Source organism: Scardinius erythrophthalmus, assembly GCF_964197995.2.
Source record: "Scardinius erythrophthalmus genome assembly, chromosome: 20".
NCBI classification, from domain to species: domain Eukaryota; kingdom Metazoa; phylum Chordata; class Actinopteri; order Cypriniformes; family Leuciscidae; genus Scardinius; species Scardinius erythrophthalmus.
The window spans coordinates 13885815-13956637 of NC_138240.1; the positions used below are offsets into that span (position 1 = coordinate 13885815).

A 70823-nucleotide genomic window follows, 5' to 3' on the forward strand; every position below is an offset into this window, starting at 1 on the left:
AAAAGCAGTGTACTTTAATGCTGCTCTAAATGATTTACCAAAAAGCCGTTTATGATTTTCTTACATTTACCTTATGAGTAAATGCACAAATAAGTGAAAAAGCTGGACTAATTCTAGAATTAAAATCTACATTTAAAATAAAATTAACCATAAATATTAATCGCAGGATGACAGCATATGCAGTGTGGTTTAATGCCACATATCCACAGCACAAATTCAACAGAATGCAAATGAAATCGTGAATACCATGTGATCCCTCACATTCAGTCTGAGCAAAGATATGTTTATTTTGGCGTAGTCAAAAAATATATATAAATGAGAATCTCAAGATAAACAACCCGCGTCATATTAATCCGCGAGACATTCAGTGGTTTCATCCTCTCAGAGCAATAGTCCTCCGGTTCACACTATTACTTGACAAAACACTTAAAAGATGAAGCAAAATGGTCGATATACACGTTCTTTAGATAAAACTTGACTTAAAAAAAATCGTGATACATTATAAAACCGATTAAGCGTTTATCCCACTCCGTCTTTTCCCCATGACAGATAAATGAGTTCCGGCCAGCTCTGAGGACAGGAAGCGAGGAGACGCTGATGGCGCCCGACTAGAAAGCACAGCAACTATTCGCTTTCGAAGATTTATTTATTTCGCCTCATTCGCGAGCTTGAAGAGCAAAACAATCGTCCATTTACGGTAAGAAAAATTCCTAGCTCAAAATAATGGGGGCAAATTGTTTACAAATACAGCTTCTTCCATGATGGCCGAGAGAAAAACATTCGGGCGGACTGGCTCTCCCTGCTCACGCAGGCCCTCGAGGTCCCCGAGCGGTTCTTCATATCGCCTGAGCGGAAAAAAATAAACTCGGTGCGGCGGGAGGGAAAATGGCGCTGCGCGAGCAGGCAGGAGGAAGGGCAGCACATAGTCATTTGAAACGAACAAGACAAGATTAGCCAGCCACAGTTCATGCGGGGCCTCAAGCTTTAATTTAGGATCTACTGCAGTGACATTGTCTCCATAAAGCTGTTAGTGTGCTCAACATTAACACGTGTTAATGATGAGTAAGAACCAGGACCTTGATGTCCTTGAGAAGTTTGAGTCAAAAGACAGGTTTTATGTCCCAAACACAGCCAGATGGGTGCTCTGGTGGGGAGGGATCGATATCAGTTGGCGTATTGTAGAAATCAAATGGTTACTATTTTATTTGTTTTGTTTTTTGTTTTTGCTGTTAAAGTGCATTAAATGCGGAGACCACGTTGGCTTGTGGTTTCGCTGGTAAGCTTATAATATGCTTATAAAGTACTTAAGTGACCTAGAAAGGCGCTATCACAACAACTGCATTCATCCCCTGGGCGAATTTGAGACGTTCGTTAAAAAACAAACAAACAAAAAAAAACGTTACATCATTTGACATAAATCACACAGTGGGCAATAACATTTCATACAAAAACACCACAAAATATAAAGAGAATACATGTGAATAAGATTCTAATGTTAATTGTGCAAGGCTCTTGTACAAATACTGCAGAGAATATGCTGGTGAATTAATGTTTATGTGAATGAAAAGAACACCATGAATATATGCAAAGTGTATCAAATTAAACTCTATAGATATTGTTTAAAATTACTTTATTTTCACACAGATTAGCCTACTTAGCTCACATTACTGTGAGAAACAATTGGAAAATCTATAAAACATATAATTAATATATAATTTGATATGTGAAGCCTACAGTAAAGTTAAAAAGTTTGGTGTTGGAAAGGTTTTATTTATTTATTTTTTATTTAAAAGAAGTCTCTTATGCACACCCAGAATGCATTTAATGATACAAATAAATAACTATAGTAAATGCAGTAATATTGTGAAATGTTATTGATGATGGCAAAGCTAAATTTTCGGCATCATTACTCCAGTCTTCAGTGTCACATGATCCTTCAGAAATCATTCTAATATGATTTGCTGCTCAAGAAACATTTATTATCAATGTTGAAAACAATTGTGCATCATGATGATTTTTTATTTTTATTTTTTAGATTCATTGATGAATAGAATAGAAAGTTTGTAATATTATAAATGTCTTTACGGACACTTTAGATCAGATTAATGCAAAATCTTAATGACCTAAGACTTTTGAACATTAGTGTGTTAAATCATTTAAACAATGTATTTTTCATATAAATATTAAAACACTGAACATCCACTGAATCACTTTAATACATCAAAATAATTTTTACTTTTTTTTTTTTTAATAAAATGATTATATTTAACTACACTTTACATTATGCACTTGTCCACATGTCTTCCATATCCTAGCATTTATCATTCAGGACACATTCAGTGCTGTATAACCGAGTGACAGACACTTTCCCATAGAGCAGAGATGGATTCCGACGACATGGAGGTGGAGAGCAGCAGTGATGTGGGGCATTCTGGGATGGAGGAGCCGTCAGAAAGCGGCATGGGCATGGAGTCTTCAGAAGCCATGTCTGCCGATAGCAGCGATGCGGCCGCTCCTCCTGCCCCGGCCCCAGAATCAGACTGTCACGTAGGACAGAGCTCCGAGGGACTTGTGGTAAGACATGTAATCCACACATCTGCGTAGCTCCACATGTTGGTGTGTAATTCTTCATTACGAGTCTTTTATTTGGGTGGGTGTTTTGTAGGTTTTTATCCCAGAGACAAGCTCCAGTACAGATGTGCAAAGAGTTCATCTCCCAGACTCCTCTTCTGTCGCCCAGTCAACCAGTGTCTCCAGCGTCTCCACCGTGACACAATCGGTCCTGGTTTCAGAGTCTGTCCAGGTCCTAGTGCACTCCAGTGCTGTTTCTGAAGGAGGAATGATGGTTTCTGATTCCACTGCTTCCACGTCCTCAGATCTTGGCTCGGCTATTGATAAGATCATTGAATCCACCATTGGACCCGACATTATGAATGGTAGAAAAACCTTGCCTCTTCATTTTTATTACATGCAAGGTATTTAAGTTCAGTATTCAATGTAAATACTGTGTTTCTATGCCCATTTTACAGGATGTATTGCAGTTACAAGTGCAGAGGATGGCAGTGCCGAGACCACACAGTATCTGATACTCCAAGGTCCTGATGATGGTGAGAAAGATCCTGTTAATTTGCATGTACTACTCTTTTTACATACCGTCTTTAACACAACTACTCTAAAGTAGGGAAGTATGCATATTCAGACGCAGCCTAGATAGGTTTTAAATTCAATTAAATAATAGTTAAAGGGATAAATAAATTAAAGGGATAGTTTAGCAAAAAATGTAAGCTCTGTCAGCATTCACTTAACTTCATGTCATTGGAAAATAAATTAATTTATTTCTCAATGGAACACAAAATTAGTTATTTACCTGTCCAGTGTGCTGTTTTCCATATGAAGGTGAGTAGGAACGGGGGCTGTAAAGCTTTAAAAACGTACCATAAAAATAGTCATGCAATACTTTTATAGTGCTTTTTGTTCCTTTTGGAGGTTGACAGCCCCAGTATGGAAAAAAGCAGCCTTTACCTTTGTTAAATCAGTAGTTCTCAATCAAATAAATATGTCTTCTTAATTTTTCGATGACTTAAAATAAAAAAAGTTATAAGCATTTCTTATATTAATTCACTCCCAAACTTCTGGAAAACAATTTTTTTAATTTAGACTATAATTGTTGTTGTTACTTATTTTTTTTTATATAAAAAAAAAAAAAAAAAATTGTAGACATTGGGGGGCCTTGGAGTCAAAAAGGTTGAGAACCACTATGCTAAATAACGTTTTCTGTGTTCCACAGAAAAAATGCTAATCAAATGGGCATGATTGAACGTGAAACATCATGAGCATGAATACATTATGGATGATTTTTCATGTGTGGCTAAATTATACATTCATATGGCACTGTCATTAGTTATCTTGTAGTAAAATTCCCTTTTGTTCTTGTTCTCAGCATAATCTTTGCGACAAATCTAGATTTTAAAGTTGTTAATCAATGTATTGTTCGACCCAAATGTGCTTGTGTTACTGCCACACTCGTTGCAGGGAAGAATATTTCAAATGAACTTAAAGGGACAGTTCACCCAAAAATAAATATTCTTCACTCACCCTCATGTCATTCCAAACCTGAATGACTGACTTTCTTCTGTGGAACAAAAAAATATATTTTAAAGAATATTGGTAACCAAACAGATTCAGTTACTTTCATTCAATTTGCAAAACATACAATGGAAGTCAATGGGAACTAGAACTGTTCAGAAGTTCAAAATAAATTATTTTGTGACACAGAAGAAAGAAAGTATGGGTTTGAAGCGACATGAGGGTGAGTAAATGATGACAGAATTTTTATATTTGGGTGAACTATTCCTTTAAAGATCAAATAAATTAGCAGAAATAAAAGACAAGTGGGGTAGTTTTTGGATATTCAGATATTTTCTTTGTTCACTGTGTGTGTAGGAGCTCCTATGGTGGCTCGGATGTCTTCCTCTGCTCTGTCGAGCCGCATTGCCATTGAAGCCCTTGCTGATGGACCCACCTCCACTTGCCTGGACCAGGCAGACCTGTCAGAAAACCCGCAGGGCAGCGTGGAACCCGACCAGCCTGGACACTCCGGATACCGTGAGCACGACGACAGCAGCAGCAGCTGCAGCCGCCCAGACCAGCCTCAGCACTCCCAGTACATAGAATGCAGTGGAGGAGACGACCCAGACCAGACCAGAGAGGCTCGGTACATCGAGTGCTCAGGAACCGAACCAGACCAGACCCCACGTCATTCTGGTGTCACAGACTACAACGTGGCTGACTCAGAAGAACCTCTACGGCGTTACGCAGCAGAATGCAGCGGTACAACCGATAGCTCTCAGAGGTGCTCGTTTCGCTCCTCCCGCTATGTTGTAGAGTGCAGTGATGGGTTTTTGGAGTACGGGGCAGAGCGGCCTCAGCATTCACGTTATATCGACAGCAGCATGGATGACAGGGATCACGTCTCGGCCTCGGAGCAGGAAGATAGCGTGGTAGAAGAGCCCCAGCACTCCTACATGTCGCATGGCTCACTATATGCCGACGAGGGCTCTGTTCGCCACTCCCTGGCTGACACGATGGGGTCCCAGCTCAATGATCAAATGGACTGCAACGATAACTTGCCTGGCCCATACATAAGTAGCAGTGGGACCTATTCCACCCAACCAGATCCTGAAGTGGTGGGATCTGGGGTGGTGGTTGAGTCTGGGCACAGAACCCCAGACATGGCCGAACTGGAGGAAATGATGGAGGTGGTGATCGTACAGCAGTTTAGGTGTAGGATGTGCCCATATAAAAGTGCTTCTAAGGATACACTCATCAACCACATGAGAGATAAACACTTTAAACCAGCAGGTAAAGTAGGAGGTGCTAATTATGTCTTTGTCAAATGTAAAAATAAACCAATATCAGCCCCATTAATGGCCACGTCCCAAATGGCACACTCTCACATGCAGTCCTTATCCAGGACTATACTTTGTGCTCGACAAATTATAGGCAGATGGTGGCCACAAAGACTAAATTAATAAGAAAATAAAGTAAGAAATAATACAATTTTAATTGAACAGTCTTAAAGTTACCATGAAAAATGATAGAAGGACAATTCTTATATTTTATATAATATTGCAGTGTTTATTATAAATTAATTATTTATTTTAATTATTTTTATGTGCCTAAATTGAAATGACCTCCCCTCCCACTTGCAACAACATCTCTTTTATGAGGATGAGGCAACCTGTCACTCACAGGAGATTGCAGCAATAGCAAACCACACTTATCTAAACAATTCCCTATGGACAAAATCTGACTTTTTCATGCCGACTTTGAGTTTTCATCACGTCTTGATTTATGCATACAGTTTATTAGGTTCTCTTGTTCAGGATATGCTATCTCACAAGCAGGTGTTCCAGGCCAAAAGAAACGTGGACGAGGACGTCCACGAAAGTCCGAAAGCAAGGCAAGGGCGGTCGGTGAGGTCAAAAAGGAGGAGCCGCCAGAAGAGGAAGATGATGACATCATTGATGCGGGCGCTCTTGATGATCAAGGTTAGTGGAGTGCCGTTTGCATTTACCATTTCATTATTTTCTGTTTTTTAATGCAGTTTTAATTTGCATTCAGGTGACAGTGATTATAAGCCAGCTGAGGAAGAGGCCAGACCCAAATTGGCTCCAAGTCACTCCACTCCTCCTTCCTGCTCTTCATCCTCTTCCTCTACCTCACGGAAACGTCCCCGCAGGATGGTGGGGCCACCTCGCAAATTCCTTCCTGAGACAGGTCAATGTTCATTTAACTTTTTGGGTCACAGAAATATATTCAATAAAATAGTAATTTTTAGCTAGTTGCATTCAGATATTTAAATTTCACTTTTTCATTGGTCTGTGATAACTCTTATTTTCACCTTTTTATAAAACAGAGACAGCAGCAGTGTCTCAAACGAACAATGCAGAGGACCCTCAAGCTCCTGAAGAAGCAAGTTCCTCTGGATTAGAGAATGGAACTTCCTCATTATCCAACGGGACGGCAGCGGAGCCAGGCGTCAGCCAGTCAGATTCAGAGAACAAAGATCCATCATCAAACACAAGCCACGATGACATGGAGTCTTTGCCCAAAAAACGAGGCCGGCCTTCAAAACGTTTCCTTCAGAAGAAGTACAAAAAGTACATGAATCGCAAGTATGTAATACCGGCACTACTTTTTGATCATCCACAACAACATTTGATTGATTTGACTTGTCTGTTTGACACAGATTATATCCTAGAATATTTTATAATCCAATGTAACCACATATTCTGGACAGTCAATATCTCATTTTTCTTTTTTTTAAGTAAATACTACAGATCCCTTAAGCCTCTGCTAAGGCCTCATAACTGCTGGATCTGTGGCTCTCGCTTTCTTTCACAAGAGGATCTCAGATTCCACGTGGATTCTCATGAGGGAAACGACCCTGAACGCTTCAAGTGCCTGCAGTGCAGCTACCGCTGCAAACGGTGGTCCTCACTGAAGGTAAGAAAGAACTAGAGTCCTTCATCTTACAAACCATGAATCCATACAAATATATTTACTTTTTGTTAAATTTGTAGTTTTAATTTTTACATTTTAAAATATTTTTGAGTAAATATTTTGTATAATATGTGCTTCAGTGTCTAAATAAATAGATAAATAAATAAATCTTTAGACATTGTTCGGCATTACATATAATAAAATTGATCCATGTGTCCTATAGGAGCACATGTTCAATCATGAAGGTACAAAACCTTACAAATGTGAGGTATGTGATTACTCCAGTGTTTACAAGAAGGACGTGATCCGACATTCAGCTGTCCACAACAAAAGCAAGTAAGAACTCAAAATGTCTCCTCTTTTATTTATCACTCATCATGAATTTTATTTAGTCAAACTCTTGAGGTCAAAAAATTGAAATCAAGCTGCATTGTGTCTGTCCCTTTAATATTGTGCAGATTATGAAAATATAACATTTTGGATTCATTTAAAACTCACACCTGACATAATCTGATTAGAGTATTAATAAATGTTCTTGTTTCTTCTCTTTTAGGAGTCGGAAGACAGACATGGTAAGGCTCCAAATGTTAAACATCAACAAACAATCATGTTTTAGCAAAATTGTCACTTTTATTGGCATGATGTATCAGTTCAACTTGGCTCCTAGTGGTTTGATGAGGGTAGCTTTTTATGCGACAGCAGTCTTGCATAAATCCTTCACAGGTTCCCAAAGTGTCCGAGTTTCCATGCCCAATCTGCTGCCGCGTGTACCCCATGCAGAAACGCCTGACGCAGCACATGAAGACACACAGCACGGAGAAACCTCACATGTGTGACAAGGTAAAGGTCTTGTATGCTTCAACTAAGCATGTGAATTTAGTTCATTAAACTAGTTTTGATGAATCAATGAATAAACCTAAGCAAACTGTAGAAAGCACTGGCTTATGACGTTTTTGGGAAATGCAGCCCTGGATATTTGTTATGCTAATACTAGTATAAATGTGTTTGCTTTGCAGTGTGGGAAATCCTTCAAGAAGCGTTACACTTTCAAAATGCATCTTCTCACGCACATACAGAACTGTGGCAACAGCACGTAAGTGAGATGTCAGGACTCATGTCTGTTTCTCCAAAAAAAAAACTCTACTGGTAAACATACTGTAAAGGTAGCTATTTTTCTCATCTTCTTTGTCAGGTTTAAGTGTGAGTTTTGTGAGTTCACCTGCAATGACAAGAAGCACCTGCTCAATCACCAGCTGTCCCACACCAACGACAAACCGTTCAAATGCGAAGAGTGCAAATACTCCACGAGTAAAGAGGATTTCCTGGTGTCCCACATTGCCATTAAACACACTGGTGAGTCACGTAACGATTAGGAATGTTTGTAGTTAGAAGGTTTCCTGATCAGTCATGTCTGTCCATCTTTACCCCCTGCTCAGGTGAAAAGCCCTTCTCCTGCGACATGTGCCACTTCACAACAAGACACAGGAAGAACCTGCGGCTGCATGTGCAGTGTCGCCACCCCGAGGCCTTCGATGAGTGGAGTCAGTCCCACCCTGAGGAGCCAATTCGTCGACGCCAGACACCCGTTTTCTCCATGCAGGAGATTGAAGAGCTGAAATTACAGCAAGAAACCCAGGGATTTCAGGGGACAATTGTGAGTACATGGATATGCACCATCCATCCATCCATAGTATATATATTTTAGCTGAATACCTTTTTTGGAAAGGCATGGATAACGGCTTCAAAAAGAATAACGAATTTGACCAAATAATAGAACAAATATTTGGCAGGCAGTTTTTTTGATAACCAGTGAGCCAGGGGACAGCACAATATTATACGTAAACCTCTAAAATCACTACGCAATAATGAGTGTGTGAAGTGAAGGAGTGTAAACTCTATGAATGAAATGAGCACAAATAGCCGAATTGCCGTCTCTGTGCGTCTCTCAGATAACAGAGCTTTGCAAGAGTAATATCATCTAAAATACTACATAATTCACATTTTCTACTATTTGATATGCCTATTAAATGTTTTAAACCTTGTATGATATGATATACGAATTAATGAAATAAGCATAGCTCTTCGTATTTGAGGTTGTGGATGACTCTGTTCGTACACAAAGGAAAGGCAGAGAATCGAACTCAGGTTGCCCGAAGCACAAAGGCACTATCGGCTCCGACAATTAGAAGTTATTTAGATAAATGCTATAATTATAATAACAAATAATGAGTTGCACAAGGCATGGTTGTTAAATGAAAGCTACTATATATATATATATATATATAAAATATGATATAATTTTTTTTTTTTTTTTTTTATGTTCACACCTAAAGGTAACAGTGGACCCCATTACACTCCAAAACATGGAGTCCATTGGGAACACATCTATATCCCAAGATGCACTGGGAAACACTACCATAATTTACGAGCAAGGTCAGTAAAAAAGTTGTCAGTACATCTGTGGTTGTAACCCATCTAAAATATAGTCTGTGATTATGAATTCATTTACACATATTTTACCATTCACCTCATGATATTAATATCCAGCTTAAATTTAAACTGTACCTTCTTTCACAGCCCAGACTACAGACCTCTCAGCCCAGAATGCTCTAGATCTGTTGCTAAACATGAGTAACGCCAGAGAACTGCAGGTACTGTACTGACACACTGGGCATCTTCTACCATAGGTTAATTGTACTGGAATTCTGATTCTGAATACAGAATAATGTTATAAATGCCTAATTTATATGCCATTTACTGGATGAAGAGGTATCAGTAAGTGAATTAATGTCATATGTAAAAGAGTAAGTAACAAAAACCAGATCTGTTTTGCTTTTGAATTGTGCTTTTAAGTGTTCAGATGCACCCCTACAAAAAGGCACAGAAGATATTTTAGCGTTAAATTCATAATGTTATAATAGTATTATGCTTATTAAAGACATCAGAAAATAATTACACAGGAATAATTGGATGTATTAAAAGATAGTTTGCCAAAAGCCTGCTTATTGTAGATTATTTATGAAATTCAATAAATTCTTAGTTATTATAAAAAAACAATAATACTATCAGCGTTTTTTATGCTTATGGCTTATTACATTTGTGCATCTCTATAAAAGTCATCAGTATCAGATTAGAATTAGGATTTTACTCTGTCTCAGAATCATATCACATATCATATGAACATGAATCTATAAAATAATTTACCATTTTATTCATTATATATCTGTATTTAAATATAAATCTTATAATATGTCTTGATCAGTTGATTCACTCTACTCAGGTGGCAGTGCTGAAAACCGACGGTAAGACTCTGGAGACGGGAACGTGGCCCGGAGATGGCTCTGGGAGTGAGCCTCAAAAGATCGTCACCTTCCATGTGTCAGAAAACGGGGACACTCTGGTTCAAGAGGCTTTTGAGACGGCTACAGGGGAGGTGGAGCAAGAGGAGACAACTGGTGAGTCGCAGGAAGTGACACAGATTGGCATCGGTGCATACGAGGGAGCAGATTTCAGCGTGGTGGAGCAGGCCTCCGACGAGACAGCACAGAGGTACTACTTCACATCGAAAACTGCCACTGCAATGCTTATAAATGTCATATGAACCCTTTAAGATGATGCGTGTGTGTTTGTCAGCAGTTTAGAGGAACCCTCAGCAGAGCCTCAGGTCATGGAAGTGAGCACTGAGCCCTTGTCCATCTCTACACCTCTCAAAGAGAATAAAGAGAGGTTTTTCCTGAGCTCAGGCTTGACAGATGGGGTCCTGCAGCAGGTAGAGGTGAGACTGGGTTTTGCTACTTCACATATGGAATAAGCAATGTTATGTTCCTTCCCAATGGAAAGTTGAATTGCTGAAATTCTCTTTCTGCAGCTAAGCAGTGAAGCTCCAGGTTCCCCTTCCCTGTGTCCATCACCCCCTTCTCAACAGTTAAACACCAAACGCTTCTCCTGCCGCATCTGCATGGAGGCTTTCCACGGCCGCTCGGACATGGAGAACCACAAGAGGGCGCACATAGACCCCAAAACATTCAAGTGTCCAGACTGTGACTTTACAGCGCCTTCTTGGCCAGAAGTCAAGGTGTGTTGGTCCAGAAGTGTTAATTCTCTGTCTATGATTTTTTTCTTACCTGCCAAAAAACATATTTTTTGTATTAAATACTACTTTTTTTTATTTTTTATTTTTTACAATCTTAGTCTCACATGGCCATGCACGCATATTTGAGGCCTCATAAATGCACCAGCTGCAGTTTTGCCTCTAAAAACAAGAAAGACCTGAGACGCCACATGATGACACACACCAACGAGAAGCCTTACGCCTGTCAGGTCTGCGGCCAGAGGTGAGGGAGCAAATGAGAAACCATTGTTAAAATGATAATAGAATTGATTTATCACATAATTTGTGCTGTTTACGTTATTGGTTGTACTGTTCTACATCCATAAACGCTTCTAATATTCGATGTAAACAACACGTATACACAAAGACCTCTGCAGCTTCTCAGTGCTCTGAGTTTCTCTTTTAGGTTTAACCGTAACGGCCATCTAAAGTTTCACATGGAGAGGCTTCACACTCAGGAACCCTCACCCCGTAAAACCCGCCCTGTCCCCTCTCAGCAGACCATCATTGTTAACAGCGATGAAGAAGCTTTAGCCACACTACAGAGTAAGTGTTGACCTTGTGAAACTGCATTTTGTTTATATAGAAATAATGGATTCACACAGCCCTTTTCTGATTATTTGACATTTCTAGTTATGTTGTAAAAGTGCCCCTATTATGCTATTTTTAAAGGTTCCTAATGTTGTTGTTGGAGGTCTTCTACAATAGGTTTACATGCATCCAATGTCAAAACACTTTAATTTTCTCATAATATACATTGCAGCTCTTTTCTCACAGTGTCTGAAACGGTTTGATCAAGGAAAGGGTCTCTCTAGACTCCTCCTTTCCGCGAGCCTACTCTGCTCTGATTGGTCAGATGGCCTGGTCTGTTGTGATTGGTTTACCACTTACAGTGTGTGTCTGAAACCAAATTCCATTACCATATAGAGACAGAGCGCATTTAGGCCACGCCCACACCGGGGGGGAAAACAATCCAACCGTCTCCATTGACTTTGCATTGCGAGAGGCTGCCTCCTTGTCATTTCTTGCTTCTAACAAAAGACAGAAAAATGCCTAAAAGCTGCTGTGTGACAAGGTGTACAGCAAACAAGCTAAAAAAAACAGAAATAAGTTTTTATTAGCTCTCGACCCCAAAAAACGAGTGTTTAGGATATAAAAGTGGATATAGGCAGTTGAGAAAGAGCATCACGTGACTCATTACTCTGAGAACTAACATACAATATATAAATATAATATATAAAACTGACATTTGGATATCTGACTCACCAGTGACCAAATGTTTAACTTACTGCACACGTAGTGTATTTTTAGTGCATACCGAGTGTCAGGATCCCACAATTTACCCATTCGTTCCAGCCTGTATCCACTTTTATGTCCTCAAACGCTCGTTTTTTGGGGTCGACAGCTTATGAAAACTTATTTCTGGGTTTCTTAGCTTGTTTGCTGTACACCTTGTCACATAGCAGCTTTTAGGCATTATTCTGTCTTTTCTTAGAAGCAAGAAATGACGAGGAGGCAGCCTCTCGCAATGCAAAGTCAATGGAGACGGTTGGTTTGTTTTCCCCCTTGGTGGGCGTGGTCTTCAGATTATGACGCGTTGCGCTCTGTCTCTATTACCAAATTACCATATCTGAATTTCAGCTCCAGTCCAAAGGCTTCCTCAGCACTTGTTTACCCAAAGATACGAATAGTAACGATGATGCTGGTTTTACCGTATCAATTAGTTTTACAAAATCAATCCTCTGGTTGGTGGAAAATGTGTCCATTTGAAAATCCTAATATCCTAAAAAGCATTATAGGGGCACTTTCGTTGTTCTTAATTTTTACTTCTACCTAATAATATTTGTTTTTCCCATGTTCTCCAGATCTGCAGGCAGGTCAGACAGTCATCAGTCCGGAGAGGTTGCAGCAGGCTTTGGGTCAGGAACACATCATTGTGACTCAGGATCAGTCGCTTTCTGACCAGGTATTGCGCAATTGCTCACCGTCTCATTTTCATCCTTTATGTAATTGACTCTTTTTGGCTAATTAAAGAACAGCTTATTACATTTTAATTTGCATGTAATGCAGATAGTTTTGATTATTATCTTATGTCAGACTTAAGGTAGTTCAGGTTTCACGTTTAGCTTAGTTTTGTTTTTTAACCAAACTCCAAATTTCTCAGGAGGAGGCGACTTATATTCAGCAGTTCACAACAGTAGATGGACAGACGGTACAGCACTTAATGACTGGAGACAATCAGGTCACTGAGGTACAACTCATTTTCTAGGGCTTTATTCTGACAACCAGCAAAAGTCATAAACACTACAGCTCAAAAGTTGGGGTTGGAAAGATTTTTGTATTTTTTTCCAAGAAAGAAATGAGTTAATTGAGTAAAAAAATGATGTAATTTCTGCATTGATAATAAGAAGAAATGTGTCTTAAGCATCAAATCATCACATTTTTAGAATGATTTCTGAAGGATCATGTGACACTTAAGACTAGTGTAATGATGCTGAAAGCTTTGCCATCATAGGAAAACAAATACATTTTAAAATAGAAACTCTAATTTTAGAAAATATTATAAATAGAAAAGTTATTTTAAATTGTAATAATATTTCACAATATTGCTGTTTTTAATTGATTTTTTTATTTTATTGAATAGAGTGAACACAAGACATTGCTTTCAAAAACATTTAAAAATCTTACCGACCCTTAATTTATGTATAAAATACACAGTCGTTTTCTGTTGTCAGTTAGTTTTCAAGTTTTACAATTCAAGAGTTACAATTTTGGTGCCCTCTTCTGTCCTATATTTTTTCAGGTCCAGTATATCATCTCTCAGGATGGAGTTCAGCACCTGCTCCCACGGGAATATGTGGTGGTATCTGACGGAAACCACATTCAGGTTAGTATGTGCTCTTTAGATCATTCGTGACCCCAGGGCTCCAAAACAGTTCTCGGGCTAGAAACAGGCTCACCTGATCTGTAACTACTGACTGAAAAGCATTTTCAGTTTCATTCATGGTCTGTTGGACATTATATTGCAGATGGAGGATGGGCGGATCGCTCACATTCAGTATGAGCATGATGGGACGTTTCTGCAGGAGCAACAGGTTGAGCCCAGAGCAGAATACAAACCTGCTTTTTACATTTCAGCTTAGTTTATGCTACATTATTGTCTGAATTACAGTAAATACAACATGATAACTTGAAATTATTTCGTTCTACGGCAATGTTCATAATGCCAAATGGCATGTGCATATGTGTTGCTAATGACAGCATATTAAACCTCTATATGTTATTTTAATGAAGCGGCATAAATCAGAAGTATGCTACTGTTCAAAAGTTTGGCGTCTGTAAGACTTTTTATGTTTTTGAGTCTAATTTTTTTAAATCTAATGCTCACCAAGGCTGCATTTATTTGATCAAAATACAGTAAAAACAGTAATATTGTGAATTATTATCATTATTACAATTTAAAATGACTGTTTTCTTTTTTTAATATATTTTAAAAATGTAATTTATTACTGTGATGGCAACACTAAATCTTTAGCATCATTACTCCGGACTTCAGTGTCCTTTGATCCTTCAGAAATCATTCTTATATGCTGATTTGGTGCTACTTTCTGATTATTATCAAAGACTATTATCAAACTTTTGAACGGTAGTGTAGATGTACATTACCTAACTGGCTTTAACAATGAAAACTGGTTCATGTGTAAATGTCTTCTGCGTTTTTGTCAGATTGCTCTGTCTCAGGATGGACAGATCCAGTACGTCCCCATCACTGCCGAACAGCAGGTTGTGGCCCCTGAGGACCTGGAGGCAGCGGCCCATTCCGCTGTCACTGGTAGGACCTTTTACCTTAGTAGTTTTGATCACTCGAAATGCCAAGACAGAACATTGTAATACTTCAACCTTCTGGTAATGCAGAAGAATCATCAGAGGTGATGTAAGTGATGTTTGTGTGTGTGTGTGAAGCTGTTGCAGATGCAGCCATGGCTCAGACTCAGACGGTTTACACAGAGGCAACACCTGAACAACTGGAGCAGCTGCAACAACAGGGCATCCAGTATGACGTCATCACTTTTACTGAGGAGTAAAAACAAGACACACACTTTGACTATTATTTAACAACACCGACACACAGACAGAGCATCTGCGGCTCGTCTCGGTTACAGATGAGTTCAGTGGACGTCACAAACTCTGACGGGTTATTCCACAGGCTTAAATTTGTCTTCTACCAGAATTAGTCAGTAAGAGGGTGAATGTACAGTTAGATCCTCTCTGCAAATTATACAACTCATGCCACTGTAAATATTTAAAGCATTTAACTTTGTGTGCCTACAGTGTTTTGCCTTGTAAAGAAAAAGAAACACGAAAGCCAAGAGCAGCTTGTATAGAGAATCCTGTATTTAATTCTTCATGTCACTGTAATGTACTACGGTAGATGCTACTTCAATGACAGTGTGTAAGCGGTAGACTGGAGGATTGATGAAAGGAGCATTGTTATGAAAGGAGGGTTGATCATTTTTCATTTTATGTAAAACGTGCCGTTTCATCTTTAGCTTCTTAAGTTTGAAAGATTTATTTTTCTTTGAGATGGCTACAGAAAGGAACTTATAATGCATACCAAATAAATCACAACCTCTTTAACCTATCGTTAATTTTCTTAGTTCTCATTGAATGTTCATTACAGTAAATGCAATTTTTTTTTATATGTTTTCACAGGCTAAGGGTGGAGTCAACATGATTTTCTGTTGTATTCAATTGTATTCTGAAGACTAAGTAAGTCTTAAATTAACACAGAATGTTAAGTTTACATCGTTGGTAAAATGTATGTAGTTGAGTACCAAAATATCTGTTTTTTGTTAATGGGTGACAGGCTTGATTAAAAAAAATGTAAAGAACATCATTTGAGGCAGTAGTTCCTCTAATAGTTCCAATAAAATTGGATATAATTTTGTGCAGAAGATATAGTTGCTAATATAACATGTAAGGTTTAAGCATTATGGTTTCTTATATGCTACTGAGAGAGCCATCAAAATTATTTTATGATGTGTTCAAAAACATGCCACAGATGGCAAGAGATATTGAAATCATAATGTGCAATTAGCACTGTTAGTGGTTGTAAAGAAATATCTGGTTTTCATTACTGGATAACAGGCTTGATTAACACATTTGAAGAACATCATTTCAACAGAGTTACAAGGCCACACTTCCTTTTCCTGTTAGTTGTTCGTCGTGGTCTTTTATTTAGATAGTTCGTTCCTCAATTTGACAGAAAACTACATAAAGCTCGCCGAAGTCAGTCCAGCTTTTTAGAGAACATTTGAACTATTCGAGAGAAAAATGAAGCTGATTTTCCTTCTTCTTGTGCTCTTGAAGAACGGTGAGAATGGTTCTTGTTTTTTTCTGCTCTTTTTAAAAGATTATGGAGCAAAAGCATCATTGTAATTCCCTATTTAAATTTGATAGCAGATTAAAAAAAACTATTTTATATCAATTTAAATACGTTTATGGATTGATTTGTACAAAACCAATCAACCAAATTTATTACAACTTAAATCTATTTTTATCATTTCAAGAATAAAATACAATATCAAGTAGCAATAAAAGATGGGATTATGTATATAATCTCAATTTTAAAATGAAAGAACAATAATGTTCAGAAAATGTTTTTCAGGAATGAATCCAACCGAAGGACTCCGTGTGATTTATTCATCAGGGCAAATTATTTTAAAATATTCCTTTGACCGATATTATAATAATTATGAAAAAGTTTGCTGTAAGTTTGATCAGTCGCAGTGCTTCTTCTTAGTGAATAATAGAGGAAACGTTGCTCCCCAGTATGAAGGAAGAATATTCATCAATAATTACAGTGGAGGATTTGAAGTAAAAATTACGGACCTGAGTGTAATGGACGCTGGCATATACATGTGTGGGGTCGTAGTGTTCCCTGGCACCTATGAACGTGTTGAACGTGCTGAACGTGTTGAAGTTACAGTTTCTGGTGAGATTTTCTTTTTATAAATTACTGTTTTTTTTGCATACATTGATTAAGGGTTGATAATTACTTTGTAATCAATTGATCAGACTTGTATGGGCTATGTGTTGGTCATTCTCATTTGGAAGTTGTATTTAAATAATATTTAATAGTTTTTTATTTATTTATTTATTTTTTATAAATTGTAAAATAAAAATGTAAAAATATTGGTATTTTCCACAAATAGACCTTAAAGATCTCAATGGAGTAAACACAGCTCCTCTCTCGCCAAATTCCTCCATCAAGTCAACAGTCTGGCCCTCTTCCTCCTCAGCACCCACTGTTTCTGGGAATCTCAGGTAAATCTTGTCATATAGCCTATATGATGGTCTAAAAATTCCAGTTCTTAAAGGGACAGTTCACCCCCATAAAAAAAAAACAAAAAAAAACTCTGTAATAATTTTCTTGACCTTGTGTTGTTCCATGTCTTCGAAACAAAAGAATACGATATTTTGAAGAATACTGGGGTCCAAAGGACATTGAACCCAACTGACTTTCATTTTATGGACCAAAAGAAAAGAAAATACTTTTTTATTCTTTTGTGTTCCACAGATGAAAAAGTCATAGAGATTTGGAATGACATGAGGGAGAGTAAATGATGACGGAATTTACATTTTTGAATGAATTATATCTTTAATATTAACATGACAAACATAACATGTTTGACAGCTGGAGAACATCCATCATGCTAGCTGCTGTTTTCAGTCTCATGGTGTTTGCTGCTGTCTCAGCGACTCTGCTTGTGTTCCTTCTAAAGAATCGGAAGAAACAATCCACAGGTTAATTGCAATTTTGAGTATCAATGCCACTGATTTTGATTTTTAAATATAATGCCTGAACATAATCCATGCTTTTCTTTGTACACTCAGATAAATATGAAACTTGCAGTTCTCTCAACACCAGTTTGGTAAGCAGTTTGTACATCTTTTCTCATCCATCAAGTGGCTGGCACTAATGGGGATATTTCGGAACATTATAAAACCCATGTCCTATAAATATGGTTCACTTTGCTTCACAGGAAGTGACATATATTCTGCAGAACAACCCTGCAGATGGACAGATGTTTGAGTACTTAAAGAGCAGACACAATGAAATTACTGAGGTACAACTTCTGCCACAGTTTTACAACTATCACTATAAAAATAGGCAGTGCTGGGTAGTAACTGATTGCATGTAATCTGGATTATGTAATCAAATTCCAAAAATTAATTACCAGATTATATTACGTTTTAAAATAGTTATAAACAGACTACAGTTACTTTTTATTATTATTACATGCAGTGATGGGAATAACGGCGTTATATATATATATATATATATATATATATATATATATATATATAAAAAAAACTGCAGGGAACGTTCTGTGAAGTTTTTCTCTTTAGGTTATAAAATAAAACCCAAAAATAACCTGCAGGGAACAAAAAACATCTTTGTTTGACTGGTTGTGAACACATGCGGCAAACATGCCTAGAATTTGGCTGAAATAATCTCTGAGGATGTGATGATGATCTCTCTAGGTTAAAAATATATTTTTTTTTATTATGATTATTTATTTTTGGTACATTGTTCAGTATTATAATGAGAGCACTTCTTGTTAAACTGTTACTTTTGCGAGGAAGAAAATACAGTATGTCTACCATTTGTGAAGTTGTGTGACAGTTTTATCATTTTAATTTGCAACGAGTGTATGTATATATTTTTATTATTATTTATTCATTTTGGTACATTTCTTAATAAGGAGAATTTATTTTTAGACTTATTTGTTGGCCAGAAATGAAACCAAATTTTGCCATATTGTGTTTTTGTTTTGTCCATATTGTGTTTTTTTTGTCCATATTGTGTTTTTTTTTTCACTGTAATGATAATATTTACAATAATACATTGAATTTAATATGTGTCTCTTACATTGTCCCACAGCAACATTCAAATAGTGTAGATAAGTGTACAATGTTTCATAATAACAATTTATTCTATTTAGTGTCCATTTCATTCATTTAATATGTAATATTAGGGGACTCCAAGTTGTTTGCCTTTTTTTTTTAAGTAACTCAAAATTAATAGTTATAGTTACTTTCTCTGGTAATTAGTTACTATTATAATGATGTACTTCAGATACTAACTCAGTTACTATTTGTGATTAGTAACTAGTAACTTAACTAATTACTTTTTAATAGTAACATGCCCAACACTGATTACATGTTATTTTCACAATGGAAGTAAATTCATTGATTCTTCCCACTACTTTAAAAGTTTTTGTCTCCCTTTTGTCTCAAAATGTAGGCTATTGCGCCCCTCTCTGATAAATGTAAATTATTTTTATTATTATTATTATTATTATTATTATTATTATTATAAATATTATAATAAATAACAATACACTTATACACCATTGCCACTAACAATAATTATACAAAAAAATATAATCATAATTTCCCTATTTTTGTTTGATGTGTTATGCATTCTAATTGTATCAAGGTCTTTTCTTTTGTAATGAAGAGAGGCTCTCTGACCGGCTCTCCATCGAGCGAGATATTCCAATCAATTGTGAGGAAGTCATTAAAATATTTAAAAACACAACAGACAGACCGGTACTGCTTTAAATACAGGTGATTTGTTTATGTAAAACATTTTTTTTTTGCCCTTTTTGGTCCTTCCGCCCCTGACCTGAGGAGGTCTGTGTACGCCACTGTTCAGAAAGTATTCCAGGTTTGTGTAATCACACACACAGAACCGCCACTTGTTATGTGACTATCACTGAAAACTGAGAGCTACTCAGCGTTTGATCACTGGATTTACAGAAACAAGTGTCTTCTCAACATTTCAACTTTCGAATTACCTCTCAGTGGGTCATTTAATCATGTGATACTGTCTTTGGAAAGCTTTTGTCTTTCAAGCACATTAAAATGTACAAATGTACATAATTTCATATGACATGCAATGCAGGGATTCTTTGACTGAATATATTTACTTGAAGTACCCCTGAGATTTTAAGCTAATATGTTAGATCAATAATAAAATTAAGTCAATAATAATAATACAAATAATCATAAATAATAAAATTAAGTTCATGTTATCTGATGTCGGTTAATGGTCACTTGACATGAAACAAATTAAATGTTTTTTGTCTTTTTTAGTAAGTGTTTAATTTGATTGTTTTTATTTGAAAATGATTTTTTTTTTTTTTTTTTTTTTTTGTATGATTTAATTACTTAATAGCTTTTCATTCAACTCACGAACCCGAGTCTGGGAAAACATGACGTAATTATGTGGTGGCACCCGGGGAGCGATTGGGGGTTAGGTGTCTTGCTCAAGGGCACCTCAGACATTTGCACATATTTTACTTTCTATGTGTAATGTAATGGATTATGTTACCATCTACAATTTTTGTCATGTAATTTGGAATCAGTAACAGACTACAATTTGTAATCTACCCAGCACTGAAAATAGGTTCAAATAAATATTTTTTTTAAACTCTCAGATATAATCAAATCACTGTCCAATATCTTCTCCTTTCTTCCATTGCCCAGGTTCAGTATATCAACTCTCAGGATGGAGGTCAATATTTAATCCCACTACAGCTTGTTATGGAATCTCAAGGCAACCAAATTCAGGTTAGCATGTCCTCTTTAACACAGTATATCCATAACTGAAAAATTGGAATCCCTAATAAATGTTTTCCTTCATAATTCTTCAGGAACGGTAGGTGTAAGTTGTATAGATTTATAATATTAGTACTGTTTTGTCTATTTCTTTTGTCAAACACACTCTAGATGGCTTACTGTAAACAGTTAGTCTAGGATTAAATACCAATTGTAATAGGAAATGTTCCTGTTTAAAAATTGCTTTGGAAGCTCTGTAACAACAGTAGGCTATGTTATCAATAAAACAATATAAAGTCTGATTGTGATTCTCTTCTTAGATGAATCATGGACAAATATGAAGACGAATATGAAAATAATGATTCTGCTGAAACAGCAGGTTGAACGTAAAGCAAAGCACAAAAAAAGCATGTTTAAGTAATTTTTGTGTCAATTTCTTGATGGATAGAGACATTATGTTCTAATAATCACCAAATTTGTATGACCTTTAACCGTTTCCCAATAAAGTTGTGTTCATTTAAATGTTCTGTTCTCAAATGGAAGACAGATGATCGAGGGATGAAAGCAACACGTGGAGACCAGAGGTGATGTAAATCAAAATGGGGTCCATGCAGGCACCCTCAAGGGGGCGGAAAGTGGTTGCAAGGGGGTCTGCAAAAAGTTCAGATATAGATTGTGAGAATTAAAAGTATAAAATAAGACATTTACTAAATTTGACATCACCGTTTCAGTCGAAATGCGGGTTGGAAATCATGAGATTAATCACACTTAATTCTATTGACTCTTAATGGTGGATACAACAAAATATATTGATTTAGATTATATAAAATTGGATATAATTTTGTGCAGAAGATTGCTAATATAACATGTAAGGTTTAAGCATTATGGTTTCTCATATGCTACTGAGAGAGCCATTAAAATTATTTTATGGTGTGTTAAAAAACATGCCACAGCTGGCAAGAGATATTGAAATCATAATGTGCAATTAGCACTGTTAGTGGTTGTAAAGAAATATCTGGTTTTCATTACTGGATAACAGGCTTGATTAACACATTTGAAGAACATCATTTCAACAGAGTTACAAGGCCACACTTCCTTTTCCTGTTAGTTGTTCGTCATGGTCTTACATTTAGATAGTTCGTTCCTCAATTTGACAGAAGAACAACATAAAGCTCGCCGAAGTCAGTCCAGCTTTTTAGAGAACATTTGAACTATTCGAGAGAAAAATGAAGCTGATTTTCTTTCTTCTTGTGCTCTTGAAGAACGGTGAGAATGGTTCTTGTTTTTTTCTGCTCTTTTTAAAAGATTATGGAGCAAAAGCATCATTGTAATTCCCTATTTAAATTTGATAGCAGATTTTAATATATATATATATATATATATATATATATATATATATATATATATATATATATATATATATATATATATATATATATATATATATATATATATATATATATATATATATATATTAGATCAATTTAAAAAGTTTATGGATTGTTTTTTACGAAATTATTTTTTTTAGAACTTAAATCTATTTTTATCATTTCAAGAATAAAATACAATATCAAGTAGCAATAAAAGATGGGATTATGTATATAATCTCAATTTTAAAATGAAAGAACAATAATGTTCAGAAAATGTTTTTCAGGAATGAATCCAACCGAAGGACTCCGTGTGATTTATTCATCAGGGCAAATTATTTTAAAATATTCCTTTGACCGATATTATAATAATTATGAAAAAGTTTGCTGTAAGTTTGATCAGTCGCAGTGCTTCTTCTTAGTGAATAATAGAGGAAACGTTGCTCCCCAGTATGAAGGAAGAATATTCATCATTAATTACAGTGGAGGATTTGAAGTAAAAATTACGGACCTGAGTGTAATGGACGCTGGCATATACATGTGTGGTGTCGCAGTGTTCCCTGGCATCTATGAACGTGTTGAACGTGCTGAACGTGTTGAAGTTACAGTTTCTGGTGAGATTTTCTTTTTATAAATTACTGTTTTTTTGCATACATTGATTAAGGGTTGATAATTACTTTGTAATCAATTGATCAGACTTGTATGGGCTATGTGTTGGTCATTCTCATTTGAAAGTTGTATTTAAATATTATTTAATAGTTTTTTTTTCTTATAAATTGTAAAATAAAAATGTAAAAATATTGGTATTTTCCACAAATAGACCTTAAAGATCTCAGTGGAGTAAACACAGCTCCTCTTTCGCCAAAATCCTCCATCAAGTCAACAGTCTGGCCCTCTTCTCCTTCTACACCCATTGTTTCTGAGAACGATGCAGGGAAACTCAGGTAAATTTAGTCACAAATATTAACCCCTTACAATTCAATTAGTATAGTAATAGTCATTAATCTGTGTAACACAACGTTAAGCAGTGACAGCTGGAGAACAACCTACACGCTCGCTGCAGTTTTAAGTGTTCTGGTGTTTGCTGTCATCTCAGTGACACTGCTTGTCTATCGTCTAAAGACCAGGAAGAAAAAATCCACAGGTAGGTGCAATGAACAATGATTATTTTCAGTTATCTAAGGAAATCTATCTTTTGGGTTGATCACTTTTTTTTTCTCTACCACAGGAATAAGTGGAACTTGTGGTTCTGCTAACACCAACATGGTAAGGAGTACATACATTTTCAATTGACGGATGACTTTTATTTAGTCCCAGACAGATGTAAGATATTTAAGTGTACACTCAAAAAAATAATTTTTGCCTCTTGTTAAATTCAATTAATTAAAATTAGCAAAAGTTTGTCACAACTTAATTTAATTGTGTTCAATCAACCTAATATATTTAAAACTGATGTTTACTTAATTAATTTGTGTGAAAACTACATGAATCATTTTTGTTGACAACTAACTGGGCAATGGATCTGTAGTTCCCAGCATGCTTTGCAAGGGACTGCATTAGGAGGGTAAATTTAGGGATTAAAGTGTTATTTTATGTGTTTTTCTGTAAATGGAAAGATGTTGTTAGTTAATGTTAGTGTTTAATATTCAGTTATGTTAGAAATTTGGAGGACTTTCTGTAATGTTTTTGAATTTTGTGGTTACCATTATGCAGAAGAGAGGCGACTGTGTTTATTTTAAGGCTGTGGGCACTCATCATACACTATTGTTGCATTGAACCTCACTCGCACACTTGCATAATATTCAATATTACTATGTAAAAAGAGGTTTTAATTAAACTGAACACTAGTGACTGTCATTGGAAATAACTGTAGAGTCAAATTAGCTAAAATCATAATGTTGGCGATTTTAGGCTGGGCAAAGATTAATTGTAGTTAACCTGACACAACTTTATCTAGCAGGAATGACTAAATAAGTTTAGGTTCATACAACAAGATTACAACAAATCATTTCCAACAAATTAGATTTTGTTGGAAAATGTCATTCATTTTCGAGGAAAAGTTTTCCTTAATTGAATCAAGTTCATTCAACAACTTATTTTTTTGAGTGTAAATTACAGATTATTTATTTTTATATATCTCCCACTTTTATGATACATTCATCGGTCATGCTACAAATCATGTTTATTATGGGGTAAAACCGATGAGTTCAACCACAACTCGCGTTCTGCTTAAACGTTTCATTCCTTATTCATAATAGTATGCTGATCTGTAATCATCTTCATCAACTGGGAACAGCTTGGTATATAGAGAAGGATGATTTGTAGAATCAAACCCTGTCTGCTCAACATCTCTCCACAGGAGCAGAACAGCGTTATCTACTCTATGGTGGACTTCAAGCCTCACCAGGATCCATCTGAAATTTATGCCAATTTACAGATACGCAGTCCAGGAGACACGGATCCTTCTTCAAGATGTACATTCACAACAGAGGGAAGTGTAGAATACTCCACTATTTTGATATCACCAGCATAAACATTTGTGATGTTTTTTCATTTGTTGTTTTTGGCTGTTCAATGGATATTTCTTTTCATTATGAGAAACTATTAATGCAACACTGTTTGATATGATAATATCAAATATAAATGATGATAACTGAAAACGTCTATATATAGTTTAAAAAAATGTGTACTGTCTCTATATGAAGCTAAAAATGAATTTCTCTTTACTCTCAAACTGTATATCGTTAAATTTGGGTGTTTGACAGACAGAAACGCACAGGATGACAATAATTATAATTACAATCATTTTATTTTGGATGAATAGAGAACCTTTCAACTATGAAACTAGTTCGACTAGATGTCGAAATCTGTAATAACCAATTTTTGCAATCCAGTACTTCTTTTGGCAGCAATGGCAAGACCTATCAGAATCGAGAGTGAGTCTTGGCCACTTCTGTCCAAAGGATAAGTATTGCAGAGCAAAGTTACACAAACATATATGGTGATTTCAAGGGCCCTGGTTTAATCAAAGCCATTCAAATGAATCAGGACAACCACTTTCCACAACCATGCCAATAAATGCAACATTGACATTTTAGTGCGCCCTTGCTTTGTCTTCATAATGTTTGTTCTAGGCAATTTGTTGACCTATCCATGTTAATCAGCCAGAAGCTTTCAGAAATGAAGAGAATTCCTTTGCATTCACTGCAGAGTTCATGAACCATCTTTGAATAGATACTGCAATAGTGTTTTTCTTTTTCTTTTTTTCTATGAAGTGAAACTCAGATTGCTCCGGTCATACAGAACAGACGTAGACTGTTAAAAAGAAGTGAAATAAAAAAAGAAGGGTCAAATGGTTATCTTCGATTCACACATCTCTAATTGTGTAATATTGAAAACACATCTCTACTATCTACTACACACATCTCTACTATTGTGTAATATTGAAAACAATGCTTTATGTTCCTGTATTGCACCTAATTTTCTATTTTATATTTTTACATTCAAAAACCTTTGTTTTATATGTGCTAAAGCATATGTCTTATCTATTATTTCTCATTTTGAAAGTATATAAAATTGGGAAAATCTCTTTTTGGAGGTCTAGGGCATTTTTTTCTCTCCAAAATTTAGTTTCCATTATCTTGGAAAATCAAATAGATTTTTCAGTGAGTGTTGACGCCCTAGGCCCGTTCACACCAAGCACGATAACTATAAAGATAACGATAAAGATAAACTATAACTATAACAATATATGCGTCCACACCAACGACCGATAGGCCTAACGGTCTTTTTATTCTAAGCACGCGCGCGCCCGGATGATCCAGATCCATTTTAAATGCGCGAGCTAGACCTTTAAATTAGAATGGATTCTGATTGGCTGTCAGTGTTTTATCGTTCGACAGCTGGAAAAAAATCGTTCTGAAAGTGATCCCAACGATATCGTTCCTCATATCTTTATCGTTATAGTTGTGGTGTGAACTCTGTTATTCTTTAATATGGAGAACGATTTTTAGAATTATATCTTTATCGTTATCTTTGTCCTTGGTGTGAACGGGCCTAACGCATGTTAACAATGATTATTTGTTGCGAGCATGATTACTTTTAACGAACATTCTATTAACGTTACTGGAAGAACGTTTGTTCATAATTTTGAGAGTTCTGTGAAAGTTAGGGATGAAACACTGTATAGTGTTGCTAGTTTAATATCTCACCTTGAGCAGTAGGTGTGCATTTCAGAGAAAGTCAGGAGTGATTTGATGCTATAGTTCAAAACTGTTAATGTTTTAAAGAAATTCGAATTGTTTTTCCCCGTCATATACTTCGTTAACAGAAACATTAATGGGAAGATGCATGAAAAGGTCCAGTTCACATTCACTCTTCACACAGTGGAAAAAAAGCACAAAGACAATTCAGACTGATTATATTTTATTTATAATAACTAAGCCTTCAACATATTTACAGCATATTGAAGATAAATTATTCAGAAATATGACTCCCTCCTAAGCACATTCCAAAATGTCTCTGTTTGCATGTACACAACATAAAGGTGTATATATCAAGGTGTGTGTAACATAAAGGTAATCTGGTGATGAGACTAACTTTGCTTTTACTATTAAGTGTAGTGGATGGCAAGGTAAACCACTGATTCTAAAGGTAGACCTTGCTCCACTGTGAATAAGGTCTGCATTTCTGTTCTGCAAAGTGCATGAGAGTGAAAAATAAAAATGAGCAGAAAGGTGCTATGGCACTTGTTATTAATCTTCTTGTGCTATCCTACTTTCAAGTATTCCCCTCCTCCATTCCTCTTGCACTCTTTCCAGTGTTAAAAGTCTATGTTTTTAAAGTCGCTGTTACAGCGATATCTGTTGTCGCTGTAGCTGGTGCAGACCAGATGTGGCAGGCAGGGGCAGGTGTGGTGTTGTCTCTTCCCAGGGAAAGGAAACTGCAGAGAAGTCAAAACACGCAGATAACTTTATTAATCACTACATGACATTATTATTTCATATCATTTATTATTATTATTGATCAGCAATGCATTGATTAAAAAAACATGAATTGCTACATTCAAATTAATAAAAATAAAGACCATTTCTTTTTAAACCTTGACTGGTGTAAAGACGTCACCATTCTAATTAAATCTTTGCAGAAGTTAGGTCAGCCAATCAAGATACTACAAAATTCCATAGGCGTAGGTTTCTGTTTAAGGATCTTGTCAGTTTTATTAGTCATCACTGAGTCACAAAAAACCCCCAAATCTGCTTTTCTTCACCTCGTAGCCTACGCTGAATGGCAAAGCTTCTGTATCAGTCTGAGACTGTCCGTCAGAGTGATAAACAGCCCTGATCTGTGAGACATTTGATCGATATCAGCTACACTTATCAGCAGATTCTTTTAAAGCCTTTCTCACTCATCTCTGGCTGCATGTCACAATCAGATCAGATGTTTAAAAAGAGATTGCATTCTTGAATCCGAGTGTTTCTTTTCAATTTAGAGTTGGTTGATAATCTATTGTCCGTTGTTTTGCTCTTTCTCTCTATTTCTCCTTGTCTCCATTTTTCTCTTTCTCTTCTTATAACTTTTAACCTTGGGTTCCCTCGAGCCAGCCAGTCGAATCACTGCTTTGATTTTCCGGAGGGGTCTCTCATGGCTCTGTACAGTGTGTGTGTGAGTGTATCTGTATACCTTGTGGCTGTACGGATGGCATTCGTCTCCTTCCAGCCCCTGTGGTGTGCACATCCGCAGGCCTCGGAGCCACAGACTCACGGCACAGCACAGACCCACGCCACACTGCACATCCCTGTCACACGCCTGACACACAAACACAACACAGAACACGTCACATACTGTATGCCCTTGATTCCCAAAACGTATAAGATCTTGCTTTGGCTTTGTTTACTTGTAAGATTACAATTTTGTACAAATTATATAGTGTATTGCTCATGAGTGATATTTTGTTGAGCTTGTATTTGAATTCTCCAACGCCAAGAGCGCAAATGACCGTCGTTAACATTTTTTCTTATAAATAAGATTAAATAATGCCTTTCTCAGAAAGTTAGTTTGTTCTAGAATTTTACCTAGAATTTTCAGAACCTTTTATAGACCAGCAAAGAGGAAGTCACTTTCTTGGTAAGTCTGTTTTGTTAAGTGTATCCTGCAATATATTTATTATTCTTTATTAAATTAAAATGCTAGATGATAATATGAGTTAAATGGAGGATATCAATTTAGGATGTTACTGATGGGGCTGTGAGAGTATTAAGCTAAAAAGGAAGGGAAACCCTGATCAAATATTGGGGGGGTGATAGAAATGCAGAAAGGATTAGGCTATATAGGAAAATGTGGAAAAATGCATCTAAAATCTGATGAACAATGAACAAACTGTCCTTTCAAAAACATTTATTCTAATACAGTAAATTTAATCTGACACACAGCCTGACAGGCAAACAATTATCAAAGAAACAATAAGCCTGAACAAACACAATGAATGTAAATCATAAATAAACTGTATCCACTGGTAACGCTTTAAGGTCTCTTTTGTTAACATTAGTTAATTAACATTTTTTGAAGCATTTATTAACCTATTACTAAAAACACATCAGTTTACAGAGCAATAACTAACAAATACAACTTTTGATCTTAAAAATGTATTAGTCAATGTTGATATTAACGTTAACTAATAAATGCTGTAGTTAAATGTTAGTTAATGTTAACAAATGAAACCTTACTGTAAATTTTTACCAATCCATTTTGGCGAAATATAAAAAACTTGTTTCACTATAAGTTATTGAAACCAACTGAACACTATTCATTATCATGTATAATTGCATAAATGAATGAAAAATAAAATGAATAAAAATGACTAAGAGTAAATGGAGTGAGATTATAGTCAGACTCACCCCTGTGATGACGGCACATCTGCACCAGCTCAGGGACAGCAGGAGCACGGACAGTATCAACACCCTGCTCATAGCAGCAGCAGCGGGACAAACACCACACAACGCTAAGAACACGATCTTATTTCAGTCTTCTAAATCTCCCTATTGATCTTTCTTCTGTCCTGCGGAGCTCCCAGAGGATTTTCTATGGCCCTGAGGAGACGATTTGACTTCTCTGCTGTTCTTAACCTTCTGTCTCAGAGTGTGGAGTCTTTGGTAACTTCTGAAATAAGGTCTGAGATCTGGCTCTGTCTCTCTCTTTCTGTCTCCATCTCTCTTTCTCTTTATCTCCCCTCGCCCCTCTTTCCCCCCCCCCCCCCACCCACACCTCCGCAGAGACTTCGTCATCTCTTTCTGTATGACGCTGGACCGGATGATGGAGAAGAGACCTTTACTGGATGTTTCACTTCAAGCTAATCCTTCCTGATGACACCAGCTATTAGCACGTTTTTCATTGGATATGTGTGGTTATTAATCAGCTGAGTTAAATTTAGAAGAGCATTGTTTGCCAAACTTTGTTTTTGGCTTACGTCCCCTTCACAATATCATTAATACAATTAAAGTCAGAATTTATCAAAATCACAGCTGATATGTGGTTTGAAAACAGATTTACACAGTAGCACGAATATTATCGGTGTCATCCACAGAAATTCATAAAAAACACAATATTTATTAAATTAGTGTTTTAATTCTTATCTGAAAAGGAACTTAAATCAGTTTTTTTTTCTTTACTTTTATAGGTTTAACAAATCAAAGTCGTTCCACGTATCCCTAGTTGGGAATCATTAGAGCATAAATTACTATAATATTTTAGTAATTTTCTAGTTTGTTGTTTGTTTGTTTGATTGATTGATTGATTGATTGATTGATTGATTGATTGATTGATTGATTGATTGACTGACTGACTGATTGATTGATTAACAATGTTTTGTAGGCATAATGTATCATTTTTAGTATCTGCAGTTAGATTCTCTAATTTATTTAATTGTGCAACTACAAGAATATTATCTTTTTGTATTTTAAATTTGAGGATTTTTGATGTAAGCAATCATTTGAAAATATATATTTTAAAATGATTTACTCCATTGTCAAAGAGAAAGAATCCTTCTCACCATCACCTAATACCCTCTATGCATCCGGTTTCATGCGCAGCTTGTTAAAGTAATTACATTTTTTCCCCTTATTCACTTCTCCACAAGGCACTTGTTCATTTTACAGGAGTCCACGGGGCCATAATTATCACCTTCTCATTTGAATTATTAAGATTCATCACCCTTTACAGCGCCAGAGTAATGTCAGTTTTGCAGCCAAGTTTCAACGCAAGTCAAGTAAGTTCATAGGAAATGAGTCATCAGCGCAAGGGTTGACGAGACGAGAGAAACGTTTATTTTTGCTCCCTGACAATATGATGCAGCTCCCAGGTAAATCACAACAAATTAAGCACTTGTCAATTCATTTGAGACGTTTAAGCCTACAGTCACCCCGTGACATAATATGCACTGTCATTCACTGACAATTTCCTATTCACAAGTCTTAAATGTGCCAGTCAGGCACAGACTGTTAAACGTATTCGACATCATGTCCTCTCAAGCCTGAAAACTTCTCTGACCCAGCAGTAACAAGAGTAATTGCATCTCATCGCGGACACATGTGCCCTACTCACTACGAACAGTACATTTCTCACGAAGGGACTCTTTAAAAATAACGACTCTTCAATTCCTGGTGTCAAGTTTAATCTGGTCTCGGACTTCAGCTTTTGCTGCTGCGAGGTCATCGGAAGGCCTACACTGAATCATCGCCCGCAGAACTTCATGCAAAGCTCTGTAGTTTTACACAGAATTAGAACGCCTGCCATTCATAACAGCCACTTGCATGCATGGTTAAATATTCTGATAGTGCTTTTGACCAATAATGCAGCTAACAATACATTTAAAGAAATACATTCATGACTTATGTGGCCTTGCACTTTATGAAGTCAGGCACTCTCTTTTCATCAGAGTCAGATGCATATGGAAAAGTGGATATGGCCTTTATGAACTGCTGATGATCAAAGCCCCTGGGTTGGAGATACGTGATGGAATGCAATTATACAGAATCAATGAGCTTACTTGAAATTATAGCTAAATAAAATATCCAACTCGACAGCAATTGGAGTGAAGGATAGCCGATTGGAAAATGTCAGTACAGTTGGGATTTGATTTACGTTTAGCGAGAGCATGAAAATGCCATTGGTTAGTCAGCAGTGCATTCCTTGGCTGCAGTGAAAGTGATGGATGCCACTGACGGCCAGGCCACGCAATTACATTGCAAATTTTTGCCTCGTCAGCAGACCAGCTTGGCTCTAACTGCCCAGGGCTGGGCAGAAATCATCAAGCGTTGCCAGCAGGGAAGAACTTATGTTGGCTAAAAGAGCTTGGACGCTGTTAAACATAACTTCGTAATGCAATGTGAGCATTGAACCAATAGAGTTGAGCTATATTATATTATATTATATTATATTATATTATATTATATTATATTATATTATATTATATTATATTATATTATATTAATCAGATAATGGCCATTATAATTATATAATGTATTATATATAAAGATATTTACCTAATAATTCTCACACTAATTAAACTAAATTATCAGCACACACTAATATCTTGTCATTTTGGCACAATAAGAGCATAAACACACAGTATAACGAATGCCTTATTTATTCGATATATTAGTAGTAGCAGTTTGTAAAGGCAGTTAAAATATCTTGGTAGTTAGGATCTTAGTATATTATTAATTAATCCATCGAGAGAGAAATGAAGGGGAAATAAATTCATTTGATCTAAAAAATGTGATACCCATAAGGCTGCATACATTCTGGAAACCTGAATTCTGGGCTCTAGGGATTGTTGCTCTGCTTCATTTCATTTGCATGTATATTGAGCTCAATAAAGTGATTTATACTTCACAATGTGCACAAATACAAAATGGTAGGCTGTATTTTTGAAGCGTATTTTTTGCATTTCTCTCAGTTACTCAGAGACTATTTGGACTAGACCAACCATTTGTATTTATTAAACTTGCATCTGTCCGCTAATTACCCATACCATTTAAAGATGATTATATATGACATATCGTTCACAGTATTTATTTGAATGGAAGAAGTCAGATGTTGCAACTGACCCCGACCCAGGGGATGGTTGCAACACAACCCAGGGACGGTTGCAACACGTTAAAAATTCCTTAAATTTCATTGATTTTTTTCTCAATGAGCATAGAATTCTGAAAATATTAACTGTTTTAGGCCTTCTATAATATTATAGTATTATTTATTTAAATAATATTATTGTAGCCTATAATTTATTTATTTAGTCATATTTATCAAATAACAGTTATTGAGTTTTGTTTGTGTAATAGGCCTACATAGATTAGTGCGCAGGTGTTACTTACATATTTTAGTGTCAGACAGGAAGAATTGAGCAATTTGCAATGTAACAAACTTTTATTAAACATGCAATTTATAACTTGTTGCAACCGTCCCCAACCCTATCAGCCATGACAGAACATCATGTGCCTGCTAGACACACTGACTTTGACACATGCTAACCGTGTCACTTAAAAGTCAACAAAACAATAATTCAAACTAAGTTTTGATTAATTCATACAAAATGTCAGGACAGTATGACAAAAAATATATCTCATGAAAAAATGTACTTTCATACCTCCAAAACAAGTTTTGTTCAATAAATGCAGCAGCAGAGGTTGAATATGTCTACTCTGTCTTCTTGGTGGGGGGAGGGTCTAACTGTGCATGTGCAGTATGAGTGTCATCACTCTAGCTTGTTTCTGATTGGAGAAAAATGACATGTTGCAACCATCCCCATGTTGCAACTGTCCCCGGTCTTCCTACAGTACACAGTCTAGATATATGATATGCATACAAACATATATTTTATGTATTATATAATGGACAGAGTAAAACTGTCTTGATCAAAAGTGGCTCACGAAAACACAAAAGACAGAGTGCCTCAGTATCATAAGTTCAAAATAGAGAAGACAGCATCAGTTTCTGATAAAGAACTCAAATAGAATTGATGGTAAGGAGCTGGACAGGTCTTTTATTCTGCTTTTGGTCAGAGCATGGGGTCGTCTAGAGATATCAACAGTGAACATTCACGCATTCCCCTGGGATTTCTCATTGACAATGACAGCTAAATGTTAACCGGATGTATTTGCCCTTTAAAGTTTTTTTTTTAAAGAATTCTTTAAGAATGTATTATTGATAAAAAAGGAAATAGAGGGGGGAAAAAGAAAAGAAAAAAAAGATGTGTGACCATCTGCTAATAATAGTCCTGCAGGAACATCCATCTAAAGCTGGTTGCTGCGTTTTGGTACACTGTAGCTTGTTTTTTAAGTCGTCCAAGCTGGTCTTAAACCATTTTGGTCCAGCAAAACAACAGCTTTCAGCAAGTCTCCTGTCATAAGTCTGTTAAACTGTATCATATAACTTACATTTAACCCAAAACACATATTGCATTACAACTACATGCAGAGTGTTTCGCTGCTTACAATATTTTCTTATTTACTGACAATGCTGACTTGAGCTAGATGGCGCTAGATCGTATTCGCCTAGTGTTTTTTTCCTTGGAGGACGCCGTAGTGTTTGAGTCGCATGTTCGTATGTCAGCTGACATCCCGGAAGTAGCCCAAATAATAACTGCCGCTTCACCTCTCTCCACAATATTTACTCTTACTGTTAATTTAACATCGTTATTTAAGCCGCTAATATGGAGGGTGCACTGGAACAGCATCTTGATGATACGTACGTTAAAAAAATGATCGTTATTTACCAAGCATATATAGCCTACTTATTTTGTGTGTTGCTTTACCAATGTTTTTTCTTACACTAGGATGAAAAATCCTGCCATTGTTGGGGTTTTGTGCACAGACGCTCAAGGCCATAATCTAGGATGTAAGTATCGTTTGTGTCGTTCATCCACTGGGTCTTGATGACAGTAACGACTGTATTTGCGTAGTTTACTTGTACATTTATTTATTTATTTTTTCAGCAACCTCAACAACAATAATTTTAGGTTAATATTTACATAAGTGTACAAGTGAAGGTGTAACGTTAGTTGGGCCAGTAGAAAATTACTAAAGTTGTGAATGTTGTTCAGTTTACTTTCATAAAATTGGCGACATTATTACTATTTAAAATTGACAACTTTACATCAGGGTTGTCATCATTAACTAAAACTGAAATTATTAAAAAGCTATGAGTTAATTGAAATAATAAATAAAGTATTAAAAATTAAACTGAATGAAAATTAGAAATGTTGCTTAGGAAAACTTAATTGAAGTACTAAAAACTAAAATAAAACCATTCTAAATTGTAATATAAAAAAAACTAATAAACATGACAAAATATAAAACTACAAAATGTTAGTAAGCAAAAAAATCATTTATAAAAATGAAAGCTAATTCAAAATATTAATAAAAACTATAATAATAAAATAACGCTGCTTTAGATTATTACTTTTTTTTCACTAATAAATGAAGGATAATAAAATATGGAAGCTTATTTCCGCCATATAAACAAATAAAAAAGGTAATTGTGAATTTTTGTCTCACAATTCTGACTTTTTTCCTTTTCATAAAAGTATTAATTACTCTATCTTTTTAAAATCTTACCCACAAATGTTTGAATAGTATCACAGTTTCCACAAAAATGTTAAGCAGCAAAAACTGTTTACAACATTATTAATAAGAAATGTATCTTGATCATTAAATCTTAGAATGATTTTTGAAGGATCATATGACACTGAATGAGTAATGATGCTGAAAATTCAGCTTTGCCATTACAGGAATAAGTTAATTTTTCTTTTTTTTTCTTTTTTATTAAAATAGAAAACAATTAATTTAAATTGTAGCCTAATTGTATTACTGTTTTAACTGTATTTTTGATTAAATAAATGCAGCATTGATGAGCATAAGAGACTTCCTTCAAAAAAAAAAAAATGTTAATGTTTCAAAATTTTTGACTGGTATACTCTAAACTCACAGTTCTGACTTTTTTCTTGCAAAACCAATTTTAAAACTCACAATTCTGACTTTTTTTTTTCCTTATTAATTGCGTAATTGCGACTTCACGTAAACAGCGTAATTTTCATCTCACAATTCTAAGACCAGTGACAAATTCCTTAAATACTCCTTTTTCCCAGTTTTTTTTTTAATGTGCAAAACAATATAATTGAAACTGAAATACACTTTATTATCCCTCAGGGGAAATTTGTCTTGGACTCATGGTGTGTTTACATTGACAATAAAATTGGGTCCATAAACAATAAATGCAACAATACATAATAACAATTCATAATAATAAAAGTGCAATGCCTCGGCTAAAATTTGATGTGCTTCCCTAAGAACTGACTGTTTATACAATGACTCAAAAGACTGATGTTCCTTTTTCCCTATGGTCTTCATCGCTATTTTTACCAGGCGAGCAAGCTTAGACTTTGCTTGAGCCGTATGGTTACCAAACCATACCATAATGCCATATCTAATTATGCTCTCTATAACTGCCCGATAAAATAAACACATCATTTTCTGGTCCTCTCCATAAATCCTAAATCTGCACTGAAAATATTATCTGCTGCACACAGGAGCAAAATAGAGTTAAACCATTAAACATATTGTTTAATAAAATATAGCGTTATAGACTTTTATATGGGTTTTCTTGTATGTTTGAAATCTTTTCCATTACTCACCATATGAGAACGACTTATGTACTGTAACTGTAAGCTTCTTTAATGTTTTAATCTCTAGGCCGTGGCTCGCTCTCTGATGAACATGGAGGAATCGTGTCTGTACTTGCAAAGCAAGCTGCTTCTCTAACCAAAGACCCCACTGACTTCCCTACTGTGTGCCTGGAGTCTGACTGTGGGTAAGACGCTACTTGAATAAGCTTCATTTTGATAGAGAACAAAGAACAACAAAACAAACTCCAGATCTTAAAGCAACAACATGTAACTTTTCAACCTTCATAATATATTTCCAAGACCCTTGTGATAGTACATCGACTTACAATAGGTTGAATGAGACGTCTGCCAGAGCCTGACGGGGTCTGTATCGCTTTTACTGGCACTATGTAACTTCGGGGTGCGGGTAGTAACCAGCGTTTAAAAAGAGCTACAAAATTCGACTGCTTTACGGCATACGTCACTTTGCCCACCACTTCCTCAAATGTGGCCAACCAGCGCGTTTGTTTTCGTACGTCTGTTTTCGTCATGGCTGAAGCAGCAGCGAAACGTAAGAAGTCCAAGGTTTTGTCGGAGTAGAGTCGAAAGAGGAAAAGGGAGAGTGATAAACTGAAAGTCAGGACGAGGATCAATATGGGTCGAGCGTTTGCTCGCTGGCGTTAGCTTATGGAGGAGGAGAGTTACCAGACCGATGCTGACTTGGCCGTCATGCTGTTGAACTAGTAAGTAACTGTAAATTGCTTGCATACTATCTTTAGTTTTTCTAATCTGTTGTCTGCCTGGCTACGTTATGGAAACTATCTGGTCCTCCATTTATTTATCTTCATGAATCAGCTAGTAGATGAGCGAATTATCAATCTGGTAGCTAGTAAACACTAACATGGTAGTTTTAGATGGTTAGGATGCTATCGCTATCATTCTCGTTCAGATTTGAGCATTGCAATCGACATGCAAATCGCAAATGTTTGAGTTAAAATGTTTAGTCTACTAAACATGTATAAATTATGAAAGGGGGAAGATTAATAATATTATCATTGCCCATATGAAAAAAAACCTGCATGCTTCATATACAGTAACCGTAAATCATTTTACGACAGCGGTAATGGACAATTCCGCTTCCAACCTGTAGGGCGACCGCAGAGGAAAAGTTCCATGTTGTTGCTTTAAAGGCTTAGTATCCTCATCCTAAATTTATTATAAAGAGACTTATAATAATACATATTGCAGTTGCTTTTGAAGTATTAATTGGGGAATGTTTGTAATTCTGTTATTGCAGGAACATTTTGGTGAGAACACATGGAACAATTACACTGGCCGTGCATAAGATGGCATCGTGAATTCTGTTTGTATGGAATTGTTGGATATTGAATGTGTGCAGTGTTTTTAAACACCATTACTTTGAGTTTGAAAATCTTTAAAGGTCTAGGCCTATTGTCAGCAACTTAGAAGCTTAATGATTGGCTGAGATCATGTCTTCCTTCATATCAAAAACCATCAGATGTTTGTTGTCCGTGGTTAATCACTAATTTCTTTTCCAATATTTGAATTTTCTTATAACCATAAACCACAGTTCAAATGTGTTTACTGCTTTTTTGCTCAAACAATATTGTTTCCAGTTAATAAATTGTGTTATTTAAGGAAACTTATTCTGACTGTCTAATTGCACATAAGTACTAATAGTTGAAGTACCATAGTGTGTCAGAAGGGGACAGTAGTTGTAACACATAATCATATCAGAGCGAAAGTGTTTTCATTCTGAGCTGCTGTTTATATTATAAAAGTTAGGACAGGTGAGGTGTTTTTTAATCTGTAATGATCAATAAGTTATTATTTCTTAAACAGAGACCGCTGAGAAAACCTTTTGAAAAGAGGCAACTATAATTATTACTATTGTTTTTTAGGAATAACAGAAATACATTATCCCTATCCCTTTTTTCTTTTCTTTATGTTTGATTGGATTTTACTGGTTTATGCATATGGAGAATGCAGAGAATTCATTAGTTTTATTTTTGTCATGCTCACTCTCCAGTAAAACATGTGAGGGGAAAAAATGAGGTATCTGAAGATTGCTGAATTTTTTATCAGTCACTCTGGCCTGTCATGAAGCGTTCCTTCTGAACGCATGTGATGACTGGTGAACCAGACTTTTATTTGCCAAGTTTGCAGTTAATATGGTGATATGCAATAGTTATATAAAGAAAGCAGTTGACGTACTGTATCTGTAATGTATTATTTGTAATGTTTAGTAGATGTTCTGAATGTCTAACTTTCAGAGCACAAAAACAGCCCTGACAACAGAACACAATGTAATCATCATCTTAGCATGTGTGGGTAAACATTACATAATTTCATGACTATAACACAGTTGAAAGAAATGCACTGAATCTTGTTGTACAATGCCATATACAACCAAAATGACATATATTATCTGAATTGCAGCTCCAAATAGTTTGACAATTTCGGGATAAACTAAACATTGCAGAAGGTTTGTGTGTGCTTAAGTCAGCAGATAAATATTCTCTAAGTACATTTGTATGGTTATAACATTTCAGAATACATGTGTATATATGGAAGGTTTGTCGTTGTGCCATAATGAGACCTGACTAAAGGAGGACACTTGACACATGGCAATGTTTACCTGCTGCAGTATTAAAATATCTAGATCATTCAGGACAGTCTGTCATTCATTACTGTCTATTTACCTGTGTTCTAACAGCCTCAAATATTAACCTGCCTTCAACCAAGCTTTTGAGGGCCTGAGCATCTCACATTACTGCATTTAGGGTTTTTCCACGCATGGTGATACCTATGCATTCATAATTTGCCCCTGAAGCTGTCATAGTGTAGTGACCTCTTTCAAATAGGCACTGTCCAGGAAAGCCTCTGAAATGAGTTCCACTTCAATGCTTGGCTACTAGGTTCCGGTCACATGGTCATAAAATGCACTGAGGCAGTATTTGGCTCTGCACAGCCTGAGCGCATTGCATCCGATCTGTGCCGGTCCAAGGGGTCAGATGTGACCCTAGAGATACTCAGAGACTAGGGGCAAACTTTCAGAAAGTAAGAGAAGTCCAGCACAGGGGGTCCAGCCATGTTCAGGGATGATTCTGAGAAGATATACCAGCACATAGGAGGAGCTGTAACCGGGAAATCCACGGATGTTGCCCGCAGCGCAACTGCAGACGCGCGCATTAGGAAACGTCTACACAAATTAAGTCTTAACAAGTGAAATCTGGAATAAACTGACTGATATCGTTTCGGGAAATATGGTAAGTCCTTATTTTTTGTCGCCAACCATATGTTTCCATTTATAAAATGGCCCTTGACAATCCACAGAATAAATTGTTCGGTTGCAGACACGTCACAAGTTAAATAACCTATAACAAGTTTTTCTATAGTTTCTCTCTCACGAGTCATTTTAATAGCGAATGTTTTTTTTTTTTTTTTTTTTGATAGATTTCTGTGTTCAGTAAGTCAAAATAAAGTAGGCTAGCCAATTTGATGCTTTACTTGAAAAAAAGTATCATTTTATTTACTTTTCGAATTTGTTTACCTTTAAAATTAATAGTTGAATCATTGTAATCTAGCAAATGTGATGTGTTTTCGCAGTTTTGTTAATTATTTAATTTATTTGAAAAATTTGGTAGGCACCATAATGAGTGTAAAACGGCAGGTAACCTATTTGGGATTAACTTTTTTTTAGTTTAGGCTACTTCACTTACAGTAAAGTAAAACCCGACATGTTTTATCAGAACATGAATCATTGATAGTACAATGCCGGAGGATTAATGACATTGTTTTTTCATCGACTGTTATCGATAGGTGTAAAGTACTGCACTCCAGTAGCGCGCACTCACATGAACGCCGCTGGGCTCGCGCGAACCACACACGAGCGCTATGCGGCTGCGGACAGCGCGCGACAGCATCAGCTTGGGCGTTTGGGGTAAGTGCATACATGCAATACCCTCGTGATTTTCCACAATGTTTTGTGCCATGGTATAGGATTATAAACTAAGCTTTTTCAGACGTTTAACTATACAACCTCACTTAGTTGTCGTCGATGTAGTTGTTGATGTTTGAGGATGATCACGTTGTAGACATGTGGGATGTCCTGAACAGTGCGTTCCCAATGTGCATCTTTGAAAGGTGCAAAACATTTGTTTAAATAAAACTTAGGAGTCACGTGGCCAGTTTTCATTTATGGCAATGGCAATGCATTAATAAAGTAGCCTAGACTAGAAGAGAGATGTTGTATTATAATATATATCCAAAGTTAGAATATGCTCTGTTAATCTTACTCAATCTTACCAAACCTACTATTATGTTTTACATTGTTATAGGCTAAGTTGTGTATGTTTTGTAGATTCTAAATGTTTGATGTGAAGACACTGGGAGCCAATGTGTGGAAATGTACTTCTGTGAATATGTGTTTAGAAAACTTACAGAAAATCAATGGAGAGGTCAAAGGATTTCCTTCGCCTAGCTGTAATGTCACAATGACAAGATAACATTTGCAGATTCATCAAATGAGTGAGATTTATAGATTTAAATGCAATTCTCACTTGAATTAAGGTGATATAACTAATTAAAAAGGACCAACCCCCTGCAAAAATCCAATTCAAGAAAAACTGCTTCACAATCACAGGGGTGTAAAGTTCCTCACAGGTATGCCAACAACCTACAATTTTGTAAAAAAAAAAAAAAAAAAAAAATGCGCCAAAAGCAGTACTCTTGACTTTTCACCTCAAAAGTCACCGCAGTTATGAAGGCTTGTGAATCCCAAGTCAGACATTTCTAACAATGAATGTAGGATTAACTGTGTCATGCGTCTGACAGCACGCATGAAAATTGTGAAAAATAATTATTTTAAGCATGCGCACACCTTGACCACCCAATGATTAAACATTCTTGTGTGGGGAAGATCCAAAGCAAGTTACAACAAATTTTGTGTAACAGGTTTGTCAAATACGGGATCTACTAGTTGAGCTTCATGCAGAAGATGACACATAAATAAGGCCTTCTTTTTCAAGTGCTTCAACTATGCTGCCAAAAGAGCAACACTGGTGAGTCTGCAATTCCATTGTCCTTTTATTTAATCAGCATGGCTCTAACATTATTGATCGATTTTGTGAATTTTATATTATTCTTTTCCATGTTAGTGACTCTAAAATTGAATATGTCATATTTAGGATGTTAAAATGTTTTGTTTGTTTCTGCTCTTAGTTCACTTCAAAATGAAAATTCTGCCATCATTTACTCTCCCTCAAGTAGCCTAGTTTAAAACCTGTATGAATTTCTTATACTGCTGAACACAAAAGAAGATATTTTAAAGAATATCAGTAGCCAAACAGTTGATGGACCCCATTGACTTCCATAATATTTTTTTTCCTACTATGGAAGTCAATGGGGTCCATCAACTATCTGGTTGCCGGCATTCTTCAAAATATCTTCCTTTGTGTTCAGCCGAGAAATAACTTAATACAGGTTTGAAACAGGTTTGAGAAGAGTAAATGATAACAGAATTTGGGTGAACTATTCCTTTAAGACTTGAGAATGCCTAATGGACGGCTCTTTTCATCTATTTGCATTGTTCACTAATGTTGCTCACTCAATTGCTGCCTAGGGCAATTACCAAAAATGCAATTTGTGGATTTTAAGAGGCTTTTGAGTGAAAGTGTCGGAGTGAGAAACAGGGTGGATCGTAGTCTGCTGCAGTACCTAACCAATAGTTCCTGCACTTTCCCTTGATCCGAGGCATTTACACTTGTGATCTTGCATACATGCATGCAAGCACACACACATGGAGACACACTCCGGGGTGGCCGGCGGTAAGCACATGGAAGGAAATGTTTTCACTTACAACACACTGGCCCAATTCATTGCTCTGTAATCCTCTAAGCAGTTTCTGCATGCTTTGGCCTCTCCACATCACACGTCTATCTTCTCTTGAAGGAACAGCCAACTACTTGAACGAGACGAACCACATATTTTCTTGACACAGTTGTTTTTTCATCAATGAAACACTGAATTTCCAGAACTGTTTTTGTCTTTAAAAGTTATACACGCTTAACAGCATACACACTTCAAGATAATCAGGCCGATTTTGGGCTCAATTCTCCTCTTCTGAAAATCCTTGGTAAAGTTCAGATTATCTGATGGTTCTACAGATTATTTTTTATCAGATTTCCCTGTGGTGTGATGTGTGTTAATGACCGCTAGAGATTTTGTGACATTTTTCCATGTCCACAGTCGGGACTCCACACACTATAATGGGAACAAAACCGTTTAATGTATGATTTCTTTTTATTGTCATGTTTGTGGTCTCTCACATTTTTAAAATCTGATAAAGTTAGAAAAATCTTAGTGTGGGCCAGTCTTTAGATAAAGGGATAGTTCATTCAACAAAGAACATGTTCTTGTCATTTACTTCAAAAGTCAAAAGGAGATGTTTATAGCAGAATGTCCAAGCTGCTCTTTTCATACAATGAAAGTGAATGATGACCATGACTTCAGTTAATAAAGCATTACATTTTAGTCTATTTCTCATGCAAAGCTATCCAATCGTTATTTATCGTTATCATATCATCATATGGACTACTTCTATGAGGCTTTGATGGTGTTTTTTTGTGCTTGGAGATTGAACTATACCTTTAAGATAAAAAATATATAATTCTATACAGATGTTGTGTGTACAGTAAATATGCACACATACATTTTAAAATCAGCGAATTTCATCATGTTCCGGCTTCAGCTGGAACCACCTGTGGTGCTGACTTTGACTGCTCTGTATTTATTGTTGAGTAAACATTTATCTCTGTGAAATATTTCAAAGGATCCACCACCTCCATACAGGGACTCGCAGTTTGGTTAACTTTATGCCAGGTGTTTGTTTGAACGAACCCGTTACCCTTTGACCGTTCTTTCGCTCAGTCTCTCTGTGTCATTTCGAACACTGTACTAGACACACATTGTATTCAGCTGTATCAGCTGTAAATAAAGAGGTCTCAGGCCTGGATCCAAAACACCTCACCTCATACTGATCACCAGATTAAACCAATGGCATCCTCATGTTTACTCAAATTTTAACCACTCTAAACAGAGCATGGTACTACTGATGTCATCACAATCTACTGTCCCCTGGAACAGAAAATATTTCAATAACCTAAAATCCCACCACATTATGCTGGCAATACTGTTTTTGGGTCCAGTGCAAAAGAGATAGAAGAAAATCAAAAATGATTAATCTTTGGTACATTTGTCTTTGTTTTCATTGAACCTGTTGATGTAAATTACCTAATGTGTTCACGGAAGCCCTTTTTTTGTATGTTTCAGAAAATTAACAGTAGCCTACATTATTAAGCCTCATTCAGACTGTCAGTCCAAATCTGATCTTTATGTCCGTTCGGAATCCGATCACCTTTAGCAAGTGTAAACGCGAGAAATTCCATGAAATCCGTTTTGAGCCATAATCCTATTCAAATCGCATTTCTAGAAGTCTGTTTCAGTCTGATCGCTCTAATCGGATTTTGCGTGGTTTACGTAGCTTTCTCGAGTCACGGAGAACATGCCAGAAGTTGTTATAGGAAACATGCTAAAGGTCGCTGTGTTGGTAAAAAGTGCCAGTCGAGCAGAAAATTACAATAGCCTTTAAATGAAGGCATGTTTTGAGACCGGCGGAGACAACAGCATGGAATAAAGCCGTGCATACCAGCAGCCACCTATGTTTCCGCCGCTGCCTCAGAAGACGTAGTAGTCCAGCGCGGTGGCTACATATTGTCATGTTGTAAATAAGACAACATCTTTTTGTGAACCCTTCCACGTTGCTGTTGAATTGAAAACAAAATTGAACTTGTCTCCATTATATTGTAATTTTCTGCTCGACCGCCACTTTGCAACAACACAACCTTGTTTCTGCAGCGACTTTCAGCACATTTGCTATAACAGTGTCTGACATGTTTACATTTTAAATGGAAAGAAAGTGACATAAACTAACTACGTGAAATCTGATTAGAGCGCTCAGACTGAAACGAACTTCCAGAAATGCATTTTGTATAGGATTTCAAACCACAAGAATGTTGCTCAAAAATGGATTAGTACATGTTTTTTATACCACGTTCACATTTGCTAAATGTGACCGGATTCCAGTTGGATATGCACAAAAATCTGATTTGGACTGACAGTCTGAACTAGCCTGGAAATCCAGAGTTAAATCTAAAAGATTAGCCTAACGGTCTGGCGTCGACTAATGAAAATTAGAGCTCGAGGGGCGGCACCAAGCCTGCATTTGAAAATCTCACTGCACGCAATTGGATAACACTACGACCAATCACAACAATAAACCCCAGCTACCAGCGGAGCTAACTGGTAGATTATACTCTTACCGTATCCGGTCGGCAAAACAGCAAAAACGTCCTTCTTGCAAAGGAACGATTCGAGCGATGTCTTCTGTTCCTGTTTTAGATAAAAAGCCAAGTCTAAAGTGGGTCGAACACCGGACGCGCAGCTCAGCGCTGCGCCTCGCCACATCTAGGACAACTCTCACCTGAAAATCCGTTAGCATCAGCAATTTTCTGATTTCTGTAAATAAATATAAAACTAAATGTATATTGCAGCAGGGGGTGAAGTCTGTATATACACTAAGGGCCCTATCTTGCACCCAGCGCAATTGACTTTGTACACCGACGCATGTATCATTCCTATTTTGCACCCGCGCAAAGCGCGCTTTTCCCTCCACAGAAGCACGTCGCTAAACTAGGGAATGAACTTGCGCTCCCTGGGCGGTTCAGCGCAAAAAAGGAGGCGTGTTCCGGCGCAAACGTTCCCTCATGCTATTTTGCTGGTTTAGAAAACAACTGCGCCACTAACCAGGAAAAAATAGTTTAAAGTCAGTGGCGCGTTGCGCATGTTATTCATATGCTATTTTAAGGGCGCATGCTTGGCCATAATCAATGTAGCGTGTGCACAACGCGCATACACTTTGATTCTCTCATCTACACAGAAGCAGCAGTTTTCATTTTTGCAAATCATACATTATTACGATAGATAAATAGATAGATAGATAGATAGATAGATAGATAGATAGATAGATAGATAGATAGATAGACAATTTATTATAAAAGCATCCATCTAGCTTACACATTTACCCAAATTATCATACGCCTTTTTAACCGAAGTTAATTTGGGTGGGTTTCTCCATCCCCAACGTCCCTGACGAGTCCGTTGCTCTCCTTGGCTGTGAACCGCTCCTGGCGCGCGCCTGGCAAATCCGCCGTTAGAATACGAATACGCTTTAGAACAATCCGCCTGCTCTTAAAGGGAATGTGAGATGACGCTCTGATTGGTTTATTTCACGTTACGCCCAAACCACACCTATGAGTAATGAAGCTCTTCAGACCAACCCATTTTAGATTTGCGCCTGGCGCAAGTCATTTATCCCGCTAGGAAAATAGCAACAGCGCCAAGACCCGCCCACAAAGTTACTTGCGCTTTGCGCTTTGACACTTGCGTTTCAGATCGTTAAAATAGGGCCCTAACTACGATTTGAGACACATAAATGTAAATTTAATATAAAACTATGTAAATGCCGCTCTGTGGCGCGGCAGGATTTTGAACATGGTCCTGAGCCGTTGCTAAGCGCTGCGGACAGACGCCGAAAGACGTGGCACTGCTCGGCGCTGAGCTGCGTGTCCGGTGTGCGACCCCCTTAACTCATTCACTGTAGCTGCCAAAGCCGTTTCAAACAACCGGTATTCATCCATAGCCATCTTGCAATGTTTACTAATGACTTCGACGTCACAGCGCTGTCGTCATCTGTTTAGCTCGCCTCTGGCCCGCCTATATCAGATAGCCCGATGTGATTGGTGCAGCTCAGATCGAGGGGCATATTTAATGAGCATCATTACTCGACACCAGAGTAACTCGCTGGGCAAATTCAACTTGTGCTCTTGCGAGAACTCTGGATTACCAGGGTAAGTCTGAACGAGGCTTTAGATCACATTCCAATCAGATTCACATAAAATTGCTTTTGGACTGACACTGTGAACAGTCTACATCAGGGATGGGCAACTTCGGTCCTGGAGGGCCACTGTCCTACAGAGTTTAGCTCCAACCCTGAAAAAAATCACCTGCCTGTAACTTTCTAGTAATCCTGAGGACCTCGATTAGCTTGTTCAGGTGTGTTTGATTAGGGTTGGAGGTAAACTCTGTAGGACATTGGCCCTCCAGGACTGAAGTTGCCCATCCCTGGTCTACATGGTCTCATGATACTGATGAAACTTTATCTCTCACTAGTGGATGTATTGTATTACGGCCTGGTTTCACAGACAGGGTTTAGATTAAGCCAGGATTAAATCTTAGTTCAATTAGGGCTTTTAAGTAGCTTTTATAAATATGCTTTAGAACAAAACATTACTGATGTGCATCTTGAGACAAAACAATGGCACTGACATATCTTAAGATATCTCAGTGCAAGCTGCTTTTAGGTAAAACAGCGCAAACATGCATTTTAGTCTGGACTAGGCTTAAGCCTTGTCTGTGAGACCGGGGGTAAGTGTATTAAATGTATTAAGTGGATGTGATAATGTTCCAGTGATGGCAAGGCTGCCAAAACCTCCTGCAATGAAGAAAAAGCCAAGGCCATGAAGAATGAAAAGAATGAGGTTGTGTATGTGGACCCACCAGATGGCGGTTGGGGTTGGATGGTGGTTCTGCATTGTTTTCTGGTATGTCATGAATGACACTTTTATATACTCTGATTTAGAGCATCTTTGTTATGATAGAACTGGAGTTTTTTTTGTATTGAGCTAAAATCTTCTGGTGTCTTTTCAGGTGAACGTGTTGGTGATGGGTACATTGAAGAGCTTCGGTATCTTCTTTGTGGCACTGCAGGATGAGTTTGGAGGCTCATCCGAGAGCATCAGCTGGATTGGATCCATAATGTCCAGCCTCAGGCTCTCCGGAGGTACGGTCACCATAGCAACCTTTGAACCAAAGGGTCAATATGACAGGTCATGAACTTTGTTTGTGACCCGTTAGGTCCGTTGGCCTCGGTGGCCTGTGCCAAGCTGGGGAACAGGGTTACCTCCATAGTGGGGGCGCTTTTAGTCAGCGCCGGCTTTCTCTCCAGCATATTTGCCACCAGCGTGATCTACCTTTACATTAGCATGGGGTTAGTTGTTGGTGAGTATTTTGTTTTATAAATCAAAGTTAAATATTGGAGGGTTGTTATCATGCAATAAGTCATCTACAAAACTTTGATTTTTCCAGGTCTCGGGTTTGCTCTTCTTTATCAGGCCACATCTGTTGTAACAGTGACCTATTTCCGAAAGAGACTGGCAACTGCGTATTCTATTGGACGCTCTGGCATGGGACTGACCTTTGCCCTCGCTCCTTTCACTCAGCTGCTTTTGGATCAGTATGCTTGGCAGGGTAATTGGCTTTCGGCTGCATTATTATAAAAATTGTTATGTAATGGATTTTTTTCAGGATTCTTTGAGGAGACAGAAAGTTTGAAGAACTGCATTTATTTGAATTAGACATCTTGTGTAACAATATAAATGTATTTTCTGTAATTTTGGAGTAATTGATCAAATCCTTGCTTAATAAAAGTGTCAATTCCTTTCAATAAATAAATAAATCTTATTATTTACACTGACTGTTTTTTGTTCTGTTTTTAGGAGCTCTGTTGATTTTGGGAGGTTTGATGCTGAACCTTGTGGCTTCTGGGATGCTTTTGCGGCCCATTAACGTTAGACCTCCAGCTTCACCCATGTCAAACTCCACCCTTCATAAGGCTGGGTCAGAGAAAGATCCTCTTAAGAACAATATGAATGGCAACACGCCTGTGTCCAATGGCACTTCCAAAATGGACAGCTCATCCACCAATCACAGGGACACACTTGTAATAGAGAATCCAGCTCATGAGCAGAACACTCTTCCACATCCGGAACTCAAAAAATCCATCCAGAATGGTGTGAACGGAACGGATGGCAGCCAAGTTAAAACGTCCCCTGAGATGAATGGGGTTTCTCCTGTGGATGCGTTACTTGAGAACAGCAAAACAGAAACTCTTCCTGAAACCTCCCAAAAAGTGCTGGACTTCTCGCTGTTGAAGAACCCTTTCTTTTGCATCTACACCTGGTCGCTAGTCTTCAGTCAGCTGGCTTATTTTATCCCTTACTTCCATTTGTCTGCAAGGGCCCGGAACCTGGGCATCGACCCCATGGATGCTTCCTTCATCATCTCTGTGGCTGGTGAGTCAAATTACCTTTGACCAACCTACAGTATGTAACACTAGAGTTTCGTTTTCCCACTGTCATCTATTTTAAGTATAACGTTCTTTTTACAGAATTAATTTTGCATTAGCAGCGGAAAATACAGATACAGGTTTGGGGACAAAGGTTACATGAAGATTCTAATTACAAAGTTTAGTGTTAGTTTTAGTTTATTTATATAGCACAATAAAAAAAACTGTCGCTAACCATTGTGCTGTACAAGAATGATAAAAATTACATACAGAAAACAACCTCAGAAAGACTCACATATTATAAGCCTTCTGTAAATGGTAGGTTTAATTAATATATAGAGTGGTTAAAACATGTGTCATGTGTGATAGTGTCACAAGTTTTGTTTTAAACAGAGATTCTGTAGCGATTAGCCTAATAGATAACAGAAGGGTCCCAACAGGGACAATTTGGGTCCAACTATAGCAAATATATAGTACCTGTTCTCTTTCTAAGTTACCTTTCTAACTCCCTTTCTAAGTTACCTAACTTTCAATGTTACCTATTGCATAAAAAAGTCCTCTAGTCAGCATGTGTGTTATTGCTGTTCTCTGGCTGCAACAGTTCAATTGTACACTAATAATGTGTTACATTAGAAGAAATCAATAGGACGTAAGCGCTGCTGAGCTGTGCTGTGGAAAATTGAAAGACAAAAGACCCTGTGATGTCAGTGCTAGTGGACCGCGTGTCATTAGCGGTGCCAGAAAACAGATTTTTTTTTCTGGCTTCATTAGTGCTGTGTTTCTGGAAAGCCATAAAGCCGTACCTGAGAGATGCACTAAGGCCATTGTGCTTTGCAGCAAGATGTGCTCCCATATGGGCTTCAAAGGGTTGATGCAAACCCAGCCAACTTCACATTAATTATTTGTGAGCAGTTTAAAATCTGCAGTGTTATGCAATGAGTTCTCTTACATAAATAATGAACTTTGGCCCAGTGGCTAAAACCAGAGGGCTTGTAAGTGCCCTGTCAAAAATGAAAGTGCCCGTAGTGAATGAAAATGTACTCAAATGAGTTTACTCAAACATGCGTTTTTCAATTTACATTTCTTTACCAAAAGATAGTAGTAACGAATACTACCCCACCCCCCACACCTACCAACATGTTTTCAGGACACGTAGTACTCTAAACATGCAACACCTTATTAATTATCTGTATGTTTAATGCAATACACACCCTGATGAAGGCTGTTGTCGTTTTTAACGTGCCAGGCCCTATTTTAATTTGAAATAAAATTCTGACCGATGTGATAAGCTGTTGGTTATTTTCATGTTATAACCGATAACTGACCAAATGACCAGTAATAAAATGATTAACTATTTTGTGAAAATAAATTAAGAATAAAATGCAATCGTTTATACCCTACTTTATAGTAAGCCAAAAAGTCACTTTTCAGAGTATCACCTAAAATGTATGAATGTCTCTAATAATATGACAAAATATCAAACCAAATATAATTTATTTTAAATACTTCAAAAGCACACATTTCAAGCAATAAAATAATGTAATAATGTGCATTTCAAGCACATTTTTAATTAATAAAACACTGCAAAAATGGCTCAACGGGAAAAGTTTAGCATCACTTATTCACAGATGCCATTTGTTTAAAAAATGTTAAATGTCCAAATACTTTTAAAAGCCACTGTATTTAATACATTTTTGCCATTTTCTGTTTTGCCTGATTTAAGCTGTCAAAAAAAAACTGCTTCCAGAAAAAAATCGCTAGTAAGTTTCACAAATAATTACAAAGAAACGGCAAGAAACACATTAACACAACATGAAATTTGGAAGTAGAAACACTGAAATAGCATTTTCTTGTACTCCAATAATCTTTGTTTTTGAAAAAAAAAAAACATTTTTACAGAGTACTCTACCGTTTAGTGAATGAATTTGATATGGTTATTTTGTAATCCAGCATTAGAGTCTGATAGCCTCACCCCCTCCGCTATGGAACTTGAGAGAATATATTATCCAACATTTCACACTTAGTTTTTTCGGTTAATTAAGTTCCGAATATTTAAAGTACACTTTTTCTTTTTGGAATTTTCGGTGTGAATATACTACTCGCGTATTCCAAACGTCTCATATCCCCCACCCCCTCCCACCTGCACTTTGCAGTTTTCACATCAGGCAGGGTGTGCAGGGAACTAAAGCTCACCTCCTCGTGGCAGGTCACACACAGTCGGCGAGCTGAGGGAAGTCGCTAAGCAACAGCCCAAGTAGCTGACGCGAAGCTTGGTAGTTCTGTGCCCAGTTCTGAAGTGCCTGACATTGTGTGGCTTGCCACCGAAGCAGCAATGCGGACAAAAGAGAGCGAGGAGACGAGCCAAACACGTTTTGTGTTTTAATGAGCTAGTAGCGATCGGACATGCATTTGGACTCTCTGTACCTCAGTGAGGGCCTATTGTCCGCCTTTGATGTAGTGGGGACATTGCATTCGTCCAGTCCTTTTGTGTCCACTGGGTGAAGTACACAAAGACACAAACACCTGTCACATGCCCGATTACCCTGGTGAAAGTCCCCCTATACACTACAGAGTTTTGTGGACTAGGCTCCTCCATATAAAGGCAGTTTGCTACTTTCTGTCACTGAGATTTTGTATTAAAGTTTCATTGTACAAAGCATGACAGGAACAGCTGTGAAACTCAATGGCCCTGCTGGGATTTAAACACACAAACAACTCACAAAATGTCTTCGGGTCCAAGCGGGGCACACCAGGATATCACCTTTAGTGGCGCACCGAGGACACGCAAACATTGAGCAGCTGTTTTGTTTTATGTCTGGCCAGCAATAAATGACCCCACATGTGCATGAACTGCAGCATCAGCTCAAGCCGTCAGTTCTACATGAGCTGGGCTGTGTTTCCCAAAAGTTGATCTTAGAGACCATTGGTGGCAATTGTTCTAACTTAGGCTCACGATGCTTTTGGGAAACAGCCCTGGTCAGTATGGTTGATCATGCCAACACCTCTGGTTTTTGTGTAAGCATTTCGTTACTTAAGAGATTATGAATGAATTACAGGATAAATATGATCCAATGTATGGGGCATATGTACATTTTACATACATCCAATAAACTGCGGCAGCCTGCAGGTCAGCAGTGAGTGTCACACTTTGGATCTGTTGCGTATGTATGAATCTGCAATAGTGCTGCATCAGGTCTTTTCCTAGACTGTTCAATAAAGCTCTGCAGCTCACGGACACGCAATCCCAACTGCGGCTAAGGGGAAAAGCAAATACAAACCAGCACTGAACACTTTGTACAGGACGCCACAAAATAACTGAGCTGTTATCATTACTTCTGTTCTTCTGTCACTCTTTGAACTGAAAAATAGATTCCGCCAGAGGCTAAAAGCAATTAACTGACAGCAGGGCCATGCACAGACCTTTTAATGGACATGTGTTGAAACTGAAAAAGGGCACCCCTCTCCCTTTTTTTTCTTTTTTCTTTTTATATTAAAATTATTTAGTAAGCCTACATAAAAGGAAAAAATTGTCACATCTTCATGACCAATTCAATAACACAAAATAATAGTCTAAAAAGCTTCAGATTTATTCACTATTAATAACAACCATAATAATGATTTAGATATACAGGGTTTCAGGGCTTGTTTAGAAACCCTAAAAAAAAAAAAACATGTTTTACTACATTTATACATGTGAAGACGAGCGGAGAGTATTGAATACCATCAATTCAAAATCATCATATTAACAGCCTTGAATTAACCATAATTTAATATTATTACCATACCATGATTAAATGTTAATAAATTAAGTGTATCAGCAATCATAAATCAAATAAGAAATTTCTTAGATGTTACCTAGCTGACGAGGATCACTCAGTCACACACCAGTACGAAACAGTAGGCTACGGGGTTATAGATATAAAACAAATTATAGGCTATGTTGTTGTATTACTTATAACATTTTACAAAAGTCAAACTCAAATGCAGTTGCAGGGTATTTACCAGCGAATGTGTGCAAATGTGCATTTTGTCCGTCATTAAAACGGCGCCGGCGGCATCGCATTACATTTTCATCAACAGGTTACAAACTAGTTTGTTGTAGCTATATGGGCGCTCAGTTTTTCCTGTTGTAAAATACATTTGGCCAAAATCTCATTTTATAAAAGATGAAATGCTATACTGTATGCAAAGTAAGTGTAGGCTGTGCCTATGACTAGATGGTGAATGCTAGACCTCTCTCTTAGGTCCCACATGTCTCAGCCAGACATCAAATAAATAAAATATTAGCCTTTATAGACATAGTGTTTAGTACTTATTCAAACAACAAGATCTTTGTTTACCCTTGCAAAACTTCGTTCAGCTGCTGTCTGCTGTGCGACTGCTGCGGAACTTCAGTTAATTCAGTCAAGATAGAGGGGGCGGAGTTATCAGGCTTACTGACAGTTTGAGGATCGAACAAGATTTACACAAGATTTAAGAACTTTCATTGGCTAAATATTTGTAAAACAGACAGACAGACAGACGTAAAGGGTGACCAATAGCATTGATTTATTGAAGAAAAAAAAACAAAAACACCGAAACCACCACCAAAAAAAAAGGGCACTCCGGAGTGCAAGGGCAAAAAGGGAATGTTCTCTGCAGGTTGAGCCCTACCTGTGCACGTGCCTGACTGACAGTATGCTAAGCAATCTTTTTAATTATTTCTTGTTAGATCAGTTTGGGATGGGATTTTTTAATTTGCAAGGCTGCATTTATTTGATGATCAAAAATACAGTAAAAACAGAAATATTGTGAAATATTAAAGTCTGCGTGAACCGGAAGTTGCAAACGACTTTTCTCCAGTGCTGTGACGTATTTCCCAGTGAAACGGAATATTGAACAGAGGGCAGGGTTTTACTCTAGCGCTCCTCCTCTCCATCTCTCGCTCATTACAGACTAACGATTTGAGGGGAGTGGTTAAGCGTTTCCCAACCCAAGTCCTCAAACCTACGTCATCAGAGAAGGGACGCCATTCCAGACCGGAAGTAACTTTTCAGACTTTGATTAAAGATTACGACGGCCTACAATTTTTTTCTGTGTTTTAACTTGCACGGATTAATTGTTCACCACAAGACTAGTAATATGCGCTAACAAAGTAAATAGGGTCAATTTTGATTTCAGTTGGACTTTAATATAAATGGTTTTCTATTTTAATATATATTAAAATGTAATTTTAAACAGTAACACAGTATTACTGTGATGGCAAAGCTAAATTTTCAGCGGCTATTAGTTAGCCATAGTTCTCACATGATCCTATGCTGATTTGATGCTCAAGAAACCGTGATAATTTTTTTCAGGATTTTTTGATGAATAGAAAGTTCAAAAGAACAGCATTTATTTAAAATAGAAATATTCTGTAATGTTATAAAAGTTTTTACTGTCACTATTGATCAATGTAATGCATCCTTGATGAATAGAAGAATTAATTTATTTAATTCTCACAAATGGAAAGGATTGAATGAATGATTTGAAATATATACAATGCCGGAACTTTGTATTTTGAGCACTTCTTGCGTTCTTTTTGTCTCTTCGCGATGACTTGCTTAATTTAGTCCTCATCTGTAAGTCGCTTTGATCAAAGTCACTGCTAAATGACTAAATGTAAATGCATTTACACAAGTCATTTAGAGCACTGGCATAACACCTTTAGGGTGCTTTTTGTCATTTTGCATCTTGACAGTCTCAGCCCTCATTTGTATACTGAAAAGGACTCAAACAGGTTTGGAACAACAGGGTGTTGTTATAATATAAGATACCAAGCTGCAGTGATTGGCATTTAAAAAGAAATACTCGGCAGGTATTGTGTGCCTGATGATGGTTGACCAAATTCAGATTTATTCAAAGGAGAAAATCTTTTCATTTTAGCATAACTTTAAAGCTCACTCATTAATGTGTTGCCATCTGCTAGTGGCTTAAAATAATACTTCAATACTGTATAAGCATGAAACCTTTGAAGAATCCAACAATAAGTGGTCCATTTTCAGTCCATCAGTTCAGCGCCTTTTCTGTCTCACAGGTATAACAGAGACGGTGTCCCAACTTGCATCTGGTTGGGTGACAGACAGGAATCTAGTTCACAAATATCACTACCATAAGGCCTACCTGATCCTGTGTGGTGTGGTCAATCTTCTCTCCCCTCTGGCCACCTCATACATCTTGCTCATGGTCTACGCTATCTTCTTTGCCATCTTTTGTGGGGGGTACATGGCCCTACTACTTCCTGTGCTGGTGAGTACTGGCAGACTGAGTATAAACTGTATAAACTGAGTAGTTATGATATGGACATTACAGTTTTTGACAATCGCTAGGACCCATTTCTCAATACTTGGGTCATTTTTTTTCAAAACTCTTCACCAGTGAACACAACAGCAGTCTATGTGGGATAAACTGTGGATCATTTGTCATTGCTTTGGAACAAAATGCATTCAATTATGACATTGTTCAAATTTCTTGACACAAACACCTCCAACTCTATGTACAACATACAGGTTAATGTTTAATACTTTTACAGGCTAATGTTTAAATACTTTTCTTAAAAACTGTTGAACTTAAGTTAACATTATACAAAATTGAATAAGACTGCAATTTTCTACATTTCTGCAGTACTACCATATTCAAATAAATTCAGAATCTAAAAAATGAAATACTATCAAAACAATTAGATGTAGCTGAACACCTACAAAGGTGTTAGTCTTTCGATTTCATTACCATCTATATAAAATGGGACTCATTTTGTATAGATAGTAATGAAATTGAAAGACTAACACCTGTGTATGTGTTCTGCTACATCTAATTGTTTTGATAGTATTTTTCAATGTCAGTATGGTATTACTGTAGAAATGTAGCAAATTGCTGTCTTAATCATTTTTGTATTATGTAAGGTTTGAACTTAAGTTGAACAGTTTTGAAAAGATTATGTAAGTGCAAATTATCTCAAAAAAGAGTTTTGGTGGTGTTTCTTTCTGCTACCTTCACTTATGTTAAATGTGCTCATGAAAAGGTCTCCGTACCTTTCTAAGTAGAGACATTGAGTTCTTGTGCTGTAATACTGTGCAGGGCAGTGTAAGGAGAGAGGGATAGATTGACAGTAAGCACTGCAGTGCACCCGTTCCTCTGGAAGGAATCTTAGGTTTTACCTTTCAAATATTTTTACAACCTATGGAAACACTCTCAGTGAATCAGAAAAAGCCCCTGGGGGAAAACAGTATTTTGCCAACATGCATGGACATTAAATAAGTATTGCTTGTTGAATTTAAAAAGTAATTATGTTGAACATTGCTTTGAACAGAAAAAGTGAACTCCCTGAACCTCAAGAAAGCAAAAAAGCAAAAAAGAAAATACCATTTGTGTCAACACAACGTCATTACTTGCCAAAAATGTGATATGCAAATCAGCTGTTCTATTATGATTGATGAGTAAAAAGTTTCCTCCATTACAGCAATGTTTCATACTGCGTGGTGCTAGAAAAATGTCTAAAAAAGTCCTTAAAACATTTCCATTCAAAAGTTAAGGGTCTGCATACGATTTTTATTCAGCAAATATGCATTTAACTGGTCAAAGGTGACATTAAAGAGTTTTTATACTGTTAACACAAAAATTGCTGTCCTTTTGAACTTTCTAATCATTAAAAATCCTCATTAAAAAATGTATCACTGTTTAAATATTAAAAAAAATATCAAGCAGAACAACTGTCTCTTGAGCATCAAATCCGCATATTAGAATGATTTCTGAAGGACATTACTAAAGACTGGAGGAATGATGCTGAAAAAAGAATTCTGAATTACTGTATAATAATGATTGAACTGCAATATAGTCAAATAATCCATCACACGGCTATACACACACACATATATAATGTTGCTGTAGTGTATGAATTGGCAATTAATTTTGATATAAAGCATCATTTTAGATAAAGAATTATACATTTTTGGGGAAAAGAAGTGTACTTTGTCTTTTTTTCATGTCAAAGAGTTTGCTAACTAAAGCTCCATTTCTTCTGGCCTAGTCAGAGAAGTCACTATCTGTCATATGTCATAAATATCATTCATATTACTGTCTGCGTTTTCCAGGTGGACTTGGTGGGTTCTGAAAAGCTGAACAACTCGATGGGGTTCTCAATGTTCTTTGTGGGGCTTGGCTGTCTCACAGGTCCTCCTCTTGCAGGTATGTGGAGTTTGAATGAGCTCCATGAAAGCATCAATAGGTAAATGCAGACTTGATGTCTCACAAAAACAACCTGCAGCTTTGGAAAGTCTTGGCCAGTCTTTATAATGTGTAAGACAAGCCTGCTTCTGTGTGTGTGGCTTGAGGGACACTGCGGTCATTCAGTTTCATATTCCAATTTAAGTGGGTTACAGATGGGAGTCATGTTAACCCATCTAAAAATAGGATGTCCTGTCTGGTTAGATTGAAATGACTTTTGGCACATTTTCATCATAATATAATGCTGAACAAATACATTTAGGTTACTTTCAGGATTATAGAACATATATTTATTTGTTTTATTTGCTGCTATTTATTAGCAGTATTCAGTAATAAATCCCAATACAGAATCTCCTTATGTCGAACAGCTGTAAAGCGAAGGGACAATTCTTGGAAATACAAGTCTTGCAGAGGGGCCTCTTTAGGAAGGCGAGTATAGACCTTGCCCTGAACTCGTTAAAGTTATGCTAACATGAACCATCTTGTCAGGGCCCCCTTCCACAATCCCTCCGCCTACCAAAAATAATGAGCAGCCAGGGCAGCAAAACTGATTTTATTATCCTACCCAAGGCCTTTCCGGACTTGACCCCCTTTTGCTTGCGTGGCGAAAACAAGCCGTTGTTTTAAAAGCGTATCCAGTCAGAAAACAGGTGTGGGAGATTCTGGGCTGGAAAGTGAAGAAAGTTTTCTCCATCTGTCCATCATCTTAAGCGTTAGGTTACTGACTGTTCGCAAATGTATCTTGCAAGGAAAAGTAAAAAATGGCCTTGTTTTCTTCATTGACTTCTATTTCAGGAAAACGTTCCTTCTGCCAACAGTTGAATATATGTCTAACGCATTGCGTTTTTCCTGAAGGCTTCCTGTACGACTACACACAGACCTACGACTGCTCCTTCTACCTGGCAGGTGCGTGTTACCTGTTATCATCAGTTTCTCTTTTTCTCGAGCCTCTGGCGAGACGCTGGCAAGCCCGAAAGAAACGGCCGGAGACGATGAGTGAAGAATTGATGTGGAATAATGGCTGTTTCTGCCCGGCGCCTACGAGGAATGGTGTTGTATAATAAAGGAAATAAACTCAAAGCCATTTTACGTTCCACCATGTCATGTGGTTCTGATCGGAAGAGGACCTGACCTGAACATTCGGCGGGACCACAGTGTGGCAAGCAAATTAATGTTCATTTGAATATAGAGACCAATAAATGAATGCTTGAGGACACTACAATGCAAACTATTTTGTTAGTGGGTGAATGAGAATGGATTTTGTTGAATTGGTTCGATATATAAACAAATAGTACGTTTCCCTCACCGCGATCTTTAATGACAATCAAATCAGCACAAGAACAAAATAAAGAGTCTTCATCACCACATAAGCATTTATTTTCCAGCACATTATTAATCAGGATCTTCCTTCACTAGAAAGTTACTCAAAAGCTTCCACTGACATGCTTGTAAATTTGTGTATCACATGACACATTTTACTCACTTAGGCAAATAAACTCGAACTAAAATAAGGGTATTTTGTTAGATGGTGATGGGTCTATGCAATAAGCCTAAGATGGCTGCTTCTTCTGTGAGTCCCCATTTTGAGCCTTTAATGCCTGTTCATGTCTGTTGATGTGTATCAGTTGCTATGAAGCTGTGTAAATGACTACATAATGGCACAATTGCTGTCAGTGCCCCAACTGTAATACATTTGGGGGCAGAATATTCCAGACATGGACTTTTCTTCTCACTGGTGCCAAATCAGTCACACTGTCATTCACTACTGACAACAACCAAGAGATTTGCTGGAACAAGTGAATATTCTTCTGATGCTAATGAGCCAAGTGTTGCAAGAATTAGGTCATTTGGCTTGTGGGTTCATATGTACCTGTACAAGAGGCCCAGATGGTGAGCCTTTAAGTGGAGAGTTTCTCAAAAGTGCAAATCCTTTATACTTATTGTCATTTTTTTATTTTATGTCATGTTTATCGCCACTATTTGCCTTTGTACACAATGACTGTGCTAAATATCATGTAATGAGAGCCAAAGATGCAATAGAAATATAATTTATCAATCTATGCCTTTGAACATGTCCTTTGTTCATAGAAATACAATCTAGTTACTGCTCACACGTTACAGTTCCCTCAAGAAGTTCTGCGTGAGCTTTTGCCCTCTAGAGGCACTAATGATGTACTGCTACTGGAATGTTGTATCTATTAACAGGCAATCCATGTTCTGGAATGTCTAGTTCTTTCCTTTCATCAGCAAGTAAATACAAACAATATTTCCTAACAAGAATGAGCAAGACACACACAAGTGTGACCATTTAACAAATAAGCACATCACAAATATAAGAACAGTATGCCACACTCAGGCCACTATTTTTTTTTTTTTTTTGCATAAAGCATTTCTTTATCACTCTTAATTGTTTAATAAAGGCCAGTTTCTTTGGAGAAATGGGTTAGAAATGTTTTGGTAATGTTGTATACATTGTTTGTTAGCTCAAAATCTAGCCTTAAAGACAGTTAAAGGTATAGTTCACCCAACAATGAAAATTCAGTCATCATTTATTCAACCTCAAGTTGTTCCAAACCTGTACGAGTTTCTTTCTTCTGTTGAACACAAAGATATTTTGAAGAATGTTTTAACCAAACAGTTGATGGACCCCATTGACTTACATAGTAAAAAAACAATGGAAGTCAATGGGGACCAGAAACCAAAAATTTTCAAAATATCTTTGTGTTCAACAGAACAAAAAAAACTCATACAGGTTTAAAACAACATCAGGGTGAGTAAATGATGACAGAATTTTCATTTTTGGGTGAATAAGGGGACACAATAACAATATTATTGTCAATGACAGACTTCAGTAATTCTGTACTGTTAATGATTTTGTAATTGTGTGGAAATGCGATAGCATTATGCTGGTATTGGGGTTATTAACTGAAAGTGTTTTTGTTTTTTACTGTTTCTGTAGGTTTTGAATAATTATTTTGTTGACAATGCTCACAGCTGTTAGGATTTACATGACTGCAATTAAAGCCCGCAGTAAATTTGACAAAGCAACTGGGTTTTCTGTAAAACATTTGTTGATACCTGAGAGATGTTCTCCTTTTTCCCCATGAGGAAAACAGTTCATCTTCAAATCAGAATATACTACAATCTTTAAAATGCAACTGTCTGAAGTACATTAATTATTAGCTTTTTGGAAAAAAAGATTGCATTTTCATGTGTAAAAACAAAATCAAAACAAAGTGGTGTAAAAATATCTTTATTGAGAACACAATGTAGTACATACAACAGTGGTAGGCAGTATTTCAAATTTTAATGCATCATTACTCGAATATAAAAAAAAAAATACTGTATTACAAGAAATCATTAGCACCTATTAGTATTATGAACCTACTCAATTGTAAAATATGGAGAGAGAAAAAAATGCTTAGATTAAAAAAACATTAACTTGTACTTACAGAAATATGAGCCGTGATGAGAGACTATTTCGTGATTAATCACTGATGGATGGATACCCACAATGCAATACTGATGTTCTGTAAACACCAAAAAGAGCACATAAAAAGGTGTAGCAAAATCTCATTAATTACAAGGCTGATTATTAAAGGCTTATAATCAATAACAAACCATCTAACAGTTTCTCTCAGCAGATCCAGATCTGTCCACCTGGAACCCATTCAGATCAGCACATCGGTGGAAAAAAAAAAATATTTCAGCATATATACTTGCTAGAGGGTTAGTCGGTGTTAAAATTAAGTTATAACAGCAGAGGATGCAGATAGGTCACCTGTGGCATCAACATTATACTGTGTTGTAAACCAGATTTATGAAGAATTTCTATGATCACTCTCCTCTATAATGATTAGTACATGTATAATAGTTTTGAGTTTCCAATAATCACTCAAGAGTAGTAAGGTCATTCTTATTAAGATCAGAGGGTAGAAAGCCTCTTGTGAGGCCTGAAATAGTTTTCTAGTCATCATGTGGTAGCTTATGGAGAGAACTAAGCTACAACCAGGAACAATGAGCTAATGTTTTGGACTGTCCAGACTTAATATGGTCCTTTCATTGCTTGGAAAAGTGGGGAGGGAAAAGTGCCAAGACTACACAAAGAGATTATGCAAATGAGGCCAGAGGAGGGGTTTGAGTGTTACCGTGGAGACCTACGGTTACCAAGTTACCAGGCCCATTCCATAGCATCAGAAGACAGGCCAGTCAGTCAGAACTGTGGTGAAGACACAAGAGAAAACATAAGAGACCACAGCTGAGTGCCGTGGACTGAGAGAACTCATCATTTCCGTCACTACCATGGTATTCTCTCAATGCGTAACTGAAACTGGACAAGTAAAAATGTTATAGAGATGAATTATATCAGGTGTATTTGTTAATGCAAATGGATTTAATATTAGTCAGTGCCCAAATCTTTTTGCAAAGAGCAGATTTTGGTCAATAGAACACCACATCTATACTCATAATAAAAGCTGTCTCATTTCAAAGGCTGCACCCTCCGGAGGTCACCTTTGTGGAACGCATATGTCATCCAGGATGTTTCCTTATTAGAAAAGTAATCATTTTAAAATTGACTGTTCCTTGTGAGGAGTAAATTATTGTAATTTGGCTACTTTTCTGAAATGAGGCAGCGTCAATGACATATGACCTCCGGAGGGAGCAGCCTTCAAAATGAGACAGTAATAGAGTCGAACCCCAATATTTCTTTAAATGTACTGTAAAATTTGAAGATTGACCTTTTTTATAACGGAGTGTGTTTTTAAATATATATATATATATACACATTCATACATACATATACACAAACATAAATAATATCTCAGCTTGTTAATTATATTCATATCCATGGGCAGAAATCTGTTTGTACAGAAAATTCCTGTTTGTCTTTATGTTTATAAAGTGATCTTCATAAGAATACTACACCCATAATAATTTCTAACACCCATAATAATAATCTGACACCCATAATAATTTAATTAGATAATCAATATATTAGATAAGATATTCAACACAATCTCCCAGTCCCTCAAGTCTGTTCATAATCAATGAGGTTTACTGCATAACTAATGTAATCACTATCTTATTCATTTCCTGCTATCATTAGGAAAATATTTTACAATCAGGAGCCGCCTGATATTGACATCATTGTAGCAAATTATAATGTACCTAGTGCTCTAAGAAGCTATCAATTACAGTACTTTCAACACAGACAGGTGACACTTACAATGAAAATTATCAATAGAACTTATAAGGCAATTAATTGTTAGGATTATAAGGCTGATTAAATGGCTTAAAAGGCTAATAGTAAATCTAGTGAAGCTTTAACTGGAATGAAAAGCTCTATGAAAATACAAAGGCTAAAATGAAGTGTGGCATTATGTTAAAAGGGATAGTTCACCCGAAAATGAACATTTTGTCATTACTTACTCACCCTCATGTTGTTCCAAACCTGTACGAGGTTTTTTCTTCTGTTGAACGCATAAGAAGATATTTTAAAGAATGTTGGTGTCCAGACAGTTGATAGTAGCCATTGACTTCCATAGTAGGAAAAAAAATACTATGAAAGTCAATGGCTTCCGTTAACTGTCTGGACACCAACATTCTTTAAAATATCTTCTTATGCGTTCAACAGAAGAAAAAACCTCGTACAGGTTTGGAACAACCTGACAGTGAGTAAAAACTATCTCTTTAAATTGTATATGTCATTTTATTGCAAATTGTATGTGAATTGTAAATGTGGTTGTTTTAGATCTTATAAAAGCTGTCTCCAATTTTGTATAATCCAAATAAAAATTTAAGAACACAGATATACTTATTTTAAAGGTTTATTATTATTATTTTTTTTTTCTACATTTATTTAAAACTATTAGTGTTAATTTGGGTTATGGTCATTCTAGGGATACAACCAACAATTATTTTTGCATCTATGAATAATATATAGCCTAGGTTATTAATTTATTTACATTTGAAAATACAATGCATTTATTATTCTTCATTTAAAGGGATAGTTTACCCAAAAATGCAAATTCTGTCATAATCGACTCACCCTCGTGTCATTCCAAACCTGGATGACTTTTTTTTTTTTTTCTTCTGTTGAAAACAAAAGATATTTTTAAGAATGTTTTAACCATTGTTGCCCATACAGTTAAAGTCAATAGGGTCCAAAACAACAATTAGAAAAATTACACGTAGGAAAATTTCAAAATATCTTGCTTGTTCTAAAAGAAAGTCATACAGGTTTGGAAGAACATGAGTGAGAACATTTTCAGGTGAACTAGTGCTTTAACATGAACATCCTTATTGCCAGTTTATTTGTGTAAATTCACAAGTCTTTGACCTCCTACCAAAAATATAGCGTAACAAATATTTCGGTAACACTTTACAACAGTCTCATTTATTAATGCATTAACTAATATGAACCAGCAATGAGCAATACATTTGTTATAGTATATAATCTTTGTTAATGTTAGTTAATAAAAAAATACAGTTGTTCATGTTAGTTCACAGTGCATTAATGCTAACAAATACAACTTTTGATTTTATATTGTTCATTCGTAGTTCATGTTAACTAATGCAACCTTATTGTAAAGTGATACCGATATATATATTTTTTATTTTTTTTCAGAGGAAAGAAATGTTTTGGATAATACAGGCCAAGATGTCACAGTTACAGTCAATGTTCTAATGCATTTGTTTAACTGACACTTACCTGTACCAGGTAGACTCTGAGTCTAAAGACCTGGTATGAAGCAAATGCTCCCTTACTCACCACCCACACCAGAGGACTGGTCTGGATCCTCACGCCAGAGGCCTGAATGAGCTGCAGGTGAAGTGATGCAGCTGACCGCATGTCTTACCAAGGAAAGGGAAGGAGGTGGTGTTCATTCTCTTCCTCCTGATGAGGCTCCTCGCAACGCAAGCAAACTCCATGTTAACTTTGAGTGGAGTTCACAAGGGCAGCTTGTTTTCTTTCAGGGGTTCTTCACAACGGAGGGTCAATTAACCACGTACCGATCATCTGGATGCATTTTACAATCTCTTTCGGGAAAATAAACGCTTAAGGAAACAAAACTATCAAAGCTCGATTCGAGGCGCACACAATTTCGAAGGCTAAAACCGCTTTTTTGGCTTTTCTAAATCCTCTTCCTTCACTGATTTTCAATGGAGCAAAACAAAATCATATCAGACGAAATCAAAGGATGGGATAAACAAATGCCTGCTCCTCTGAATTGGAAATCACTGATATCAGGTAAGGTTCAGGCAGTCGTGCTGGCAATGCATAGTGTGGCCGGCCAGGTTACAGCAAGCCTGGATACTTCCAGCTGAGGGACACATACGGGGAGCAGCCGTGCGGCACGCCTGAGAGAATCAAAAGGTGCTGAAACAGATATTTCAGTTTAGATGAAGGTCTGCGCAAACATCATCTCTCCACTCATTCTCAACGCTCAGCAGAACGGCCCCTTTCTCCCTGATCTGTTTGAGGGTTGGGGGGGGGGGGCAGCAGCACCCTCAGGTTACTTAGCATGTGGGGCAACTCCAGGACACAAGGGTGGAAAACACAGATCAACAACAACATCGAGCCTCAAAAGAGCTCTCTCGCCCCTTCGCTCTCACTGCCACGACTGATCCCGGGCCGAACACAAAGGAGGAGAATTTCTCTTTCCTGAGCAGAAACAAGCATTTGAGCAACAATTCCTCCCGAAACACAACCGAAAAAAGCAGCGCAGGCGTTCTTCAATTGATTTCCAAGGAATAAACATTTCTCCCTCAAATGAAACAATTTATTGATAGCGTGATATAATCAAATGAGGGGCCAGTGCACTTTTTGTGTGTGTACAAACAGCCACGTCAAGAGCTGTGCAAGGAGTGAGTGACGCTTCCTCTTTCTCCCCAATCAAGAAATTAGGTAAACACAGCACAAATCAAGAGTGTCATTATTTCCGTTTAAATACGGGAACTGTAAGCACAAAAAAAAAAAAAAAAACAATTACACAAGCAGGAAGATGCTCTCAGTGAGAGTACACTAACACTAAATGGAAAGCTCTTGCCCCTGTGCATCCAAAGGGCTCCTGAATCATTTCAAACAATTATTTCGGCTTCCAGCCATGTGAAGTCCACTTGTGGAACGGTCCATTTGCTGTCCTGTCCTGTGTGGCCGGGACTGAACGTACAGTATGTCCATTTAACCATGTACACAAAGAGCTGTTATATTGTGAAATTACCAATCAATCAACTTTTAAAACACAATTTAGTGTGAGGAATAGAAAAGTCATACATGAAAAGATGTTAGTTATGCATCAGATCAGTACACTGCAGTTAGCTAAACAGACTAAGAACACAAATTTCTACTTCTTCAGGACGTCAGAGTAAAGTATAGACTGTCATTTTAAAACCATTCGAACAATGACACCTAAGAACCACAACAGCGTGTAATATTTCAAACATAAATGGCTGTTAAACTATGAACATATTTAAATGTACATCTATATTGTCAACTAAAAGTATGTCAATAAAATAAAATGAAGGACTGTCTTACAGTTTTTTAGGGCATCAAAGTCTCTGTTTGCGTACAAATCTGTGGGCTTGATTTCTTTAAATTAGTCATACACCTTAAAGGGATAGTTCACCCAAAAAATAAAATTCTGTCATCACTCACTAACCCTCAATTTGTTCCAAACCTGTATGAGTTTCTTTCTTCTGTTGAACCCAAAATAAGATATTTTGAAGAATGTTGGTAATCAAACAGTTGACTTTCATAGTAGGAAAAGTCAATGGCTACAACATTCTTCAAAATATCTTCTTTTGGGTTCAACAGAAGAAAACTCATACAGGTTTGGAACAACATAAGGCTGAGTAAATGACAGAACTTTAATTCTTGGGTGAACTTCCCCTTTAAGTTCTCAGTGCTATCCACATGGCATATTTAGCAAATTACGGGTGACAATGACAAAATATCATATTCTAGGCCACATGCACTTAACATTGATTATTTGGAAAGTCTGTTTTTATAGCAAATGCATCTTCATAAAGAGACCTTTATAAGAATACCAGTATTAAAAATGTCACTGTAAAGAGGATATATCTGGAAAATAATGACAGTCCTATGGGGAAAATAAAATTAAAACCACACTATGCAAACAAATTAATTATAATCATAATTTAAACTGAGACACCTCACTTTGAAACCAGAATCATGCTCAATTCAAAACCTTTCAAATGTAACCCAAAAACATGGAAACAGCATGTCAGAATACCTTATTCTTCACAAAATTTGATGCTTGATGTAATGCTTTGGTCTAAGGAGGACTACTTTTATAATCATAATGTTTACAGATTTTTTTTTAATGTGAAATGGGGTGTTAAAATGCTGCCTGTTTCAATCAATATAACACTGATGACACTATTTGGCTACATCTTTGTATATTAAACCTCTGCAACAGCTTACAGTAGAACACGAGCATTGACATGCAGTTCACTGAGCAAAATATTCGCCTGTTTTAGTTGCCTACAGGACTATATATACTTATATTACACTCCCCATTAATGAATGATTGTTCAAAGCATCAAGACACAAACCAAGTTTCCATTAAATCAGATCAATTGAAAACCATGAACATGAATGAAATGAACATTGATTTCGTACAGGGATAACTGTCTGGAATCTGACTGAAATACATGTAGATCGGAAGTATTGTAACTAAACAGTGTTTAATGACCCATAGCAAATTAAATTTCTATTCTAATATACCCAATATCACTCATTCTTTTACGCAGGGTACAACTTATCACAAACTAGACATCTGAATAAATTGCAATGGAAAACAAATATATTGCTATATAGAGCTAAACTTTGCTATACGAATGGGCCTTTTTCTTTCGTTTTTGTACATGTTTGGCAGAGCAGGTAATAACATTTGCCCTTTACTCTAGTACCACTTCTGCTTTAGAGAGCATGCAATTAAGAGACATTAAGAGAAGCTTGCATTTAACAATACTTTAGTGTGTATTATGATTGTTAGGATGCTCCTCGCACAATGATCATGACCAGGAAGTCCTCTTCCGTTTTGGCAAGAGCTTTCGCAGAAGAATCTAAGAACTGCTGAGAGAAATCACATGGTGGAAATGCGTGCAGGACGCCAGTGTTGTCCTTATCTCTACTGCCCCCGACGGGTAAACTGATGACCCCAGCGGCCTGCTTTTGCTTCAGGTAGGAAACCAAGTTGCGCAGGGGCCTCTGTGTCGATGCTGCTGGGTCTGAAGACGAAGGCTCCTCGGTGCTTCCCGGAACTGCCAGAAGAACCGCATACCCGCCCGGGCCTGCGACTTTGATGCGGCGAGACACTTCGTCGATCTTGGGCTGGTCGAGGCGGAGACGTTGCGTGATGCGCAGCTGAGCGACTTTGCCGCCCATGCTGCCGTCGATAAGAAGACTGGTGGCGACGCTCAAGTCCCCGTCCAGGAGATGCATGCTGGCTGGGAAGTTACTGTTCTTTAGGAGCAGCATGCCATTCCAGGCCATGCTAAGCTTGCCCCCTGCATCCTGCTTTGAAGCCTGGCTGCTTTTGGAGCTGCCCTCGGATCTGTCCCTCTTGGAGATGCCTTTGGCTGAATCGCCTGCTTTGCGCTTTCTTTCCGCTGGACTTGCGCCGACACTGGTCTCTGAGACGCTGCTGCCTTTTATGCGCTTCTCACCAGGGGCTCGGTCCAGGCTGCTGCGGCTCTCTCGTGCAGGGGACACCCGATCTGCTCTCGCTGGACGCTCTGAGTCGCTGAATCGGCCGTCTCGGCTGCTCCCGCCCGGGCTGCCTTCAAGGGACGGCGGTCTGCGGCGTCGGGCTGCCCACTCGCTGCTGCTGTCAGGCGAACACTCCAGATGTCTCCCGTCCTCCATGAGTCGACGTTTGCGTGCAGCGTCCCTGGCCGGCAGCTCCCGCTCCAGTGACCATGCCTCTCGCCGTCGTTCACGCTCCAAGTGTTCAAGGGGCTCAAATGCAGGAGTTCGTACACGTTCACGAATGGCAGGGGCAGGCCATTCAGCCCCGGCGTACAGTTCTCGTTCTCTGAAGTGCAGTGGTGGGGGAGTCCGTTCTCGGACCCTGATGGCCTCCGGGGTGGCACGATGGACGAAAGACTCAGCCACGATTTCATAGTGCTGCAAAGGGAGAGGCTGCAAGAACTGCTGCTGGTAGCGGTGCTCCGTGTCAGCGAAGTCCACCCTCAGCCTCCTGTCAGGACCGCCGAGAGGAAATCCACGCATGTGTGTGCAAGCTGCCTGAGCGGCATCCAGGCTCTCATACTGAATATAAGCCCAGGTGTCCCCTTTTCTGTAGTCTATAGTCCTAATAGTGCCAAAGCGGTCAAATTCCCTGGCTAGCGCAGTGAGAGGCACCCAAGGTCCAAGACCACCCACCCATAGGCGTGTGGTGGGGGTGGCTTTGCCATAGCCAATTTTTATGGGGTTTCGGCCCACGACTTTCCCAGACATGCTCATTTTTGCTCTGTGGGCCATGTCCAAGTTCTCAAATTTAAGAAAGCCATAGGTGCTGCTCTGGCCCCGAGTGGGCCTTTTAATGTCCACCTCAGTGATGGTCCCAAATCGTTCAAAAGCCCTCCTCAAATCATTTTCAGTCACAGTAATATCCAAATTACCCAGAAATAGTGTGCGGTTGGCTCTCTGGTCGTCCTCTGGAGAGATGAAGTCCTCCTCGCGGAAAGGAGCGGCTCGCTCAGCGATGTACGCGGGCCGCGCCCTCGCTTCATAAAAGGCAAATTCTCTTTCTCTTTCAAGCTCTCTCGGTAAGGGCGGGGGTGGGGGAGGAGGAAGCCGGCCCAGCGCTAACTGCTGTAACCGGTAGTCTCTGTAACCCAGACCGGTTGGAGAGAGCGGCCTCTGGGTATGCAAATGCCTATGGCCAGCAACGACAGAGAAATGGTCCTTATCTACCGGAGACCGACTTCTCCGCCTATTCAAGTAGACAGCCTCGATTTTCAAAGGACGGTCGTACAGCACCAGCCGCCCTCGCGCGTGCTTTGCCGCCCTGGCATCATCCGGTCTCCTAAAGTTGACGAATGCGATTCTCTCGTCATTGACTCGGCTGATTTTAACGCTCACATCACCAAATTTTTTGAATTCGTGGAAAAGGCCGTCCTCGATTTCCTCGTCGCTCAGTTGGGAGCCGAGCTCGCTGATTTTTAAAGTTTTGTACTCACTTTCGTTGGTGGGAAGCGGGGCGCGCGACTCTCCGCGCGAGTTGGTGCGCGCGGCCGCCTCTAAAGACAAGCTCGACGCGTGATTCTTGCCGCTCGAGCTCGCAACGGGGCTGGTGTAACCGTGGTTATTTCCAGTCCGACTGGAGACATGTCCGTCAAAATCCCTTCCATCTCTTTTATCTCCGATCAGCCCCCTTCGTGCAGAGCCCCCTTCGCTTTTAGAAGAACTATTGCCGTTGTTGCTCCCCCCGCCAGAAATCGAGATAACCCCCATTTTCTTACTGGTCGGGTGGCTTCCTCCCCTGTCTCGTATATCATCCAAGGCCCTTGAACGCTTTTTCACAGGCGACCGCTCTTTCCCTTTCATGTTAGATATCCTCTGGCTTTGCGCGTCAAACAAAACACTTCTTTAACAGTTACGCTAACGCGATGGCAACGAATTTACACGAGAAATTGTATAATTTGTTCAGTGTCCCTGCGGCAAAACAACCGCATACGCCATCTTGTCGAGACTAAAACATGTCCCGCCCGTCGACTTTGATTGGTTTGACTCTCTGAGAAACTTCCACGCCACTGGTTGTTCTGCCTGTCAATCTAGACCGCCCGTACAGCGCCCAGTCTCGGTGTACACCATTTTAGCTTCAAACGGCAAATATTTACCATGACCATAGCCACTTTATAAACAAGAGAGGTGACATTTAACTAATCTTCAATGAGGTCTAGAGGTCATGCACCTAAAATATAATATATGTGCTTCTGCACCAAATTCCATCATGTTTTAATAAACATGACGAATCAATAAATCGGTTAGGATTCAACAAAAAATGTTTGAATTTAAAAAATGTTTTATGTTGAGTTGATTCTAAAGACTGGGAGTTTTGTCTTACATTTCATTTAAATTACAAATGTTATCTTTATAAATTGTGAGTGGTCGAATAAATGAAACATAAAAATATGGTAGTTCCCTTTATGTCCAACAGATGGTGATGCTTGCCTGTTCCACTGAGGTGAACGGAAGGGTCACGTTAGTGTAAACGTGAAGAATAGTTTTTTAACATGTCGGTTCAGTAGCCCATTAGATTTAGCATTGTCAACGGGGTTGGTTCACCCTAATAAAATGATATTTTTTTAATAATAAAGATTTTCAGAACGGGTGGAATATTTATTTATTTTTGTCTCCCAAATAGCTAACCAAAGGCTAATTTAAGATGTTAAGTAACATAGTTAAATAGCCTAGCTACAAAAAGCCTATCGTGGTTATCTGCCAGTTAACTGCCAAGTTGTCATTCAAACTGCTGCAGGCCTAGTCATCAAGACAGGTCAACTCAATAGTTTTGGCTATTTTATGGTTAATGTTAAATATTGAGATGCTGTGTACGTTTATATTGTGTGTCCGTCCTATCAGAGCCTACAATAGTTAGCACACACTGTCTTTGTGTACATTTTTCATCCTGCCAGTTTCATTGTAGTTCATATTAGTAATGCTTCTCTTGTATTCCTGAACTGTGTTTCTTTATCACATCCTTTAATCAGGGATTTAATCAGTTTGCATGTGTAGCTGGAGCTGGCTCCTCTTTCTTGAAAGATCAGGCTGGAATTCGAAGCTGTGGGTGTGGAGAGAGTTTCTGTCAGCCTCCCTTTCTATCCTCTATTGGAACCACATGTCAGCTCTCTCCAAAACACGGCACGGTCAGCTAAACTGGCACTTAATGTGATCCAGCATTCTGTCATCCTCAATGCACAAAGGAAAGAAGCAGCAAGAGATGCTTGCCCCAAAGAGACTGTCGATCTGTTCCCATTTTGAGAATTAGGAAATCGAGAGAAGCTTTGAAAATCATGTTACTGCAGCTTTTTTCATCTCGAAAATTTTCGTCTTATGTGTCATCTAAATGAAGTGAATCACCCTGAAAGAATGGCTGGCAGGATTGGCATGCAGTCATTAAACCCAGATGGAGCTGAATAACCCACACCAGTCCCATTGCTGGGTCACAGAACTGCCCTCCTCAAGGCTGTTACAAGGCTGCACTTGTATCAACAGAACACTTTAACTTCAGCTATTTCCCACTGGATCGGGATTCCAAAAACACATCAAACACGATCAACTGTATACTCTTATGAGGGACATAGTTTTACTTAAAAGTCAATGTCAGAAAAATTGAATATGTGACAATATGTTTTCACCAGGCAGAATTTGAATTTGAGTTTGATTAGATATTGAGGCCTATGTGCATTCTGAACCATGCGAAAATGTTATTACATTTTCATTATTATTATTATTCTTTATCCAACACATTCAACAACAGAGCCAGCTTCAAGAACTTGAAGCGTGCA

General features: G+C 37.5%; 6 protein-coding genes across 9 annotated transcripts; 4 read left to right on the top strand and 2 right to left on the bottom strand.

Moving 5' to 3' along the window:
- Positions 1–598: 598 nt before the first annotated feature.
- On the top strand, positions 599–16067 carry LOC308680517 (zinc finger protein 335-like). Of its 3 annotated transcripts, none has more exons than XM_081348660.1 (28): positions 599–697; positions 2376–2574; positions 2666–2936; positions 3030–3107; positions 4444–5361; positions 5907–6050; positions 6124–6279; positions 6419–6677; positions 6831–7008; positions 7229–7341; positions 7559–7577; positions 7708–7845; positions 8022–8098; positions 8198–8358; positions 8442–8659; positions 9339–9438; positions 9583–9656; positions 10286–10554; positions 10639–10780; positions 10874–11080; positions 11197–11339; positions 11523–11662; positions 12982–13082; positions 13281–13367; positions 13920–14003; positions 14146–14211; positions 14843–14948; positions 15080–16067. In XM_081348660.1, the coding sequence occupies exons 2-28, from the start codon at positions 2383–2385 to the stop codon at positions 15199–15201; spliced, it is 4563 nt and encodes a 1520-aa protein (XP_081204786.1). In that variant the 5' UTR covers positions 599–697; positions 2376–2382; the 3' UTR covers positions 15202–16067. The 3 variants fall into 3 exon arrangements, with proteins under 3 accessions (XP_081204786.1, XP_081204788.1, XP_081204787.1); XM_081348662.1 differs by having other exon boundaries at positions 10642–10780; XM_081348661.1 differs by having other exon boundaries at positions 7729–7845; positions 10268–10554.
- Positions 16068–16460: 393 nt separating this feature from the next.
- Positions 16461–26565, top strand: LOC308680339 (uncharacterized protein). The gene is made up of 12 exons (XM_081348445.1): positions 16461–16490; positions 16981–17111; positions 17332–17443; positions 17814–17923; positions 18014–18051; positions 18163–18246; positions 20675–20758; positions 22565–22727; positions 22934–23057; positions 23139–23257; positions 23342–23379; positions 24473–26565. Exons 2-12 carry the CDS (start codon positions 17018–17020, stop codon positions 24644–24646), a joined length of 1140 nt encoding a protein of 379 aa, XP_081204571.1. The 5' UTR covers positions 16461–16490; positions 16981–17017; the 3' UTR covers positions 24647–26565.
- A 251-nt stretch (positions 26566–26816) lies between these two features.
- On the bottom strand, positions 26817–29367 carry prok1 (prokineticin 1). Its single transcript, XM_081348447.1, has 3 exons — positions 29010–29367; positions 27796–27921; positions 26817–27055 (listed from the first exon to the last, which is right to left on the bottom strand). Exons 1-3 carry the CDS (start codon positions 29079–29081, stop codon positions 26936–26938), a joined length of 318 nt encoding a protein of 105 aa, XP_081204573.1. The 5' UTR covers positions 29082–29367; the 3' UTR covers positions 26817–26935.
- Positions 29368–33642: 4275 nt separating this feature from the next.
- lamtor5 (late endosomal/lysosomal adaptor, MAPK and MTOR activator 5) lies at positions 33643–39063 on the top strand. Its single transcript, XM_081349596.1, has 4 exons — positions 33643–33858; positions 33947–34008; positions 35862–35979; positions 37071–39063. The coding sequence occupies exons 1-4, from the start codon at positions 33824–33826 to the stop codon at positions 37129–37131; spliced, it is 276 nt and encodes a 91-aa protein (XP_081205722.1). The 5' UTR covers positions 33643–33823; the 3' UTR covers positions 37132–39063.
- Positions 38925–58338, top strand: slc16a4 (solute carrier family 16 member 4). 2 transcript variants are annotated; one of them, XM_081349594.1, is made up of 11 exons: positions 38925–39063; positions 39617–39737; positions 40751–40857; positions 46383–46515; positions 46622–46754; positions 46829–46972; positions 47060–47221; positions 47470–48045; positions 54094–54305; positions 56147–56240; positions 57135–58338. In XM_081349594.1, exons 3-11 carry the CDS (start codon positions 40835–40837, stop codon positions 57338–57340), a joined length of 1683 nt encoding a protein of 560 aa, XP_081205720.1. In that variant the 5' UTR covers positions 38925–39063; positions 39617–39737; positions 40751–40834; the 3' UTR covers positions 57341–58338. The 2 variants fall into 2 exon arrangements, with proteins under 2 accessions (XP_081205720.1, XP_081205721.1); XM_081349595.1 differs by lacking the exon at positions 39617–39737 and having other exon boundaries at positions 38929–39063; positions 57135–58331.
- Positions 58339–64028: 5690 nt separating this feature from the next.
- On the bottom strand, positions 64029–69012 carry rbm15 (RNA binding motif protein 15). The gene has a single exon (XM_081349593.1). The coding sequence runs from the start codon at positions 68857–68859 to the stop codon at positions 66298–66300; it is 2562 nt and encodes an 853-aa protein (XP_081205719.1). The 5' UTR covers positions 68860–69012; the 3' UTR covers positions 64029–66297.
- Positions 69013–70823: the final 1811 nt, after the last annotated feature.

Excerpts from the sequence above, each read along its gene's own strand:
- rbm15 (XM_081349593.1), bottom strand. The coding sequence starts at position 68,859 with ATGAAAGGGAAAGAGCGGTCGCCTGTGAAAAAGCGTTCAAGGGCCTTG.
- LOC308680517 (XM_081348660.1), top strand. The coding sequence starts at position 2,383 with ATGGATTCCGACGACATGGAGGTGGAGAGCAGCAGTGATGTGGGGCAT. Across the intron at positions 3,108-4,443 it reads ACTCCAAGGTCCTGATGATG|GAGCTCCTATGGTGGCTCGG; the intron begins GTGAGAAAGATC and ends CTGTGTGTGTAG. Across the intron at positions 13,368-13,919 it reads GAGACAATCAGGTCACTGAG|GTCCAGTATATCATCTCTCA; the intron begins GTACAACTCATT and ends ATATTTTTTCAG.
- LOC308680339 (XM_081348445.1), top strand. The coding sequence starts at position 17,018 with ATGGACGCTGGCATATACATGTGTGGGGTCGTAGTGTTCCCTGGCACC. Across the intron at positions 17,112-17,331 it reads TGTTGAAGTTACAGTTTCTG|ACCTTAAAGATCTCAATGGA; the intron begins GTGAGATTTTCT and ends TTCCACAAATAG. Across the intron at positions 23,258-23,341 it reads CAGGAAGAAAAAATCCACAG|GAATAAGTGGAACTTGTGGT; the intron begins GTAGGTGCAATG and ends TCTCTACCACAG.
- lamtor5 (XM_081349596.1), top strand. The coding sequence starts at position 33,824 with ATGGAGGGTGCACTGGAACAGCATCTTGATGATAC. Across the intron at positions 34,009-35,861 it reads TCAAGGCCATAATCTAGGAT|GCCGTGGCTCGCTCTCTGAT; the intron begins GTAAGTATCGTT and ends TTTAATCTCTAG. Across the intron at positions 35,980-37,070 it reads TGCCTGGAGTCTGACTGTGG|GAACATTTTGGTGAGAACAC; the intron begins GTAAGACGCTAC and ends CTGTTATTGCAG.
- prok1 (XM_081348447.1), bottom strand. The coding sequence starts at position 29,081 with ATGAGCAGGGTGTTGATACTGTCCGTGCTCCTGCTGTCCCTGAGCTGG. Across the intron at positions 27,922-29,009 it reads GATGTGCCGTCATCACAGGG|GCGTGTGACAGGGATGTGCA; the intron begins GTGAGTCTGACT and ends TTTGTGTGTCAG. Across the intron at positions 27,056-27,795 it reads GCCATCCGTACAGCCACAAG|TTTCCTTTCCCTGGGAAGAG; the intron begins GTATACAGATAC and ends ACTTCTCTGCAG.
- slc16a4 (XM_081349594.1), top strand. The coding sequence starts at position 40,835 with ATGCTGCCAAAAGAGCAACACTG. Across the intron at positions 46,516-46,621 it reads TGGTTCTGCATTGTTTTCTG|GTGAACGTGTTGGTGATGGG; the intron begins GTATGTCATGAA and ends GTGTCTTTTCAG. Across the intron at positions 47,222-47,469 it reads GGATCAGTATGCTTGGCAGG|GAGCTCTGTTGATTTTGGGA; the intron begins GTAATTGGCTTT and ends TTCTGTTTTTAG.